General features: G+C 34.2%; 2 protein-coding genes and 1 pseudogene across 2 annotated transcripts; 1 reads left to right on the forward strand and 2 right to left on the reverse strand.

Annotated features, from left to right (window-relative positions):
- The first annotated feature begins 8,994 nt into the window (after window positions 1-8,994).
- Window positions 8,995-12,112, forward strand: LOC132031317 (probable polyol transporter 6). The gene is made up of 3 exons (XM_059421227.1): window positions 8,995-9,334; window positions 9,994-10,671; window positions 11,022-12,112. The coding sequence occupies exons 1-3, from the start codon at window positions 9,238-9,240 to the stop codon at window positions 11,738-11,740; spliced, it is 1,494 nt and encodes a 497-aa protein (XP_059277210.1). The 5' UTR covers window positions 8,995-9,237; the 3' UTR covers window positions 11,741-12,112.
- A 10,083-nt stretch (window positions 12,113-22,195) lies between these two features.
- LOC132031318 (F-box/FBD/LRR-repeat protein At1g13570-like) lies at window positions 22,196-24,717 on the reverse strand (annotated as a pseudogene).
- A 3,396-nt stretch (window positions 24,718-28,113) lies between these two features.
- Window positions 28,114-38,532, reverse strand: LOC132031319 (uncharacterized). The gene is made up of 13 exons (XM_059421229.1): window positions 38,359-38,532; window positions 38,208-38,274; window positions 38,023-38,133; window positions 36,574-36,769; window positions 34,107-34,192; window positions 33,708-33,903; window positions 33,398-33,509; window positions 32,222-32,349; window positions 31,887-32,093; window positions 31,652-31,761; window positions 30,641-30,770; window positions 29,706-29,855; window positions 28,114-28,545 (listed from the first exon to the last, which is right to left on the reverse strand). The coding sequence occupies exons 1-13, from the start codon at window positions 38,456-38,458 to the stop codon at window positions 28,324-28,326; spliced, it is 1,815 nt and encodes a 604-aa protein (XP_059277212.1). The 5' UTR covers window positions 38,459-38,532; the 3' UTR covers window positions 28,114-28,323.
- Between the last annotated feature and the right edge of the window lie 30,671 nt (window positions 38,533-69,203).

A 69,203-nucleotide genomic window follows, 5' to 3' on the forward strand; every position in this document is an offset into this window, starting at 1 on the left:
CGGTTTTTTAAAAGTGTGTACCGAATACAGAACCGTATTAGTTCGGTTCGGTTTGGTTTTTTTGAAGCTCGGTTCAGTTTTTTCGGTTCGATTTTCCTTTTTTTTTTTTTTTTTTTTTTTTCAATTTTAACGGCAATTGTCCTTCAATATGGTGACAAGAATAAATTCAAGTTAACTAAAAATTGATTGTGACTCCAAATATTCCTGGGGAACTAAAAGAACAGACCTTGCGGCAAACATATTCTGCTTTTTTACCTAAAACTCAGTCAATTACATTAAGATGTCGAGAGAAAGGTTAAGTGCTTTGAAATTATCAGCATATGCCTTGACAAATCTTATTTAGCTCCGGTCAAGTTTCTCAACATTGACGCGAGCGGGTTACTTGAGTAGTCTCAACTAGGAAAAATCTTTTATTTTCATTTTTAAAGAAGTTAACTGAATGCCTTCGAATAAATTTCTAGCGTTTTTGTAAAGACATTCTGATTCAGATAGGTCTTCAAATAGATTTCTTATTGTTCAAAGATCTGTCTTTAACCACTAAGCTAAGTGTTTTTGCCTTATTGTTCGGTTTATTTTAACTCAAGTAATACAAGTTCGGTTTTTCGATTTAACCGAAAACCGGGACCCGAAAACGAAAACTGAACCGAACACCGAAATTTTAGAAAAAATAAAACTGAAACCGAACCAAAGAACCGAAAAACCAAAACCGAAGAACCGAGTTAATTCGGTTCGGTCCGATTTTTTGGTTTTTGGTATTTATGCCCCATCCTAATTTAGGGCAGTTGTAAAAAGTGAACAATGAAAGTTGTTTAGGGCAGTCTTGACACTTTTAAGGACATATGAAGGAGACATTTTTGGTGGTCACGGTGGACAAATAATCAATGAGATGGAGATGTTAGCGTGTTGGACATGCATCTCCCAAGTGTGTCATAAATTGTGTTGAATATGGTGATCAAGTGGACAAAATGGTTGATTTAGAAGTCCTTTTCTTGGGGTACTCTGATGGGCTTGGTGATTTGAATTATGGTGCTTGCCTATCTGATAGATTGGGTATTTATCCAGAAGTTCATTTCTTAAAAATGGGCTTGGGCATTTGAGCCTAGAATCCAACTTTGTAACTTTCTTTTAATGCCACATGAACATGGATGGGTACTAATACTCCTGTAACACCTATTGGTTACGTATGCATCAATGCAAATGAAGGGTTCATGTCACAATTTCTATGCAAGCTTATCAGATGGCCAAAACAGCCACGAAGTGAAAAATTTCCATCTCATTCAGACATGGAGTATAGTTTTCTCCGTTGAGTTTAAGTTATATACATTATTAGTGTAACAATTTTTTTTCGTTTTTATATTTTCATGGAAACGCATGGAGGAGAAGTCAGCTGGGGTGCTTGTTCTGGCCATTGAATCTGCAATTCCCATCAGACTCAGCCAGGTGCCGAGGGAAGATCATTAAGTTTAGGGGTATAACAATATTTGCAAAGCATTTTTTCGAATTATTTTGATTTGTGAAGAGTAGGAATTTAGAACTCCAAAAAGCTATAAATATTAGCTGCCTAACTAGCCTGACCATTACATGGATGTAAATCTACTGTGTTTATTTTTTTTAAAACCTTTTTGTTTGTAATGCATATAGTCAATAGAAAGTGATTGTATAAATGGACCTGTGTGTGCCAATTAATTCATGGCTAAACAATATTTAGTGACTAAGATTCCTAAAAGAATGGCCATTTCTGACAAGGTTCTTGGGTGATCCTATTCCTGATCCAAATATTAACTTGATCACGATTTTTTCATTAAATATTATTAATTTTAACCAGATCGTGACTTAATTTACTTTTTGTGCTGTTTCTGGAAATATAAAATAAAAATGAATTAAAGAACCGACGTGTGATGTCAAATAAAAAGTTAGATGTTTTGATTATTATACTTCGGAAGTCCAGATGCTATCATTCTTTATTTGATAGAAAGCAATAATTTTTGGGTCAATAACCAGTCTACACTTACAAGGATATAAAATTGCCCATCAATTGACCATGAGGTTCCTTAAAGATTCGCATCATTGCAAAACTATTGTTTAGCTATGCAGTTCTGAGGGTCTTAATCGTTCGAAGTTAACATTTGTTCCCTTTAACCTTATCAGACCCATGTTAAACTTAGACACATTTTTTTCCTCCATTGGAGGCGAAAAGTGACAAAAGAAAATACAAATTTGGGCGGACAGCTTATGCTCGTTACGAAATATGTAGGATGGAGTCATTCTAGAGCCCGTTTGGATTGGCTTATAAGTTGGTCAAACCAGTTTATAAGTCATTTTAAACTTATTTGGATGTTTGACAAAAATAGAAAACAGCTTAAATCTATACTGTATTAAAAACACGAAAGATCTTAAAAATGTTGATTTAACTTTTTCCCCTTCATTAAAAGACTCCACAATAGATAAAAGCGTCATTTAATAATATTTACGACTTTAATATTAACTTAAATTTATTTTATTAATTATTTCTTAAATTGACTAAAAGTATAAATATTTAAAACTTTAAATCAGTTTTAAAAGATTCTGATCCAAATTTAATCGGAGGCAGGAAACCACAAAAACTTAACTATGGACTTTGTAACAAATTAGCCGAAAGTAGGACAGCTAAACTGTTTTTACATTAATCAATAGCACCGCCATGTTGTTTGATTTTTTGTTTACGAAGTAAATGACGTTTTTTCCTCCTAAACAGTTTATTTCTTTGACTACTTACCAATTAGGTCACTTAATTATTACTATGTAATTAAAAGTATTAAAAGCATACTTAATAACTTAAAGATCTTTACTAAATCTTGTAAGATCTCATAGTTTCCTTTTTTCGGGAATAAAACCCATAAATCATAATTGACCGACCAAAAAGTTTGCAAGGCCAATGTTGTCTCCATCATTTTCACTCGATATTAGGAGTACTTTTTATCAACTATTTAATTCAACTATTTTGTCCGTGTAATAATACACAGTATCCATTTTACCTTATTTATATTTTGTATAATTTGTTTGTCTTCAGGGTAATGAGCATTGACTTGATTATTTTGTGAATTTTATTTCAGGTGAACACTAGAATCATGACCTTCTTCTGATGGAGGTTGGCCTCAATCAAATAATTGCGATGTTGATTAATTGATTGTGTAAAATATGATTTCAGTTTTTTTCCATTGCAAATTCCAGGTTGTCATCTTCTACCATATCATACTCCTTTCTGTTATAATTAATTTGTTACTATTATTTGTGCTATATGAAGGGAAACCTTGCGTAACTCAGAAAGTTCTTTGCCGTGACTTAGAGGTCACGGGTTCTGAGCCATAAACAACCTCTTGTAGAAATGCAAGGTAAGGCTGAAGGGCACAGACCCTTGTGGACTTGCTGCCCTTCCCCGGACCCCGCGCATAGCGGGAGCTTAGTGCACCGAGCCGCTCTTTTTATTTTTTTTATTTTTTTTTATATATATATATTATGTAGTTCGTTTTATCGTTACCTTATTCTTTACAGTGTATTTTCATGTATCAATACCAACATAACCAATTTTGTAATTACTGATATTTTTAACTGCCTTTTACTTAATTAGTATAATCCATGAAACTATTGTTCTTTTCTGTTAAAGACAAAACTAACTCCATGCAGATAGTAAACTTTTGGGGTCTTTACACTGCTTAAATTGATCCTTTGGTATGTATAAAAAGAAAATTAAGGGTGGGAGTTATAGTTGTTCACTTCTTGAAATTGAAGTATTTTTAGTAAATTCTTTGACGGGGTTCTTGAATTTTGTGTAAAGTAGCAAGAAACTTAAACTGGATGATAAAAGAATGTTTGTGGTTAAGATGATAATAGGGTGCCAAAAGACTATGGATTGTGATTTATTCAAGATTTTACTATGGTTTATAATCCATTATACTATTGCGTATGTAATATATTAAATTTGTAAGGAAAAGTCACGTTAGGAAACGTCTAAGCACTCCTTTTACGTTCAAGAGTCCTTTTTTGTTATTAAATTTTAGCCAATTAATTACTCAACTTTGTATTATCATTTTATGTTTAGGATTCAGAAACTAATGTAACATTGTGTTAAGTAATAGGTTTAGGATTCAATAATTAATATCACTATATTGATTTTAAAAGACGATTTCTTAATGTTGAGAATAAAAAATAAAGTATTTAAATTTATTTTTTCGCAAAAGAATTCAATTTCACTCTCTTCCAAATATGTCATATTAGTAGAATTATTTTACAAGTTAATTAATATATATCTTAGGGTACGTAAGTTAATTTCATTAAAAAAAAAAAAAAAAAAAACTAATATCTATGAAAGAAATCAGAAAATAGAACAAATCAGTTATAAATCCAAATCTGAAGAAATAAACAAGGATTAATAATAATAATTTAGAATCACACATTAATATTACTTATGTTGTGTCTTATTTTGTTTAGTTTAAAAACTGTCAAGGCAACAAACGAGAAACATTAGGTTTAGGAATATTATGCAATTAAAATCACGTTAGGTTAAAAATTCACCAATTAGTTCTAGAATTTTAAAACAAAAGTAATTTAGATTAGAAAGGAGATGAACACTCCAATAAAAGAAGAACATTTTTAAACATGAAATTTTGATAGAGTCGATGATTGCGGAGGTAACTTGCTTGTGATTTGAGATAAAAAATTTATACTTTAAGTTTTTGTTCTAGAAGTTAGTATTGATAAATGATCGTGTATTCTTGATAGACAATTGCATATTATTGAAAAGTTGTCATTAGTGATTTTTGTTACAATGTCTAATATATGGCTATCAATTTAAAATTGACTTATTTATAAATAGAGTAATTGGGTATCTTGCAAAGATGAAGATTTTATGTGGGTTAGTTATATAGTATTTGTAATTATAGATATTTTATTATTTGACATACTGACATGCTATGTTAATGTATCTTGACAGAATCTTTTGTAGACGTTATTCTTAGTGTATAATTCTTTGACATTGATATTCCCTTTGAAAGTGTAACATAGTTGTCCATGTGAAAAAATTTACTACGGCAAATACATTTAGCTATTGTTTGACAGTACTTTATTAATGTCATCGGGAAAAATAATCCCACTAAAGTTATCATCTGATAAGGGAATGACACAAACGCTAAAAACATCGTTAGAAAAAGATTTTATGTGAGATACAATAACATAATATATTTGTCTCTCATAGACTAAATATCTATAGTTAGTTAGTCACAAATAATATATAATTAATTTAACTAAATTCATATTGTTTGCCTTTTCAGTAAATATTTAATTCAACTATTTTGTCCGTGTAATAATACATAGTATCCATTTTCATCTTTCCGACAATTGTATTTATTTTAATAAAAAATGTATTCTTCTTATATAAATTATTTATTGATACGTGCTACGCACGTACACTTAAGACTAGTTAAGTTAAAAAGTGCTTAAAATAAGCCAAAACCAAGAAGTTGCTCAACCTCAATTTTTTTTATTTTTTTTTTGGCTTAAAAGCCATTTTGGTTTGACCAACAACTTTACCCTTTTATCCCTTATATTTTCTGTTAATTCTAATACTACCCTTATTTCTAACTACTTATTTATAAAATAACTTTCAAAGACTTAAAAAGTACTTTAAGCACTTATGCTTAAAAGCCAATTTTTTCCAGCTAATTCAAACGGGCTTCCAATCTCTAAACTATACATTTTAGGTCATTTTCACGATTTTCCTAAAGGAGACAAGACGCCCATTCTATGGATTAGAAAATATTAAACTAATAATTAAGCAAGCCAGTGGATAAAACATTTTGCGTTCACATAGGGCTTGAAGGGCCACATCCTAAGGAGATATAATGTAGGTAGTCCATTTTGATGCGAACATTTGTGACTGATTCCACGGTTCGAACATGTGACTTATAAGTCATGCGAAAACAACTTTACTTTAAAGACCATTCTCTAATGATCAATGAGATTATTAATTCAACCTTTACTTAATTACAAGTAAGAAGTCCTGCACTTGTCTCTCTTAAACTACTAAAAGTAATTAGCTAATGCCCCTCATATCATATATTTAATTCCTTGATATCATTCCCTTACACAAAGTGAAGGATTAGACCTTCTCATTTCCGGATTTTCCCAAATGGAAGGACACATGTATGGTGAAGTTTCCTCGAAAATTTTGCTGGTTCACGACTTGGGGATATTAAATTATTAATTAGTAAGGGATAAATATTGATTATTAATCAATTTAATTTTAAATGATAAAAGTTAAAAGTGATAATTTTAAATTGTCTTATGCTAATTGTTAAAACTTATCGTTTTTCAAAGTTTTACGAAAAATAGACGACAATAATATATTTACATGGAATATAAAAACAATTGACTAAGTACTATTAACAAACATCGTACCACTGACTTCTTGAGCGAATTGTGCGCATATAAACTTTTCCGTCTTGTCTTGTGGATATGAACGTATGAAAAGAGAAAGACGAAATTATTGTATTAGGTAAGAAAATCTTTCATCACTTTTGATTTTCCAGGAAGATAGTTTGTAGACATCTAAATTTCATGGGGCTCTCCAATCCATCTTCAAACTTTAAGGCCCGTTAGTGTTTCAAGGGACACATATTTTCTTGAAAAGACATCTTGAAAATTCCATAAACTTTCTTGGATATTCACAGATAGATATGGATATTTCTTGATAATCAAATACTTCAAGAAGATCGACAATATCTTTTCATGAAGATCAAATATACCCCAAAAAAGTCCACATCCAAATCATCCTACGTTCGAGAAATATACTACTAACGGCCCTCGAATCACGGAGAAAATTTAGAGAGAAGAATCAAAGGATAATAGATTTGTACTCACAAATATTCATGCAAACAATAGTAATTCTGCATAATATCTCCATCAAATTCTCTTATTACCTACCCGATATAAAGCCCGACGGTTTGGTTGGTCAAAGGTCGAAGTATCTATGCAACTTGGCCAATACGTGCTTTGTATATATGCATGACCTACCATTTAATTCGTATAGTAACAAAATGTGACAAATAAAAACCCTACAAGTATAAATTCTGAGCTAATTGCAACCTAAATTGATAAAGAAGTCCATATCATGCTCAGCCTATCGACTTTGACCTTTGAGAGTAGAATTGTGACAATATATAATTACTCATATATAAGAGCGTGGCCTAGCAATTAATGAAGTGAGTAAAATTCATAAGAAATCACGAGTCAATTTTTAATAATGATAAGATGCTAGTGGTTTTAATTTTATATGTCTAAGCTTTGATGACAAAATCATTCGCTACATGTATTTATTTGAGGTAATAAATATTAAAAATAATTGAGATACGCACAAGATATCTAGATAATGCCCTTATAAATTAATGGCATGATAATGATTACTCCCATCACCCTCAGCTATTCATGGGCGTATATATATAGTTGACTTAACGTTAGGTCATTAGCCTCTTCTGAAAAGGATACCCTAGCTAAATATCTATGCCATTACCAATACGTCATGAGTTATTAAACTATTACACTACAGTCCTACACTTGATAGAGTTAGGACATACATAGGTGGTTGCAAATTGTAAATCTTTTTCTTGTTAAGAGACAAACTAAACATTATAAAACCAAACGGTATATCAAACAGAATCTACTGCATTCATGACCAATTCAAGTTGAGATCTCAAAATGAGGTGGATAATACGGGTTGCCAAAAGCAATATTTTATTTCTAATAAAATTATGGCACAAAAAGAGGTAGGTTGTTTAGATAAAGATGAGTACTGAGTGGCGACTCTCTAATTTTATAGGTAACGATTGACAAGTTAGGAAATTAAGGCCCAAGTATGAATAGTGGCTATTCCTCCCGGTCTATTTTACTTGTCATAGTTATTAAAAATTAATTGATCAAAAGTATTTGTCATTTTAAAAAATTCAGATAGAATAAATTTATCTGTCGCCTACCTTTATCCTTGCTCTAATAAATGTTGAGAGATACTAATGTAGTGAAAGAAAAGAAGCGTATTAAATTGAGATCAAAGAATAAATTGGATAATATAATCAAATGATCGTTTTGGTTAATGTTTTTTTAAAGAACGTGCAAAGAGCAAACTTAACTAGTAAAATGGACCGAAAAAAAGTATATACTTAGGCCCGTTTTAATCAAAAACTAGTTTAGAGACGTTTGTTTTAAAAATAAAATTTGGTTTCTGAAATAAGACCAAAATATTTTTCAAAAAACAAAAAGCTGAAAGGCAAATTATTATGAACATCAAGACAAATGCTTTCTAAAATATCTTTTCTGCAAGATATAAAGACACTTTTCACCAAATTAAGTTGATTTTCAGAAACTTTGCCGAACTAGTTTTTCAAATACTAAATCAAAACCAAATCCAACAGCTTTTAGGATTAACTCTAATTTAAGGTTTCCAATGTGAATTGTGTATGGTTACAGTTACATGTCCTCGAAAAGTGAGGTCGGCAGCAGCTGAAACATCTTACCAAGACCATAATTAGATATTTATTAGCATTCAATATTTACATAATACGATTCATACAAAAACAATTTAGCTTTAAGAATTATAAATAAAATTTAAAATACATACCACTTAATCATATCTAAGTTATATAATTATGTGTAATATTTTTGTTGAAAATTGACAATAAAACATCGAGTGTGAAAAAGCTTTATTCCTGTACAAATGATGATCTAAAGTCAAATATGACCTCCAAAAAGAATAGTCAAAGTTAATGCTCCATCCAAGGCCGGCGTTGGATACGGGGGGTTACTGGTCAGTCCTATCAAGACTTGGTAGACTTGTAATTCTTATCCACTTATAAATTCAAACATGGTAAGTTTTATACTCATTAATTATATTTATTCCAAATAAAGAGGAAAGTATAATTAGAACAGGATATGTTTTCTATATATAGACCCCAAATAAGAAAAGATAAAAGGGTAGAGATCTGGTTTTCTTAATATCATTGATCTTCTGTTTTCCAATTGCCTAATTCTGTAGCTGTAATACATGCATTAGATTAAAAGTTATCACAAAATATCAGTGGGTTCCACAAGTGCATGAAGTGTCATAGGATTTCACTGCTATATATATACTATACATACATATCAATCAACTAAGAATTGTAGGATTATAGAAACAGAAATTTTCACATTGAGAGCGTATTGCATTGAAAAGTGATGGAGAAGGTTAGTGGAGAAAACCCCACAAAGATTAACAAATATGCTTGTGCTTGTGCCATTGTTGCATCCATGATATCTATCATCTTTGGCTATGGTCAGTTCTCTACTCCTATATTTTCCTTTTCCATGATATCTTTTCTTTAGACCTGGCGAATTTGAAACGTATTAATCTAGATCCACGTCGGATGAGCCCACCAAGGGGTAAATTTTCACTAACGAGATTCAAAGCATAAAAAAAAAAAAGTTAGGGGATTCAACATCTACTATATATGCATAACATTTTTTGGACCTTATATGTTTAGTATAAGGTGGAAGGGGAACTCCTTGAGCCCCTAGATCCGCCCTCAGGTAAATTACCAAAATTTCTTTTTCATAAGGCTTGAACTCGAAGTCTCTTATCAAAGCTAAAAGAGTTCCAATCATCCCACCACATGCACCACTTGAGGGTCATTTTACATGAGTGCATGAACTGGTTACTTGCCTCTTCCTTTGAGAAGAGAAGATGAATGGAATTTAACAAACAAACCAGTATAGCTTTATTATGATGGATGATTCTTTTCCAAGAACAGCATCATTTTCACTCGATTACTAGATTTTTCCATGCATATATAGAATGATTGAGTTTCTTTATCTATAACATGCTTGTAATATTTCACTGCTATAAATCAGCCTCCTTAATTACACAAAAAAAGTTACTATTACAAGAAATTTGTTTTCTTAACAGTCTAACAAGAATTTATGTTTTGACTTCAGATACTGGTGTGATGAGTGGAGCAATGATCTTTGTCAAAAAAGAATTCAAAATCAATGATGCAAAAACAGAAGTACTAGCAGGGATCCTAAACTTATGTGCTTTAGTTGGCTCACTTTGTGCTGGAAGAACCTCTGATTATATTGGCCGACGTTACACCATAGTGGTAGCTTCCTTAATTTTCTTGTGTGGATCCGTTATAATGGGATACGGACCAAGTTACCCGATTTTATTATTAGGCCGATGTGTTGCTGGAGTTGGTGTAGGTTTCGCGCTTATGATTGCACCGGTTTATTCAGCAGAAGTTTCATCTCCATCATCGCGTGGATTCCTAACATCACTGCCAGAAATTGGAATTAGCACTGGGATCTTACTTGGTTATTTGTCTAATTATATTTTTTCAGGATTGCCTCTGAGACTTGGCTGGAGAATAATGTTAGGAATTGCAGCAATTCCTTCACTTTTCTTGGCAATTGGCATTTTAAAAATGCCCGAGTCCCCTAGATGGCTCATCATGAAAGGCCGTCTAGGAGAAGCCAAGAAAATAATGTACAAAGTTTCTAACGACCCTCAAGAAGCTGAATTCCGATTGAGGGCGGTTAAACAAGCTGTAGGTATCGACGAAAATTGTGATGATGACATTGTAAAGATTCCGGATTCAGCAAAGTCGCAAGGCGAAGGTATTATTTGAATTTGCGATTTTATTACTATATTTGGATTTTACATTTTTTTCAAAAAAAAAAAAAATATATAAATCTTTCATATTTGGGTAACCCTTTTCTTGGAAAAAATTCTGGACTTCTTCCCAGAAGAACACAATAACATTCCAATGTAGTCACTATAAGAGTTTTGTTTTGCAAAGATTATTCTCTCCATAGTTTTATAGTAATTGCACCATATGTAGGTTAATTGACCAAACAGTATTAAAGATTATGCCTTTTTTAATGTATTTTTTGTTACTAATTTATCATCGTTAAAGATTTGTAATTGTTACCTTTAGAACGATGCTTTTTTATTTCTATCCCAACAGGTATTTGGAAAGAATTGCTACTAAAACCAACCCCATCACTTAGATGGATTTTAATTGCTGGTGTGGGGATTCATTTCTTTGAGCATGCAACTGGTATTGAAGCTGTGATATTGTACAGTCATAAAATCTTTGACAAAGCAGGGGTTCATGACCATAAGCACCAAATTCTTGCAACAGTTGGTGTTGGATTAACTAAGTTTACTTTTATAGTGGTGTCCACTTTCTTGATTGACAAAGTTGGTAGGAGAAAATTATTGTTGACTAGTGTAAGTGGCATGGTGGTGACATTAACTGGACTTGGGATTTTCTTGACTGTAGCAGAGAACTCTGGTGGCAAACTTATTTGGGCTTTAGTGCTTAGCATAATTACAACTTATGCATTTGTGATGTTTTTCAACATTGGGCTTGGGCCTGTTACTTGGGTATACAGTGCTGAGATTTTCCCTCTTAAGTTCAGAGCTTTGGGAGCTGGAATTGGTGTTGCAGTTAACAGGTTGATGAATGCTACAGTTTCTATGAGTTTTTTGTCAATTTCTACAGCAATTACAACTGGTGGTGCATTCTTCTTGTTTGCTGGGATATCAGTGGTGGCTTTGACATTTTTTTACTTTTTCTTGCCTGAGACTAAAGGAAAGTCTTTGGAAGAAATGGAAGCTGTTTTCACTAGAGGCAGACGTTCTGAGAATGTTAACAAAGAGGTGGAGATTGGAAAATGTTAGTGGCTTCAATTATTTATTATGCTTTAAATTTTTGTATGGCTATCCTTGAAAAACTCCGCCTATGCCCAAGGCATAGCCAGTTTTAAGATTGGATGAAGGAGGAGGGTCGTGTTAGGTTTACGACTAGTATAGAAATAGTTATGTTTTTATTTACTAGTGGACATATTTCAAGGGAAGATTTTTCCGACTTCGCTCCTATATATGTCAAAATATTGGAAATAAAATTCTCTTTCACTATAAAGGAAAAGTAATTGTAACATTTGGTGTGTCCAACATATGATTTTTCTCACAAAAACACATTTGGTGTTTACTGAATACTGAAATTAACCAGAAAGTGTTTAGCAGTTAATTTGACCAGCTTTTAAGCACTTGGATTTATGAGAATACAAAATAAATTGTGTTCAAATTTCAGCAAAGACGAAAAAAATTAACTGACTTCTTCTCATATGCTTAAATTTTGATTGATAAAATTGCAAAATATATGTGTTGAGAACAGATTAAAAATAGCTAATGAAATAGTAGAACTGCAAAAGCGCAAGCTGACCCACATGCAAGTATGCAACAATGTTATATCTGTTAAAAGTTTGTAAACTAAGTCCATGTTTATGTAGAATAGTTTTCCTTGCAAAAAGGCAAAAAAAAGGAAGAAACTATTTTATCTAGTTTTATAACTAAATTTTCCATAGGATTTAATTTTGGTTTGTTTTACCTTTTTGTTATAACCATCATTCTCTATGATTTCTTGACATTTAGCATTATAATCTATATATTGTCCGAATGTATGGTCTTTTAACATGATTACATTTAGATATTTTTGGTATATATAAAGTGACAAGCCAATTTTTCCTCCTTAGTGCTCTCACTTAATTAATTGGTGACTTCTTAAATAATTTCTCTTTCACTATTTTTTAAAAGTAGATTTTACCCTACAGTCTTAAATATTTTGACATGATTTTTTGACAACCTTCACTTCTAAGATCAATTTAAATCAAGTACACTCAAATTTGGTAGGACGTCTTTCTAAAATATTAGACGAATATTTAGATACTTTGGGTTCACAATCAATTTAGATCTATTTCAGGGCAAAAAGAAGAGTTTTGATAAACAATTTCTAAAAACATTGTGTATAGATTAATTAGCTCATATTATACTAGTTCCCAAGAGTCCTATTATGCCCAAAAAATAAGAACAGGCACAAGTTGTCATTGCTTTTTCTAAACCCATCCAAATAAGTGTATAGTAACAAAAAAAAAAAAAAACCCTCTTTGAAATGCTATTTTAAAACCAAACAAAATCCTTTACTTTCATAAAGGTTGATGGAATTGATATAGGGTCTTTGACATATATATACATCTTAAGGAGAAATATTTACGAAACGTGACGATAGTTTTATATTTACAAAACATAACATTACAAATCCTATACAAAACATGCTTTATATTTAAAAAAAAAAAAAAAATTATTTTTAAATTATTTTTTATTTTTTTTAAAAAAATATTTTTTTAAAAATTTATTTTTATTTTTTAAAAAAATTAATATTTTTTTTGCTCAAAAACTTATGTATGAAAGTTGTATGAAATGTGTATATCTCGCTCAAGACTTAAAAAGTTTGCTCAAAATTTAGTGTATGAAAAATGTATGAAATGTGTATATCTCGTTCAAGGCTTAAAAATCCGCTCAAAATTGTGTGTGTATGAAAACAATATGAAATTTGTATCTTGCTCATGTCTTAAAATTTCGCTCACATTTTCATGTATAAAGTTCATGTTAGATTTCGTAAAATTAATACAACTACAACAACATTGTATATAACTTTGATACAACATTCAAGACTTAAAATAATCGCTCAAATTTTTGTGTATGAAATGTGTATATCTTGCTCAAGGCTTAAAAAGTTCGTTCAAATTTTATGTATGAAGAACGTATGAAATGTGTATATTTTGATCAAGGCTTAAACATTATGCTTAAAATTTTATGCATGAGAATGGTATGAAATGTGTATATCTTCCTCAAGACTTAGAATTTCATTCACATTGTTTGTATATAAATTTCATATTAGGTTTCGGAAAATTAATACAACTACAACAACATTGTAACAATTTTCATACAATATTCAAGGCTTAAAGTTTTCGCTCAAAATTTTGTATATGAAAATTATATTAAAAATTTTGCTCACACATACATATTTCATACAACTTTCATACACAGAAATATGAGGTAATTTTTTAAGCCATTGAGCAAAAAAAATAAATTAATATTTAAAAAAAAAATATATAAAAAATATTTTTTTTAAAAATAAAAATATTTTTTTAAAAAATAAAAATATTTTTTTTTAAAAAAATATTTTTTTAATAAAAAATATATATATTTTCTGGAAAAAAAAAAAAAAAAACGAAAAATATATGAAAATCCGTCATGTTTTGTAATATATCGTTATGTTTTGTAAATAAGGAAAACTATCGTTACGTTTCGTAAATATTTCTCCTTAACATGTATATATACGTAGTTTTCCCATTGATATATACATACAAGCGGAATGACATGAGTTCTTGGCAACATAGATTCCAATGAGAATACAGCTGGTGGGATTTTTAATTTCTATTTTTACTGATGAAATCGAAAGTGGAGAAAAAGGGAAGAGGGGAAAATTTAAAAGAGACAAAAGCTGGCGTGACCTGTCTCATTCATCCAAATAGAGTCCTGGAGAGATATTAAGAGCCCCGAACTTTTTTAACCCAAAAAATAACGTTTGAAACCAAATTAACCCTTTTAAAAAAAAAGAGAACCAAACTAGGCTTCACGCACAGAATCTATGCGTGGAAGGACTAAAGTGTACATTTACACTTTGGTCCTTTCACGCACAGAATCTGTGCGTGAAATCCTCTTTTCCCCGACCCCAATCTTTGTTCTTTGGAAATCAAACTCAAAATTAAGCTTTTTTTCATACTTTGACCAAAGATTAGTCACGTTTCAAAACACCGGAATATAAATATTTTATATAGAACTTAATATTTTTTTTAGCGTAAAATAATGTCGGCTCATTACATCAAGTATACATATATGTTTGGATCGTCATTTTAGGGGTTGTAAAGTGCCTCGAAGTAAGTTTGGAAACTTGTTATCTTTAAGTTTTTTTTCGTACTTTGACCGAAGATTAATCACGTTTCAAAACGTCGGAATATAAATATTTTATATAGAACTTAATATTTTTTTTAGCGTACAATAATATTGGCTCATTACATCAAGTATACCTATACATTTGCATCGTCGTTTTAGGGGTTGTAAAGTGCTCCGAAGTAAGCTTGAAAACTTTTTATATTTAGGTTTAAGTGTCATATTTTATAGGGTTTTGATTAATCTCTTTTGTTTTACTCCCAAAGTTATGAAAGTACTTTTCTGGTTCAAGAAAGATAGAAAAGAAAAAATTACTCTGCTTTGTATTAGGTTGTTTTTTTCTTTTATGTCTTTTTTATTTTGTTATTATATCGTTATTGTTATTGTAAAGGAGGAAACAAACATATCGTTACTGAGCGTACAAGATCATGCACTTGTGGTAAGTGACAAACGTACCACATGCCATGTTCTCATGCAGTTAAGTGCTGTGAGAGAATGGCCAGACATGTAACTGATTATGTGGCGGGGGAATATAAGGTCGTAAATTACCTTAAAGCATATTCCGGCCACTTCCATCCCCTTGGTAATCAAGGCCAGCCGCGCTGTTTTCTATGGTTGCGAACAAGGAGCATATCCGTAAATTGGGAAAAAACTAGCTAACCCGTTATCCCAATCAAATGGATATTAGAGAAAAGACTTACTCTCGCAAGTGCTCGACATGTAAGCAATTTGGGCATGATAAGCATTTATGTGGGCAAAACTCCCGTGGTGGCAGCACATCTGGAAGTAGAAGAGTGTCTAGAACTTGATTTTTTTTTTAAGTATATTGTAATTTAATGATGTATTTCGTTGCTAACGGAATGAAATATTTTTCAATTATTATGAACCTCTCGTATTGGATGAATTATTTTTAAATATTATATTTATTTTTGCACATTCAAAAAGTGCGGATTACACAATACAATAACAAAATAAAAAAGACATAAAAGAAAAAACAACCTAATACAAAGCAGAGTAATTTTTTCTTTTCTATCTTTCTTGAACCAGAAAAGTACTTTCATAGCTTTGGGAGTAAAACAAAAGAGATTAATCAAAAACCCTATAAAATATGACACTTAAACCTAAATATAACAAGTTTTCAAACTTAATATAACAAGTTTTCAAACTTACTTTGGAGCACTTTACAACTCCTAAAACGACGATCCAAATGTATATGTATACTTGATGTAATGAGCCGATATTATTGTACGCTAAAAAATATATTAAGTTCTATATAAAATATTTATATTCCGACGTTTTGAAACGTGACTAATCTTCGGTCAAAGTACGAAAAAAAACTTAAAGATAACAAGTTTCCAAACTTACTTCGAGGCACTTTACAATCCATAAAACGACGATCCAAACATATATGTATACTTGATGTACTGAGCCGACATTATTTTACGCTTAAAAAAATATTAAGTTCTATATAAAATATTTATATTCCGGTGTTTTGAAACGTGACTAATCTTCGGTCAAAGTACGGAAAAAAGCTTAATTTTGAGTTTGATTTCCAAAGAATAAAGGTTGGGGTAGGGGGAAAGAGGATTTCATGCACAGATTCTGTGTGTGAAGCCTAGTTTGATTATTTTTTTTTAAAGGATTAGTTTGGTTCCAAAAATTATTTTTTGGGTTAAAAAAGTTCCGGACTCGAGATATTAACCATTCTACTTCTGGGGAGTCTACACTATCCTAGTGGTGAATCAGGTCATGTCCAACTTTTGATCAAGGAGGAACTACTTTAAATGTAATAGCGGTTTAACAACTTTTCCTAATGTTACAAATGGAAAGGCAGTAAAGAGGAAAACGAGAATTGTAAAGAAATATAATTTTGTGTCTAACTCAACCTCTAAAGCTAGCGTATGGGAATTGTCTAAGTCGATATAAGGAGATCATTCATCTCATTAACCACCAATGTGAGACTTTTATATTCTTCAACAACCACCTCACGCCTAGGCTGGATATTTGGAGCGTGGGCAATTTAATTTGGGGGTCCAACATCGGGTGAGATGAGTCATGCTCTGTACCATGTTAAAAAATTAATCTTGTGCTTAACTCAACCCCAAAAACTAGCTCATGAGGGGAGGGTTGTCTGAGTCCAGAGACCACCCATCTTTTACATTCTTCAAACAAGAACATTTAACTATCACATTTCGAGAAGATAATTAGATTGTCCAATATATTTGCTCACCACCCCAAGCCTGATCTTCCAAGTAACTTATGGGTCCACGTAAATGTATTAAGAAATTCACTGAATATCTGTAAATATTTGATCATGAACCAAATTATTACCGTATAGGAGAATAGGAGTATTAACTTGAGATTGTTGTAGGTACTAGGTGGGAATAGTAACAGAACAAGGTGGGTGCGGGGCGGGGCAAATAAATATGGCGCAGTGAGGGCAGGGCCGAATTTATGTATATAAAATGGTCACGTGAACCATGGTCACCTGACTAAACTCGGAATATTATGTGTATAATTCTTAAAATATATCTAATATTATTTAATGGAACCCATGATCAAAAGAGATTGAGTGGAGCACTGGTTAAGCTCTGGGCATACTTCTTTAAGGTGTCGAGATTGAACCCGACTTACGGCACTTTTGCTTCTTTTTTTTTTTTTTTTTTTTTTTTAAATTTCTAAAGCAGGTTTTCCTTTTTTATTTTTATTTTCTTTTCTTTTTAAATTTCTATAGCATGTTTTCCATTTTTTTATTTTAGTTCTAATTCTCCGCGCCCAGAGGCGAATTGTCGTTTTTGACATTTTAAATTTCTATAGTAAGTTTTTATTTTTTATTTTATTGAAGGTTTGTTTTGACATTTTAAAAATATATGAAATAATTTAACTCATTTCTAGCCATTGATTTAAGATCAAGGAGGTTTATTGTCCCATTCAAGATGTGAAGGGGGTATTGTTTCCCAATCCAATATATTAAGGGGGTAAAGTGGATTTCGCTCTTTCCTTGATGCCTTTGTGATTATAAAACAACTTACTCTATGAAAAAAATATAATTAATTATCTTTTGCTCGCCAAGTTGATTTCACTATAAAATTTTATATCTTATCTTAAAAGTAATTGTGCATCCATCCTCTTGATATCCTGTATTCGCCTCTGGGTGACGAGGCGGTTCGATGACACTTCTATAGTGAGGCAAGTGGGGGAAGTTTGGTTGCACGGTCCAAAGCTAGTTTTTTTAAGAAATCTGGACCCCAAGTTTTAATTATTAGGTGGCAGGATCCTTTTTAGGATTAGTGCTAATTAAGTGGAGACAAGTTAGTTGAGCGTCAAAACAAACCCCCAAGTTTTAAAAGATATATTTTCGTCCAAGAATTTAAAAAGATAAAAATAAAAGAAAATTATAACTATCCCAAGCTTTCAAACCGGCCCCTAAGTATTAAAAAATACACTTTTGATCCAAAGTAAGAAATAATAAAATAAACCAAAATAAAAATCTAAAAATATATCTTTTACCTATAAAAAAAAAAAAAAGAAATATAAAATTATATTCTCCTCTCTCAATTTATTCCCACGTTTTTCCACCTGCATTTGGAATATACTCCATTGACAGGCATTGTTGTAGCTGTGAGCTTCAAGCCTGAAAAAAATGAGTTTTCGAAAGAGTGATTCATTTCAAGTGGGTGTTGTTGGATTTTTGTTGGGAATCTTTTGATAAGTTTAAATCTCAAATTTTAAAGAGTTTCGAAAAGATTTAAAGTGATTTTGGATTAAATTTCAGATTTGAGCTTGACGATGGCCATTTTGAAGCTTGAGCTTCAAACGTGAAAAATTGGGTTTTGATGGGGATCTTTTGAGGAGTCTCAATCTTAAATTTAAGGGAATTTGGAGAAGATTAAAGGTGGTTTTGCATAAAATTTCAGATTTGAGCTTGAGGTAAAAGATGAACATTTCATATTTGAGCTTGAGGTTGAAGATGAACACTTCAGACTTATAACTAAACTATAGACGAGACAACGTCTATGCATAGATTATTGAGCTATTATTAACAGAAGACATTCATTAAAAGCAAAATAAAAGAGTAACGTTTATGCATAGACCAACAACAGAAATACATTCACTGCTGATTATGTCTTCATGAATGTCTGCCTCATGTCTTTACCACAAATAGGCCATTACCCATCAAATTCTAGCAATACCTTTTGGCCTTCTCAAGAATTGGAGATTGGTAGTAGTTGAAACTAGTTAATGAGGTGCTTTGGGACAAGAGAATGGGGTCCTCAAAAGAGTTATGTTACCACACTTGCAATCTCTGCTAATAAGCTAGCTACATGTTACTAGAATCGACAATCTAACACTTGCTTTTGCAACCAAAAAAAAAAAAAAAAACTTTAATAAGTGAACTAATTTTAGATTATAAAACTTATATTTGTAACTAAACAATATTTTAAGTGAAACAACACTATAATAATCTAAAATAATGATAATTAATGAGTAATGTCAATAATGTGTTGAAGAAAAACTTATGATGATCATAGCTATATGTTACAACTTGGAGTTAGTGACATAACTATATGCGAACATCACATTTCTTTCTTAGCCATATTGCAAATGGTTACTATACTACATATAGTCTATATTGAAATTGATGATATAATTACATGTGATCAATGTGAAATGTTCTTGTCTTTATTGCAATAGGTGAAATAATTATGCGATCAACTTGTAATGTTTAGATTAATAGCGAACGACTTATATTATTTCATTGATCTTAGTATTTATATCAACAATGATGTTACCATTTTGTTAATACTCATTTAAATGCCAACAACGATAAGTTTCAAGAACTAATTCATCAATTTTCAAGATAATTTCATTTAAACCGTAGGCTGCTTACAAAAATCGTAGTCGCTTCTTGGTGGCTAAAATGTGACCTTTTTCAGTTCTCGTTTTATATGTATAGCCAAATGCAGAAGCTTAGTAGAAACTATATGATGCTAATAAACCTATTTTAGACCTGATAAAGATTCTCCTAGACTATTTCTAGCAGTGTCGTCTTCTTCTTTTTGGACGAACAACTGCTGTAATTGATCCGAAACCATGTCAAATCTTGGCCAAACTGCTTCAAATTTCAGATATGAGCTCCCCTCCACATTCCAGTTCTTTTGAGATATTACCCACGTGAAATAGAACTCTATTGTGGTAATCCAAAATCTGAACAATCATCTTCTTCAACCTTTAGAGTTGCTATAAAAACGATCCAAAATCATGTCAAATCTCAACGAAATTGCTTTAAATTTCAGATATGAATTCTCCTCGATGTTCCGATTTTTTAGGCATTGGTAGCTGCTACATTCCATATAACAACTGCTCCATATATATATATATATAAGATTTGACATGGTTTCGGATCAAATTACATCAGTTGTTCGTCCAAAAGGAAGAAGACACACTGCATGAAATAGTCTAACATAATCTTTATTCAAGTCTAAAATAGGTTTATTAGCATCCTATAGTTTCTACTAAGCTTTTGCATTGGCTATAATCATGTCAACTCTCAACGAAATTGCTTCAAATTTTAGATATGAATTCTCCTCGATATTTCAATTTTTTTAGGCATTGGCAGCTGTTGCATTTCATATAACAACTGTTGTATTATATATACAAGATTTGACATGGTTTCAGATCAATTGCATAAGTTACTCTAGCAGAATCTTTATTCAGGTCTAACATAGGTTTATTAGCATCTTATATAGCCAATGCAGAAGCTAGTCGAAACTATAAGATGCTAATAAACCTATTTTAGACCTGAATAAAGATTCTCCTAGACTATTTTTGGCAGTGTCGTCTTCTTCCTTTTGGATGAACAACTGTTGTATTTTGATCCGAAACCATGTCAAATCTTAACCAATTGCTTCAAATTTCAGATATGAGCTTCCCTCCACGTTCCGGTTCTTTTGAGATATCATCAATCATCTTCTTCAACCTTGAGAGTTGTTATAAAATCGATCCAAAATCATGTCAAATCTCAACAAAATTGCTTCAAATTTCATATGTGAATTCTCCTCGATGTTCCGATTTTTTTGAGGTATCACTCACTTAAAGCGAAGCTCGTTTGTGGTAACCCCACAATTTTTAATTAGAGCTTCGAAGCTTTGTTAATGACCGTCAATGGCTTCCAGCTCCTTCACGTTATTCAGCAAGCAAAATGTATATATACTTTAAGTTTAGCTTTCAACGACAATTACACACATAGAAGATCAAGGAATGAGAGAATTTGGGGGTAAAAGAATGATTTTCGGAGAAGAAGAACATGAAAGAAGAAAGAGAGAAAGAAAGAGCAAGAGAAAGGGACTTTTTTGAAAAGTTTAAAATTTAACCCTGAAGTTTTTAAAAATACAAAGAGGCTCATCTGTTTGCTAATCCCATCATTAGTAATTTCTAAAGCAAAAATAAATGAGAAAGAAAATGTGGGCCCTGCCACTTAGAAAAAACTTTTGAGGCCCTGCCACCTTATTGTTCGAGGCAACTGAAGAATGAATGAAGCAACTGTGACTAAGAAAAGATCAAAACAACATAGCTTGATAAATAAACCGGAAACAGGACTCTAAAGGAAGAATTTTCAACTGTTTTCTACTTCGTTAATGATCCAGAAGCTACTTTGGAACAGCTTAAGGAGAATGATACATGGAATATCAATTTTACGAGAAAATGGCACGATTGTGAAAGTGAAAAGATGCTGGAATTTTAGGCAAGATTGCAAGACTTTCATGTGCACAAACAAGAAAAAGACCGAATGGTATGGGGGAATAGAGGCAAAAGGGAAATTCACAGTTAAAAGATGCTATGCAGAGAGGAATTATTTTATGCGATGGCTACATGGGTGAACAATATAGCGAGAGTATAGACCACCTATTTATTCGTTGTTGCGAGATGCTTATTTTATTCAGCAACAATAGTTTTGTTGTTGGGCAATACCAAGAAGCTTAGGGAAATTATCGAAATCAAAGAATCAACTCCTATACATATACATTAATAGCTAGGTGATTTTTTGCTTGAAGTTACCACTTTTGATCTAAATCCTTAAGATCTCTTAAACTTTGTGAGCTCCTTGAGCAGTTAGGAGGTTTACGCTTATCAGGAGCAGTTAGGAGCTCTTCTGTCATCAATTGCATCCTCAGGACGATTGATTTAATGAACGCTTACTTTACTTGATCAAGAAAGAAAAGAGTTTCTCCAGGGACTGAAAAGAAAGCCATACACTATAAATGGCTTTTGCTGTCTACTAAAAGAGAGTTTCACAGTTCATTCAAGACCAACATGCTTTTATGGCTACCAAAATATAAATGTACAAACCGGGAAGTTACATTATGCGCATAGTCACATATTCTCTGGATGCCAGGGATCGCCATTGTCACAGTACATATTTATATTCCAACTCCCAAGTCTCAAATTTTAAATCATTCAAGAACTGAAATTTATGCAAACAAACAAACAGAAATTCAGTCTTTTCTCTACCTTAAGGGCAGGCAAAACACAGCCATACAGTACTGCATCCACATTCATTTCTATCTATTCACCTGAACTTGCAAAACACTTGTGACAATATCAAAGAGGACTAGGTTTTTAATCGAAGTGATAGACAACACTTCTGCTTTAGGTGATACCCTCCGAAATTTTGTTAGCTCTGCAAGTTTCTTGAGTCTGATTTCACATGATTCATCTCCTTGCTCGGGCTCGATTATCATTCTCACAAGCATTGGAGACATGTATAATAGTAGCTTGATAAGCTCCATTTCAGGCTTCGTGCCAGTTGTACCTTTAAACTTAACTGCCCTTAGGTGATTCAGTGTTGCATTTGAGAAACTTGCAGAAATTTCATCAAAATTATCACCGGTCACTGGATCAAGCAATTCATCCATCCCAAAAAAAATGATACACCTAAGAAAGATTAAGAAACTCTGAACTTAAACAAAGGATCCAAATAACATATACAAAAGAAAACAAAGTAAACATCATTAAGAACCTCAATTTCAATATCTTGTAAATACGGAGAGCTTCTTATCAAACAAAGAGCAGCAAAAAGATCAACTACTTCATCCAAACAAATGCAAGATAAGTGGAGACATTTAAGACAATTAAGAGCAGAGGAAAGCCTTCTTGGTACTTCTCCTAAACCTGCAAACAAGAACTAGAAGGAAAACGGAAAAAATAAGAATAATGAAAAAAATTAAAAGAAGGCACATCTACGAAAATGAAGCATAATACATTATTTACCTGGAAGCTACAGTAATCCAAGAAGAGATGTTCGAGAACTGGAAAAGACTGAATTTTTTCGTCAAGATCATGTTTTTTTTGCCTGCTTAGAAGAACCTATATCCACAAGTGAAAGTTTTGCAAGAACAGGGACATTTGTTAAAGAAATAAATTGTATTGCGCCAATGAAGTCAAAGGATCTCAACTTGGGAGCATTAATTCGAACACGTGTTAAGGTGTTTGAGATTTGCAGCACCAGATGCTCGAGCAACAGATTATGAGAGATCAAACATCCAATTGATTCAGAAGAAATTTTGACTTGACGCAGTTCCAAGCTTATTAACCCTTGAAATCTTTTAAGATCGGTTGATACTACACAATTTTGTGGACTCAAATGACTCAACTGTAAACATGTGAAAAAGGAAGAAGGTAATTTGTATAGGTTCCGCTGTGAAAATTGAAGAGCAAGATGCTTAAGGCCTTCCTTAGAGAGAAAGTGTATCAGGTTGCCAATCGTGGGACATGTTCCCAGATTAGGAATAGAGAGAGTAAACTTAGAAACTGTTCCTTCGTGAAGGGTCAATAGGTGGAACATAATGCTTGTAAATTTAAGAGAAGGTGATGTTAAGTTATCCACAGTTTCCCAAAATGTTTGATCAAGCGTCAACAGTGTTTGATCAAGCGTCAACAGTGGAAGTTTGCACCAGTTAGATCTCCATTTCTTCGATAAGACGCTTGTCCTCACAGCATCTCGCAAAGGCAAAAACATCAGAATGACACTGATTACATTCTCAGGAAGGCCGCTAAGTACATCGCGAGGTGTAACTTGACATCTATGCTTTTTGATCTTAGGAGGCATCATATAACAATAGTCCCAATAAGAATCTGCCAAAAATAAACAAGATTACGAATGTAAGGAATCACCAAACTATCTCCGCAATCAGCTATTCACATTGTCAAATCAACATGCCACAACTGCAAGAAGAAAAAAAAATTGTACTCTAATTTTAATCACTCATCAATCTCGTTTCAAGATCCACGATGCGGAGAACTTTCGTATCCAATACTTGTATTTCCCAGTTTTCACTCTTAAAATCAGCTTTCTAGCTGTTATACAACTTTGGGTATCAAATTAGCAACTTTACTAGTACTAAAATTGCTAAGCCTATTAATATTCCCACCCTGAACAATTATGTCACATTCAACAATATTAAGTGTATTTCAACGCAAGTACAGAATCTATAGCTACAACGAAATCACTGAACGCATGCACATATCCAAGAAACTAACATCCAAAAAAAGGGCATAAAAAATAATGTAGAATCCTTTGTTTGATAGGCTTAAATCAATCTACAAGGAAAAAACGATAAAAACAGATTAAAAAAATAGAAGCATATTTCAGGCTTACCAAGAAATGAAATTATTGATGATGAAGTATTATCCGAAATGGTTGAAAATGCCCTTATGAATATTTGTAAGTCCTCAACTGCTCAAGTCTTGAGTAAGTAGTTTAGTCTTTAACTCTTTGGGTTCATCACTCTTAATTCCATCTCTAGTTTCCATAAGTATAAAAAGATAAAGAAAACCTTTGAGTTTGGAAATAGAATTACTGTTGAGATTCTCAATGTTAACAAACGAAATGGAATAATTGTCTTCATTCCGATCCTTAACTTACAAAGGCTATCATGTTTTAAGAGGCGGAAGTTAAAACGTTATCAGTATTTCTTTTTATTTTAGGTTCTTATGAACTTTCACTTTTTATATGCAAGTTTATTTGGGTTTATTTTTTGGCATTTGGTAATATTTTAGATATGATGTTATTAATAATTGATAGTTAATATCTCGAAATTCTCCTAAATTATTTATATTTTGTTAGTTTAATACTTAAACTATGGCGCATTGTTGATACCTTAAATTCTATTACCAGAGTAACTACGTGTAACGTTATGCATTCCTTCAACCTCTAATTAAGATTGGACAACAATTGGAAGGAGTCTGCCCATTCTGTGTCATATATAGCGGATATTTTTCTATTATATATAAGTGCTAAAGGAGGACCAACATAGCATTAATAAATTGTACATAGAGTATTTCATGTTGTACTCATTTATTTCTATTATATTTTAGAAATATATAAGTGCCAAAGGAGAACCAACATAGCATTAACAAATTGTACATAGAGCATTCCATGTTGTACCCATCTATTTCTATTATATATATTTCTATTTTATATATTATAACATAGCATTAACAAATTATACATTGAACATTCTATGTTGTACCCATCTATATCTATTATATTTTATTATATATATTTCTATTTTCTATATATTTTTCTATTATATATAAGTGTCAAAGGAGGACCAACATAACATTAACAAATTGTACATAGAGCATTCCATGTTGTACCCTATTTCACTGGTGAAGGACATGTTAGATTGTACTATAAATTTTGTCAATTTCATTAATGATGAATGGACATGTGTTTGTACAAAAAGATTCAATTTTAATTCTCCGGCACATATGTACTTCGTCCGTGCACTTTTATTTATTCACTTTTGACTTTCACGTTCTTAAAGAATTAATAAATGAAGTACTCCCTCCGTCTCATATTACTTGGCCACATTACTATACTTAACTTTTCACGTTCTTTAAGAATTAATAAATGAAGTACTCCCTTCGTCCCATATTACTTGGCCACATTACTAAAAATATATGTCTATTTTTCTTATGTATAATAAACGCCCAAGGTGGAGAAACACAACAACAATAAGTTGTACAAAAAACAACTGAATTTAGAAGTTGAACATTAATTCTACATCTTCTGTATTTATTTTTTAAGTCCCCACGGGTCCACAGTATCTTAATTGTCCTTTCATTTCCTTCATTTGGCATATACTCCCTCTGTCTCAATTTAAGTGCCTACGTTTGACTAAACACAGAGCTTAAGAAATAAAGATAGATTTTCAAATCTTATGGTTCTAAATTAAAAATGTGAATAATATAATAAAATATCCTTTGAATCTTGTGATTATAAACTTGACATGTAGGATATTTGAATTGTCAACTTACTAAATATAAAATGAGGCGGGCATAACCAAAATAAGATTTTTTTTTTTTTATTTCTTATAGATTATATATTTTCTATGAACGCCCAAAGTGGACGAACACAGTAACAATAAGTTGTACAAAAAGCAACTGAAATTGTACTCTAAGCAGGGACTAATATGTGTACATTTCAGAAGCCGAACATTAATTCTACCTCTTGTATGTTTACTTTTTAAGTCCTCACGAGTCTACAGTGTCTTAATTGTTCTTTCATTTCCTTCGTTTGGCATATACTCCTTCTGTCTCAATATAAGTTCTATGTTTGACTAGACACGTAGTTTAAGAAATAAAGATAGACTTTCAAATCTTGTAATTCTAAATTAAAAATGTGTATAATATAATAAAATATCCTTTGAATCTTGTAATTATAAATTTGACATGTAGGATATTTGAATTGTCAACTTACTAAATATAAAAAGAGGCGGACATAACCAAAATAAGATAATTTTTTTTTTATTTAACAACAAACGCCCAAGGTGAACGAATATAGCAATAATAAGTTGTACAAAAAGCAACTGAAATTGTACTCTAAACCGGGACTAACAACTATACATTTCAGAAGTTTAACATTAATACTATCTCTTGTGTGTTTCTTTTTAAGTCTCCACGTGTCCACAGTGTCTCAATTGTCCTTTCATTTCCTTCATTTGGCATATACTCCCTCTGTCTCAATTTAAGTGTCTACGTTTGATTAGACATGAAATTTAAGAAATAAGATAGATTTTTAAATCTTGTGATTCTAAATTAAAAATGTGTATAATATAATAAAATATCCTTTAAATCTTGTGATTATAAGCTTGACATGTAGGACATTTGAATTGTCAACTTACTAAAAATAAAAAGAGGTGAAGATAACCAAAATAGGACAAATTTTATCAACAATTGAAAAATTTAAAAGAAGGGGGGGGGGGGGGAATAAGAGGAAAAAGAAAAAGAAAAAAATGTATACTCAATACTCATAAAGGAGAATCGCAGTATTATTTGCAAAATATACAAACCATAAAGACTAGCTAAAGTGAGTAATCATGTTAGGCCACGGGCATAGTTTGCTAGTTAATTAAGAAATGTCACTAGTATCCAACAAAAGCGATGAACAGTAAAATGACACCAAATATAGTTTATGCCACTTCTTAGAAATATGGGCATGTGAAAGTGAAATTTGCTCCAGGTGATGCAACTTTCAGTACTTGTAAGGAACATTGCTGTGGACAATGCTGATCAACTTAGATGCTAAAAGTGAAAAACAAGAATAGAGAGACTACTGATCCACTTACAATTTCTTTCTCCTTGGTTTCAAAACAAACGTAGCACTTGCTGATTCCTTTGGTAACAGCAGCAAATATTGTTAAATTTGCTGAAATAAGAACAACTCATGGACTAATCAAGTTGACGTTGGAAGGTGGAAACTCTACCATGTGCTTTTCTTTATGTCTCGTTCGTCCCTCTCTTTTATATAAGCTCAGCTGGCTCAGATTCTGGAATGCCGGACATTTTAATTTAGCAACAAGTGTAAAGCCAGGTTCCATTGTGCACCGCTACTCCAGCTAAAGAAATTGCCTCACGTAAACTGAGAAGAGCGGAAAGTATGGAGGTGATTCCTACGGCTGAGGATGGCATGTGAATGGACTGTCTAGTTGATACTTTAGGTAAGTTAACCAGTTGCAAATACGTACATAAAGAGAAGTTGAGAAGTATGACGTAACTTCCAATACTAGCTGGGACCGACATCAAGTCATTGCGACATGTTATAAACTTAAGAACAAGTACAGAGAGACCACATCTTTAAGAATCCAACCCAAAACTTGGTTCATTTTCTTTTTGGTTGAAATACAGGGAGATGCAACTTCGGAGTAGAATGCAGTTCTAAATAAATTTCGGCTGTTCAAGCAAACCATTTGATGCAACCAAATGAAGGCCCCCTCTTAAAAATTCTTTTGAAATTAAAACTCCAGAAAAAACACACTGCATATAAAATGAAATTTTCTGAGACTTCTCAGGTATAGAAATTTTTTTTTAAAGGCATGTCGAAGAATTCCACAGCTTAAAATTTGACAAAATTGCCTCAACTCTATGTTGCAACGGACAAATCAATGACCAACGAAAAAAGAAGCTCAGCCCCAAAACCTACTAATGAAACCTTTCTTATCTTTCTTCGTACGGGCGTCCAGTGATGGGAACTCAATAAGGTTATAAGCCAGGTCCAATACGATGGGATTACGAGGAACTGGTTGGAAGGCAGGTGGAAAAGTTTCAATACGAGGAACAGCCTTCATGCTGGCTTCACCAACAGCTGATTCGTATGTGTCCATTTTTTCCATGAGAAGTTTCTCCATCTGAAAGAAGTACAAAAAATGGATTGCACACGTCAGGGGGATCAGAAGAGCACAAACAGAAATGGAAGCAGAAACTAGACAAACTAGAAAAGGAAGAATGCACAATATAGATGCTTAAAAGCAAACCCCAAACAAATAAGGATATCATAAAGGACCCAGTTCTTGGAATACAAAACAAATAGGCAATCAACTGACATGGAATTAATGAAAAGAAGTAGCATTAACACTTAAAGTAACTACCACATATCGAATATCAAAAATTTATCAAGGCAGAATTATTTGTCATACTTGGTGCTTCAAACATTCGGGTTACCCTAATGTGTACCAAACTAAAACTAGAAGAGAATGGGAAAGGTTGTGCTAGCTTATCTAGAACTACCGAGAAAATACGTCCACCAGTTGGGAGCATCTACGTAGTACTAAATGGATAACCGGAAATGAACTGTAAAACTGAAACTTCTACCTTTTTTTTGGTGGGGGTGGGGATTGTGTCAAATACAATGCTGAAGTGCTCAGCAAGAATTATCAACGAAGAAACACCATTATTACTTGTTCATGTTTGACTTTTTTGGGGACACAAGCAAAATTATAACACCAGAAGAAATTCCCTAACTGCAGTATCATTTCATGAGTTGAAACCTTTTCCAGCGCAAACACTTAAAAAGCAATGGAATTTACAACTTCACTTCACAATGCGTCTATTAATTTGAGGAATCATGCACACAAAATGCAGTATCCTCTGAAGGACACGAGATGGAGAAAACTATTAATGCTTCTGCTAAGATAGCGAGAGGCTCATCTAATGTTAACTAGATTTTGAATTACCAAGAATTCAAACCTCTTAGTTCAACCTTTTTTTTTTCCAACTCTCATGATTCACATACTTCAGCAGTCAATAATTAATTCTTCGAAGAAATCCAAACTTTCTCTCTTCAATATCATCAGACCCAATCAGGAAATGTGAAGAAGAAGTTGGTTGGAAGTAATCCAACAACACAGAAAATATCCATGGGTTTCTTCCCTGTTTTCATACAGTAATCTAAGAATATGTGGTTCCATATGCACCAAGAACATATAAGAAAAGGTGAATACTACAACAAATTAACTAATGGATATGATTGCAAAAGTACTTAACAGATATATGGAAGGCCAAATAATACCTTCTTATCAGTTCCACTCAATGAGATATTTGATATCTTTTTCGAGAGATTTTCTGGAGCCTTTTCTTCCTCCATAATTCCTTTGGCATGTTCAACACAGCTGTTTGATCTGCTCTCGTTATACAGTGTTCTCAGTTCCTTGATCATGACCTGATACAGATGGAGAGAAAACAATGACGAAAGCAGAAACAGAAAAGAAGAATCATTCACACTCATATTACTGATTGAAGCGACATAAGTAGAAAATATAAGAATGTATAATTATGCATCAGAATTTACTACTTATTAGATATAAGGGAGAGTTTGCAGCAGAAGGTCAACATGGCTGCTTAAAGTCATAAAATCCATTTTTATGGCATTGTGGTCATTGTGTCTTACTTTTGTGCATTGTTTACTTGTAATATAGGCTTCAGTGCTTTGCTGTGCACTTAAATGATGAAAACACCAGGAATCTTTTACTTAGATGCCAAGTGTGTCCTACCTTTTACAGCATGGGCCCAGATTTTTTTTTTAATTTTTTTTTCAGGTAAATATGTCAAAATATAGCAACGTTTTACTAACATATAAAAAACAATTGTAAATATTGAAGAGTATAAAGAAACATTATTTAAAACCATAGAAGTTTATACCATATTTTATCCTTTAGGAAAAGTTTAACCAACTTAAGTTTACATATTGTAGAAACTGTAGTATACTATAAGTTAAAAGAAAGATCTTAAGATGAAATTTAAAGTTCTGAGAAAATTAGGAGAATTATAAATACATAAAGATACGAATTTGAATATTTTAGAGTAGAAATCTTTTGGAGTTGGGCCCGCGTCTAGTACGGGCATCTTCATACTAGTCCATCCTATAAGAAGCAGCTAGGAAGCTCTATCAATGAGCATTTAGAGCACATGCACAATCAATTTAATATAATAAAAGCAAGTGCTTGCCTGATCAGCAGCATTCGCGGACTGCAGTTTCATAAGAGCTGCATCAGCTAAAGAACGAGCTCGAGAGTACAAGGCATAAGCTTCTGTCCTCTTTCCCGCCGAACTGTAGGACTTTGCTAAGTAGAGGCACCTGGAGGGAAATTGAAATAAAAGCTTTTAATTGATTTCAAACAAGAAAATATTCATTCTAGGACTACGTTAAAGATGCACAAAGCTGCAACCCCGAAAACCCAGTAAGATCCTGATAAGCTAAGATGACTAGCGCTTCATGGGGAAAGAGAGGGAGGAGGGGCAAGAGGACTTAATAACAAGGCCTCATCACAGTGCAATAGCCAAATTATTTTTCAGAACAGGCTTAAAATAAGAGGATCAGTAAGATTCCTGATTCTAGCAAGAAGTTGAAATGAGCGCACCAAACTACAGGTCTACCAGATCAAATTGAACAAAATTTTGCACATGAAGATATACGTGCAGAATGGAACTCAGTCCAAGTCATGAAGTTATTGACAGGAGGCAAATAAATTAATCCAATGATGTCCTTCATCTAAGATGATGAACATTGCCATACTGGCACTAGAACCACAAATTCAAATTACTCCAAACAGGCGAAGTACAACCTTACATAGTAGCACTGACCCATAATTTCATTGATCATCACTTATGCATTTTGGTACGTTGAAGTTGTACAACTTCCTTACGTGGGACACTAAAAGTTCCGGATCTCCATTTCGTAAATTCACCAATAATATTAGTTTTAGACGGCTAGAAGAAATGCTAACACCATTTGAAGATAGTCTGTCACTCTCCCCTCCTCACAAAAAACTTCATTTCAACTATCACAGAATGAAAGAACAAACAACAAGAACAACATACCCAGACCCCAGTATAGTCCCACTCCCACAAGTGGGGTCTGGGGAGGGTAGTGTGTACGCAGACCTTACCCCGACCTTAAGAGGTGGAGAGACCGTTTCCGATAGAAAACATTTCATCGTGAAGTAATAAAAGTCGAACCTTTCTGCTCGGAAAACCATACTTTTCAGCTCGCACTCTTCAGCTAAGGCAACTTCTTCCATTTTTCTATCTCTACCAGAACTAACTAGATCAGAAAGATCAGCAGTATTCTGCACCAGAGAAAGCAGTTAATAGTGTAGTCCAATAGATAAGTGAGCCGTGTCATATTCCCAATTCTGATCTAAAATGCACTGATTAAGAATGTAATTAAAAAATAACACTCGATAATCGTTACCTGTAACAGTAGATCATACAGCCGAACAAGCTCCTCCGGCTTTGTGAGCTTTTCATTTTTATCATCACGGACCTTGTTGAGCTTGTTTTTAGCTATTTTAACTAGCAACTGATTCCTCTCAATGGTTCGCTGCCCTAAAATTGCACCAATGGCTTTATCCAGTCCACTTAACTCATCCTTCACATTTTCCGAATTAGCAGCCGTAACCTAGAAGAAAAACCATGTGTGTAAGATGAAACAATTCAGGACTTTAATTTGATGTATGCAATATCAAGATCACCTTGAAATTTCCAAGAGTCAGCTACCACCATGTAATATAAGGAGTAGTCACTCACCAGGTCATTCCGGATGCAGCTCCTGGCTTCATGATATGCTGCAAATATTTTGTCATATAACACAAGTTTCTTCTCTGCTGGAAGAGAATCAGCAGCCGAGCCATGGATATCTTTCTCTAGTTCCTGGGCTGATGAATGGTACAGTGCGTAATATAAGCTTGGAATAAAGTTAAAACCAACATGATGTTTTAAAGGCAGATATGCAATATCCAATTAGTTGATCAATTTATGTGAAGTGTTCAACTGAAAATGAAGTTTAAGAAAGAATTTCTTTTAGTTCTTGTGGTCTTATATATGCCACGATATTTGGTGGTTATAAACGCATGTCATTACGGGTAAATGAGAAATTTAAAGTCAAATTGTTTCCAAGTATAGAAAGGTGTCATTATTTTTGGAACAAACTAATAAGAGTTTCACATAAAATGGAACAAATGGAGTATTTCACTAGAGATGAAAAAATGAGAAAAAATTTAAAAACTAAATTACGAGCCACTCAAGTTAAAGCCAGTGAAAATTCTCATTTGCCACTCAGGTTTGCCAAAGTAACAACGTTGATGCAATTTTTTAGGTATAATATATGCATCTGTCTACTTCATTCCTTGTAAGATAACAGACTCGTTGCATTGTATAACATAGCATTTCCTAGTGGACAATTGCTTACAATTTATGGTTTGCCTCATCTTGTTACATATTTTATACTCTGTTATATTTATCATCACTGTCCCGGGTCTAGACATGCAAATCTGCAACTCTTAACATCCTTAACAATATAAGACAACTCACAAAGGTCATAGAGAGTGCTCCGCAACCTAAAAGGACTTCAAGTACAGACATCCAAAAGCTAAGTGGAAAATATCAAGGAATGCCCTAGAAATGCTTTGTAGCATAAAGAACACAAGTATAAAAAAGGGGCAGCCCGGTGCACTAAGCTCCGGATATGCGCAGGGTCCGGGGAAGGGCCGACCACTGAGGGTCTATTGTACGCACCCTTAAAAGAACACAAAGTATAAAGACTGAAATCTGAAACTAGGTTAAAATAACAAAATTTTGTTCAAATAAGTAGACTGGAAGAATTCCAAACTCAGAGACAAAAAACCTAATGTTAGAACATCCAGTGAGTTGGCTATTGATGCATTTTTTTAAAGCGCTACCTTTTGCATCGAAGTAATTACATACCTTTCAGAATGGACACCCGTGTCTTTGCATTTGAAATTGGAAATTTGTTTCCAAGCCAATGGAATTCTGTCATAGATGCAGCCTGCTGAGATCTTGCCTCTGCCATAGCAGCCTGTAAACAAAGAAAAGAGAGTGATAGATCAATTAGGAGTAAATAATCCTCAGAACTCATTTTTCAAAAAATTCTTGAGAAAGACAGCACCCAGAGTACAATGGAAGCATTATCTTACAAAAATATAGTGCCTATAAACCGTATACACTTTTAGTTTATCGGGATAACTTGTAGATACACTTAGAAATGACAGCTCACCTCCAACTTTGCTTTGAAAAGGTCCAGTGCAGGCCCTTCCATTTCACCGATGGAGACGAGTTCAGAAGTTTGTAAGTTAGACTCACCAATCTTGTGTAAGCAATATCTGATACTAGGTTCTAGTTCCTCAACCCGCTCACGGCACAATACTTGGTTCTCTAGATCTCCATATTTTCCAAGTTCCTCATACACAGCCCTATCCAAGTTAGTCAGATATTGAGCATTCAGGACCTTGTTGAAACAATAGTATAATTAAAATAAGGAAAGCGGATATGACGAGCAGAATGAGGAGATTATTCTACAACTTCCTCTACGGATATCATTTGAAAACAAACTAGACACTCTGGCCATTATACTGTCAGCAATGGAGAAGCATACATCTCCATAAAGGCTCAGTACCTGGCGCTTTTGAAACACTTTAGAGCAACATCCCAATTTTGATCTTGTTCAAACAATAAACTCCCTTTCATGTATGCAGCATAAGCCTGCAGATAGGAAAAAAGATTGCTGAATCACACATAAAATCAAACCCTTGAAGATTTGGGTCAATAATTAAAAACTATATTGATCGCTTTAAGCATTGAAACACAAAATGAAACACCACCACGCCTACACAAGAGCAATGAAAAAAACAAAAATAATGACAATGCTAAAAGGATGCGATTAGAAAAGGAATGGAGTGATTGGAGTGTGCTTTAATTTAGATTACTTAAGTATTGTCTATGCAAAATATCCAAAAACCAATTTGCAGATCTGCAAAGTTTGATTCTCTGTTTTTTCACAAGATCAATAATTTTAATAGTCATAGAAAAATCTCCCACATAAAAGCAGTACATTAAAAAGTAGGGAATTAACAACATGATATGATTCTTTACGTTTGATTCTCTGTTCTACCATCAACATATAAAGGCAAGGTGAAAGGCACTACCAATTATATAAACTTAAAAAACAGATTGTACATTGTACTAAGTTCTCATTAAGCAAAATTGATAAACCGGGTCAGATAACTGATTAGCCACACAAAAGGGCAGATAGATTAGAAGAAATCGGCAGCTTTAAAACCGTTTTTCAGAACCAGATTGATAGGAAAGGAGCTACATTTTTTCATCTTCTGAGAGTGTAGCTGAATATCACATCCTTGACCACAGCCAACATTAATGACTGTAGTTGAACAGATTCACTACTGTCCTGTGTACTGTCTACCCCAATTGACTAACAACCTCTAAATGTAGCTACAAGTGGACCACGTTTTCTCTCGAGCATTTACACATATACACCAGCAAATATATGTATATTTCTTTCCTCAAATTTCAACAGCAAGTTTGGCCCCCTAATTGTCATCCAATGAAGCTCTGTTCTTCGATTTTGTCCTTTCTATCCAAGTAAGTCACTTGGATTAGTTTGTTTTATCCTCCAAGTGTATAAGCTACTACCTAGACAAGGATGCTAACATTTAGGGCTCGTTTGGTTGGAAACAACTTATCCCGGGATAAGTTATCCCGGGATTAGTTATTCCACCCTCAAGGTGGGATAAAAAAACACTATAATCCCGGGATAACAAATCCCGGGATTAGTTATCCCGAGTTTTTGTTCCAACCAAACGTGGGATAAGGCGGCACTAAATTTTATCCCAGGACTATTTTTGTTTATCCATCATACCAAACGAGCCCTTAGGAACTTACTCAATTTATGAAGTCATTAGCAAGTACAAGACAACTCCCGTATGTAAGCTTCAAAGGCAGTTCCATTAACATATTAAAGATGATTGTGGTAAGTGGACGGTCAGTATAAAAAAGAATAGTTCTACTGTGATAAATTGTCATAGTAATATTATTTGTTTGGGTCATATCCGCTTATAGATGCATCACAAGGTAAAACTAAAACCACAAGGAGAGAATTGTCTCAAAAGATCTACAATTTTTTTATTTTTTTTTTCAAAGAAAAAGATCTACAATTTTTAGGAATCACTGCCGACTTAACTAAGAACATCTAATTTGCGTCAAAAGACAAATTACTTAGCAGTATTACAATGACATGGACCCAAATAGAATGAAAAATATAGATGATTCATATCGTCGAACCCAACTAATTTGGATTAAGGTATAGTTGATCGTTGATTAACAAGTTGAAGAGAAACATATGATAACATAAGATGACCTGAAACTTCTACCATCTAAGCTCTTCAAATGCTAATTCCTGAAACTTTCATACAACCAATGGCCCTCCTAAAGGCTAAAACATTAGACGTCGTTTAAGGGTATTAACTGGAAGTAAAAAGTCCTCATGGACCATAATGATTGTTGCCAGATAAAGCTGTGGCAATGTCAGCTATTAACCAGTAGTTCTGTGAAATAAGTCCATATTTTTTGGAAATAAACCCAGTTTTAGCACTGACAACAAAATCAAAGTTTGAAAGGTAAATAGAGAACTAAGTCACAAAAGCATCTGTTTTCTCTCAGTATAATTTTATTCCATAAGATATTAAAATATGAATCAACTTATCCACCAAAATCTGTACAGAGTTATTCTAAAGGACCCAATGGCTTTCCTTTTTCTTTTTTTTTCCTTTTTTTTTTTTGTCTAGTAAAGAAGGACCCAATGGTTTCCTGCCACCACTACATTTTTATCCATTAGTGGGATGAGTTTCCTTTCCCTGACTTTATGTATTTCAGAAAGATCATGCTAATCAAAAGAAAAATGAACAAAGAGACTTCAAGAATAGCAAGGAAAAAGCATTTTGAGAAGATCAACAACTCAATACTTCAAGGATCGGATGATCCAAGGTCTGGACTAATGACTAAAATCAAATGCTCTCATGCGCAAGCATAATGCCATGTGTATGAGAATCACGACACAAGAAGCATACCTCCGCTTCTAAAGATGTTCTTGAATCTCCCTTGATGGAACATAATTCCTGGAAAAGACTAGCCCATTTAACCGCCTTTCTCAACCGACCAATGAGATAACTTCTTTGGCGTGCATTTGGTCCATCAGGCAATGTTTTCTTTTCCATAGCATGACTCCAAGCTCTCTCAGCTGTATAGAGAACCAAGTGAAGAAACCTACAATGAGCGTAAATCATTGACACTGTTAAGTTTTAATCAAGTTTGTACATTCGGGAGATAACAAAGAAAATATGACTGTGTGTTAGGCAGAGTAAGATTGTTCATAACTCAACAGACTCCAATCTCCCCAGAAAATATAGATCACACTACAAAAAAGAAAGTATAATACTTCTCTTTTTATACTTCTTCAAGGAACTAGATCCTTAACATGTCAACTTTTTAGAAATTAACACAAGAAAATGCACCCAAAAGCTAAAAAAAAAAATGCGTCATGATAGCTTAATCAACATCACACAATGTCAGAAATTAGAACTTTAGACTTTCAAACATACAATTGCTGAATAAAATAACCCAATACAGCAGAAACTCTTCCACTCCCTCTCTTTTTTCCCTTCTCGGACAAACCTTCACTAGGCAATGCCTGCGTGAATATTTCAAATGATCTCTCTTATAGTATGGTTAGATATATATATCATTGTAGTAATAAGTGTAGTCTAGTGGTCCATGAAACGGATGAAAATCATGTGATACTAGGATTTGTATCCCAATAGAGAAACACTGGGTGATTTCTTTCCAATTGCCTAAACCCTGGTGGATAAAGTTACCCAAGTAACTCTACTAGTGGGAGGTAGCAAGTATGCAGCGGAATAGTGTCACCATAATCTAAAAAGAAAAAGAGTGGAATTTTGGACCGAACAAAATGTAGAGAATTCATGTAACTGACCCCAAGAGAATGATGGTTAATTTTTGTTGTTGTAATAAGCTATGTTACTTGGACTCTCAGAAAATGTTGCCGCACCCGTGTCGGATCCTCCAAAAATGAACTACTTTTGGAGAAACTGACACGTAACCGTCGGTATTTTTGAAGAGTCTGAGCAACATAGGTAATAAGTAAATACAATCTTCAAAACACATATCTATATGTTCTTGGCATGCTAGGGGTCCCTTACTTCAAAGAATAAAAAACAAAACGAAACTTTCAACCAATCCATCACTTAAATAGTACTCCCTCCGTTTCAATTTGTTCGTCTGGTTTTGACTTGTCACGGAGTTTAAGAAAGAAAAGAAACTTCTTAATCGTGTAATCTTAAATTAAAGATACATAGAATGTACCGAAATACCCTTTCATCTTGTGGCCTTAGACATGCCACGTGGAAAGTTGAAATTAAGGAGTTGGCAAAAAGGGCAAAAGGCATTAAGACAAACAAATTGAAACGGAGGAGAGTAAACTTCAATAAAAATAGACAGACCTCACTTCAGTGACTGTATTTACTGAAATTGGACGCTTAGTGTACTTCATACGTCCGTGAGTGAACTTGAGGGATCTATATAATCTCCTTAATCTAGCCGTACAATACCTCCTGAAAAAAAATCCAATCAAAATCAGTCATACCCAAATCGCTTATTAATTGTTATTCGGAACATATGTGTGTACCTGTAACGAGCGTAATCACCGAATCGCAATCCATGCTGCATTTGAGCAGATTTTAAAAGCTGTAACACTACAAAAAACCATATATAAAGATTCAGTGATTTCCAAAAATGTGAATGCAATTGGAGAAAGGAATGAACAAGTATTTGGGTACCATTGACGGAGAACTTAGGGTTACTGATGTGATCATCAGAAGGAATACAACTCTGTTCATCGATTTCCATGGCGGAACATTCCTTGTGCTTTGGCGCCATTGTGGAGAAATTAGCAACGTTTTCTATTTCACGTTTCACCACACCCCTATTGGAGTAATGTCCTGCGTTTTTTATTTCGGTTTTATTTTTTTTGGATATGATGTTTAATCATGTAATTCATAGAGTTAGGCCCCGTTTGGACATGTTTGAAATCATGTTTGGACATGTAATTTGAATATTTTAAGGAGTATTTTCTCTTATAGACATAAAAACCCCACAAGTTATGAAAACTATTAAAACATTCTCAATTTTTATATAATCTTACCAAATAAGCAAGTCATAGTTCATAACAAAATTAATACGCTAATTCATAACAATCGGCTCAAAATTAATACTAGAAGACCTTTTTAAAAATACAACATTTAGTTCAATAAATAAAATTAAACTATGAGTCTTTTTTTACAAAATTAAAAGGTTAGTAGACATAAATAAAACTTGATGGAAGTTAATGAGATTGGTAAATAATTATTGGGGTAATTGTTAAAAATATCTACCAACTTATAGGTCTTTTTTTACAAAATATAAACTTGTGATTAAATTTTACATTTTAAAAAGTTGAAACCATGGTTTCAAACGCTGGTTTGAAACCATGGTTTCAAAACTCATGGCCAAACGCCTACTTAGTATCTCAAAATTTCCCTTCATTATTCATGTTTTATCAGTTTAATATTAGTACTTAAATTTTGGATTGGGCACAAATTGTCGAAAATCAAATTACTAAATCGAATTGAAAACTTTGGTAATTAGGTATTCGACACATATTTCTGAGTAAAATTTTAAAATTATGATATTTAGGTTTGAATTCATACGAGACATTAATACGGTATTTCTCGAATACCGAATTATTTATTAAAGACCATTAATATTAGTAATATTACAATTAGGCTGATTTGAAGGAAGCCAAAGAGAAATTAAAGGTCAAATGAAACAGTCCAAAATAGGCAAATATGTTTTGAGCAAAGTGGTGAAGCCAAAGTTCTACAAGACAATTAATTGTTTAATTAATCTTAATCCACAGAGGCTGAATGTGTCGCTTATGCATTGGAGTGGTACCCTGAGCTTGCGTGCTTATAGGTAGCCGTTTTAAGTTAGAGACTATAAGTAGTATCAATAATGTCAATTGAGTCCTTTATGCTTTTTAAATTATAGTTTTCATATTGTCAATTAGACTCCCGGGATTTACATAGTTGAGCAGATTCAGTCCACTGCCAGGTTGTTATTGGTAGGGCCAGCTGCCCATGATTTTCGTACAATTTTGCCAAGCCTGTCCAGCTCTATTTATCCTCTGTAATTCTTTTATTTCATTATCAATCGAAAATATCTCTTAGTTTTCTATCTGTTAGTTTTACTTGTTCTTGAAGTGTTCTTTTTCAAAACTCAACATTTGGTATCAGAGTAGTGTATCCTTGCACTATGGATACGGCTTTTGATTTCGCAACCATTACTGATGTTCTAGCAAAAATTCCATTGGCCCTGGCGAACATCACAATGAAGCAGGATTCAATGGAAGAAGCTAGAGATAAGGCTATGAAAGAGCTTAAGGAATCTTTCATGGCTCAAAAAAGGAATGATAAGGACAATAACATAGCAGAGAAAGATTATTCTCCAACCACCGGGCCCTTTAGAATTTTGAGGAATACTCTTGGCACTTCTAGTCATGCTGGACTCAATACTAGTGGCACACCTACTGGAAATACTCCAGGTCCTCCTAATGCAGTTGGAAACACAAGCAAACAATAACACTCAGTCAAGCACACCTGCTCAAACAACATAAAGCATGTTGTGTAAAGTAGGTAAATTTGATTTTCCCAAATTTGATGGTACTGCGTTAAGAACTTGGCTGTATAAAATAGAACAGTTCTTTTCTATGGATAACATTCATCATTCTCAGAGGGTTAAAGTAGCTTCACTTCATTTTGATGGTCTTGCCATTGAATGGCATCAAGCTTATATAAAAAGTAGGTTACAGATGACACCTCCTAGTTAGGAGGTGTATCTATGTGCAGTCATTGATAAATTTGGGGCAAAATGTGATGACCTCATAGCTGAGATTAAGCTGTTAAACCAAACTGGTGACTTTAAAGACTACCAAAATCAATTTGATAGAGCCATGGCCAGACTTTGTCTATCCACTGATAATGCCATAAGCTGTTTTATTACTAGTCTCAAACTTGAGATCAGAGATATGGTTAAAGACCTTAGACCATATTCTTACCACATACTTATCATCTAGCCAGACTCTATGATTCAGCCTACCTAGTCCAACAAAAGTAATCCAAACCAGCCTACAACCATACTTCAAACTATTTAGTAACTGTTATGATAAATTTAGTAACTGTTTCATTGACACATCCAACTAAATCCCTAAAACAACATGTAATTATGCCTTTTTCGTTTCTTCAAAAGTCGAACACTGTCAGTTGAAATAGCTGCATAAATTTATACAAAATCGAAAAAGTTAGCCTACCGCCAACCCGCAGCCCGCTTAGGGTTGGGTTGGACTAGCAATTTTAGGCCCTTTTAAATAAAGGGCTCGAATGAGCTAGGCTTTTGAAATCTCCAGCCTGCTAGGGCTAGCTTGAGTTGGGCCAGCTCATTTTGACAGCTCTAGTCCTAATTTTTGTCAAATTTCAATTAGTAACTTCTTGAGCTCTTTGATGATGAATGAATGTTTGGACCTTCAATTCTTAGATCACGTAGTCACTCATAAATTTCAAATTCTAAATTAGCCTCGATCAGTACATTAACCTTGCTGCAAAACACTATTTTTTCTTTTTAAATCTATGACGTGCAAAGAAAAGAATCCGATGAGTTCTTAATGCTGGCTAAAAAGAAATTTTTTAAACCCAAGATATGATCACAATGTTCAACCCAAGCACTACTAGGGAAGAAGTTAGAGTATATTTCATAAAAGTTTAAAGAAAAAAGGATTACATGGCCAGCAGTTAAGATGCATAATGGGATCCTTGTAGTGAAGGACGATTAGGCAGCTTAGAAAGAATTTATGTATGTGTTTAAAAACGTGCAACGGATAGCTTTAGGGCTAGCATTTTTACTGATGTCCAACACAAAAACCACTTCAGAGGCTAGTTGTAAAGTTTAACCACCAGTAACAAATGTCAGTATAAAAATTTTGTTTCCTGCAAGTTTGAATTATCCTAAATACAATCGCGCCGTAAAAGTTTAGGAGGAGGCTCAATGTAGAAATCAGGTAACAATTTCTTTGAAACGGCTAATTGAATAATGATGCTATTTTTGTATCCCTATGTCTTTTAACTAGGCGCCGATAAAATATGAAAGGGGTGGGAGAGAGAAAGTGCAAGGACCAAAACCTAACACTATCTCGTCTCAGTTTAAAAAATGTGAGGAACGTGTGTAATCTTTTCCCAAATGATCTCTTAGTCTATGCGAGAGTGTAGCTGAGAGGTATGTTATCATTCATCCCGTAAAAAGTGGCACCATGCAATTTTGGTTTCTGGATGTTCTTCAAGTCATAATTTACTTCCTATTATAGTTATTAATCGGTCATCTGATTGCCTCAAACTTAATTCTCGTTTTGTCTGAAATAAAACCATAAGCAGATCAAACACATGACATGTCCAATCAATGAAGATACTAAGTAGCAACTTGTCTAGGAGACGCCGGTGGATGGGCTTTGTGGAGAGAAACACGAATAGAAAGATCTCCTTATATAACTTTGCAAATTTTAAGAATATAAAAACTAAGAATGCAGAGAACAAAATAAACAAGCAAAGTAGCATCAAGCAGTATTCGTTTTCAATGATTCATCAATCCGTCTTTAGCTTACAAGAGTGTGCTACTCCAAAAATCAGCATCTTGCACTAGTAAGTAGTAACAGAAGGAGAAAAATGTCCTGTTGCACATCTTGAAACATTGAAATTTGCACAAGGTTGATTCCTCCAAAAGCAAAAGTTCCATGTGCGCGCAAGTGTGAGTGAGAGATAGGATAAGAGAGAGAGAGAGAGACTCAACTGTACTCTTACAATAACTAAGGATGTTGATCGCATGCCAATATTAACAAGAAACTCGATTAGTCTACCGCAAGGTAAACAGAATGCGTACGTTCATAATTTTGATGTTACATTTTGCCTTCTATACTTAACCTCATACCAAATTGAGCATTAAAGTTCGTAAAAACAGGCGCCGTGTCTAAAGTACAGTCAACTTAAGCCAGAAATATAGCATGTCTCATAACATAATGAGGAAAAAGAAAATAACTTTAACAGGGACTACAAGTAATCGAACATATTATGCGGGAACGAAGAAGTGCACAAAATTGCCAAAATTGCCCAACTATAAGAATAGACAAAATTGTTGGAAAGAGAATTAAAGGAAAATTTTCACTCGTCTATCATACATCTGCTCAACGACTCAACTCTCAGTAAGACCACCCTGCTGCATTTGTGCACACCGGTACACAGCAGTAGCAATGACACCATTACCATACCTCAAGCTTCTAGCCTCAACTTAACCTTTCAATTCATGTCCTTATTTCTTCTCTCCTCCTCCACCATCAATGACTTCTGATGTTACCAAATCTTAAGCAAAATTGACGAGGCAAGTGAACCATTTGGAGTGCTCAAACTACATCCATTGTGAACATATGAATCATGATGTAGTTTTTCAAATAAAGCGAAATTCTTCTGCGTATTCCCGATTATTTCAACAAGTAAGCCCTAAAGAGATCTTTTTTGTGATTTATCTATTAAATTGGTAGGACATGCTAGTATTATTAAGCAATGACTTAATTACAGCAAGATAATTAGAGCAATAAATCTATCTACATATAATATAAAACTAGACATAGATAAGGTGATATGACACCTCTCTATAACGAAGGACCCTATTTATCTTTTTTCTCCTTTTTTTTTGGCCTTTTCTCATTTTTCTCAGTTATTTTATTTTAAAAAAATCATCTCCATAACTCACCCCTCTTTATTGTCATAAATTCTCTCTTAATTAATAATATTAATAATTCACATTAAAGTACCTTAATTGTAAAAGAGTTACATCCTTTCCTCTTCTTTGAGGAATCTTATGGGCAACCCATCTCATATATAAGATGAAAAAGAGGACACTGGAGCTGCAATAATAGTTTAACCGGTCTTGATACACTCCAACAACATATGTGTAGCATTTGTTAACGAGTAAAAAGCTGAAATTTCAAAGCAAAACAAAAGAACCTAAAGGGAAAAAGTGAGAATGGATATTACGCAGCAGCAACAGCTGTGTGTAACCAAATTGGTGGCGAGACACTCCCATTTTATTGCGGAAGGCGATAATATTATGAATGAGAGGGTATGTGCTGTGTGTGTGTGTGTGTTTTTTTTTCTTGGGTACTAAAGAAAAAAAGTATTGTAATTCTTCACAATTGTGAATTTTGTTTAAGAGGTTTTATACCACGGTAAGTTTCAGTGCAAAGTGATACAAAAAAGGTTAGCAAAGCACGAGAATATATTTTTAGGCGACACTTCAAACAAATTTGGAGCCATATTGTTGGAGACAAGAAATTGTATTTATATGACATTCTTGTGTTGGGTTTGAGTTATTTTAATCTCTTTTACAGTTACTAGAAAAAGTTACAGTAAGTATATAAGATTACCATTTCTCATTCATGCTAATTGTTTATTTGACCGCAATTATCAAGGAAAGCATTTGCGTCGAATAAGGTAAACTTCAACTATGTCGTTCAAAATTCATCTATAAGTTGCATTATAAGTTTTTAAATTCAAATAATGCTTTTAATCTGGTCTTTTGTTGCTAAGTTAATAGCAGTTTTGCTTGTACAAGGTATGTACCCTCTAATAAAAAAGCAACAAATTTAAGATTTGTGATGTAAGGGCAAGATGAGGCTGGCGATGTTGCTAAGGATTTTGTTAAAAAAATTGTGTTTCATTTATATAAATTTTATCTTCTAATGTAAAACTAATATATTTTATTTGCAAGCCAAATTTATGAATTAACTCAAACACAATTTAGTTGTAAGTCTGTTTTTTTCATAGAACAAGGGAATAATATCTCATTAGCTGGTCCTTGAAAGGTGATGCCATACAATTATCATTTTTATTTTGCTTTTTCCTCACGTTTTACTTTATTTTATTTTTAAAACTCAAAAATCATAAATATTGATTCTTTTCCCCTTCCTCTAAAATTAATGTGATTAATGTAAATTAATCATTTTCTCTTTTTTTTTTTTTTAATTTCTTATTCAATTTTACAGACACTCTCCATTGACTTTAGCTTTCCTTTAATGTTGTTATGTGTTTGAACATCATGAGAAATTTTAAAAAATTGAAGGCATCAAAATAAAAGGATGATTATTCTTATAATATATATTCCTTTATTTTTTTTTTCTTTTTGTTGTTGCTACTCGGAAGGGTTTTTTTTTTTTTTGTGGTGGGGTGGTAGGGGGGGGGGGGTTGTGCTAAGAGGGCAGTGATGATTTTAGTTTCTTTGCAATTTTGTTTCATGCTCTTAGAGAAAAGTTTACTCTTAGAGAAAAGTTTACATCTAATAAACACGTAAAATATATTTATTTCTCTTTGTTTTCTTACATATGTACTATTCTTGATGTTTTCTTTAATGCTTTTCTGTATTGAAATAGCATAAGAATTTTCAATAAGTTTTGACATATTCTAAAATCATTCTTTAGTCATTAGTGAGAGTAGGACCATTTCTAGTGCGTCATTATATTTCTTTTTCATTTTGTTAATCGGCATGTAGTTTTCATATTTTTTCTTATATTTCTTTACTTTGTGCTTATGGAGTTTTAATTTCTTTATTTTTGCATCAAATCGATGCTCTTAGTGAGAAGCTTGTGGCTAAGAAACAAGTGGTATGGTCTTATTACCCTTTTGTTTTCCTTCTTTTCCATATTTCTTTCGTTGCTTCTTTTTGGTATATTTACAATTTCTATGCTTATTAACATGTTAATTCTACTTTTTTCATATTTATTGCAAAATTTTATTTCTTAGGTAGAAACAAATATTTAAAGTAGATTTTTAATGTTTATACCTTTTATTATACTTATCGTCATTTTTTTGTATTTTTTCCCTTACTGTGATCTTTGTGTTTGCAAGAAAAAAAAAAAAAAACTTCATACTGCGCGAAGTGCGGTCAAGTACACTAGTTAATTAATATAAGCACACTTGATATATGTGACATAAATAGGACAAGTTCTGTTACACCTCGTACTTTCGGAGAAGCACTTATTAAATTTGAACGTAAGTATGTCGAGCTATGGCTAAGTAAAACAACTTTGGATTATGAGGAACGAAGCATTATTAAGTATATTGTATGAGTAAAGGATGAATTATGATCTTGTAAGTCGTAACCGGGAAAGACAACCTTGGAACCAAAGGAAATGACCCTCATCAAGTATAATTAATGATAAATATCATGTATGGAAAGTCTCAGGAGATTCCGGGACCAAGCAAATCGAAGAAAATAAGTTTGTAAAAAAAAATTGGAAAAAGTTGGCAGAATTTTGGGTCAACATTGGAGGGGTATATCTCCCGATATATTAGGAGTTTTAAGGTATTTCAAAATCCTAAAATGAATTTCGTCGAGTCTAGTTTCCAACGCAACAAGCCGTTCGTCAATGCGATATCGGAGTAGAGAATTATGGACGTTACAACCCAAGCTGATAGAGCAGAAACGCGCTGCTACGTGCTAACCGAAATACTGCTCAAGTAACCGACTCTAGAATTCTTTAAAAGGGGTTTTACCCCTTATTTTTCATCCAAACACCTCTAAAACATTCCCCAACCCTCTAGAATATTTCCCCAACCTTCATCCACGAAATTTCACCTCAAATCAAGTGAAAACAGCCCAATCTTCCATCAACAAAGTTATAGACTACAAGAGTAGCAAACCTATGGTGTTGTCTAGTGATTGAGGGTAAAATGGAACTGATGCAGCCGTGATTCTTGTGTTGTATGCACTGCTTAAGGTATGTATAACACCCCTTTGATTGTGTGTTAGCTTAAATTGATGTTGATAAAGTTGTTTGAGGCTAAACACCGCAAGACTACATCGAGATAAGTTAAGTTAAGCCACTGTTTTCTAGGGACTGTTTGAATGTTTTCTAGTGGTTGTAAATTGTGGATTATAACCTGAATATGTTGTCCTTACAATTATTGGGAATATTCATGTGTTAGTTGGAAAAATGGAGAAGAAAATATATGAAATCTACGGATAGAAAGTGAACGATGAGGCGTAGGAGTATGGATTGTTTTGGAATACATTTAAGGATATTTTGATCTAAATATGATATTGTGAATATATGCGTATTGTTATGCAGGGTGCGGACTGAATTATGAGAGGAGAGTTGGGTTTAGATGACGTTTGTTATTCGTTAAACGAGCTTGCCGCTCGATGTGATTCTTAAAGTAATCAAAGAGGTTTATATTCGATTATATTGTAGTTATTGCTATTGTTGATTGTTGTTGTTGTTGGGTTGTTTGATGACCCTTAGTGGTCTTTGGGATGTAGTATAAATAGGGGAGGTGCTGCCCGATTTTCCGAAGGTTATAATATTAGCAAGATATGATAGTTGCGACACTGTTTGTCGATGACGGTATCATTTCACTTGTTGTAGACGCAAGAGGATTATGTTAAGCTTAATTGTAGATTGAGAAGGAGATTATCCAGGTATGTTAAGGCTATCCTTTCTTTCATTTTGGCATGATCTATGACAAGTGCGAAGCGTAATGATATCCATAATGAATCCACTTCCTGAGTTTCTTGACTTCTTAAGCCCGAAGGGGCATCCATAAGTTGTACGATTTCATAACGATGTCTAATTCCCGAAGGGGACATTCATAAGGTTTCCTTATTCCTATGCATTTCACATTTGATTTTTGAGTCTCGAAGGAGACAAATGAAAAGGGGAAGAAGTTCCCATTTTTGAAAAAGGGGAAGAAGTTCCCGTTTTGAACTAAAAGTTGCTCCGAAGGGAGTCTTTTGATGTTTTCCAAAGATTATCATGCATTTGCATATTTACATACATGCACGACATCATTTCATGGGGAAAGGGAAAAGGGCTAAGGCATTATATAAGCAAACCACCTGATCAACTGGTATACGATGATTATGATGGCCGAAGGGGCTGCCCGAAGGGGCCATTATACTATTATGCCCGAAGGGGCTGCGAGCAGGGCGAAGGAATGCATTATATATACACACACACATACACACACAAAAACACATACTCATGATGCATTAAAAGTTCATATGCACGTACATGATTCACAATGTTGGTTACAGGTACAAATTGAGTCTGTTACTCTTTTATTATTCGAGTCGAGATATATTGTTTTAAATCTGCCTTACATACTCGGTACATTATTCGTATGCGACGTCCCTTTGCCTGGGGACGCCGTGTTTCATGCCACAAGGTGCAGACAGATAAGTAGATGACACTCGCTATAGGATATTCCCGGATTATCAGCTGGTTTGGTAAACTCCATTTCTATTCGGAGTATTGTCGAGTCGGAGTACATATGTATATATAAGTGTCATATGCATTTCGGGTACATCGGGGCCCTGTCCCAACCTATGTTATGGTATCTTGTTCATGTTAGAGACTTTGCAGACAGTGTCCTCTGGATAGTGTGCCGAGATGTTGACAGTTGTATAAAGCAGCCATGTAGGTCGATGTGTTCATATGCATTGATTTAAAGATCTTACTGTGACTAAAGGTTTTCTTTGACTTAATGATAAGGGAGAAGTCCCTGACATGATGAAGGAGTTCTATTAAAAAAAGTTTCATGTATTACTTGACGAAGGCGTCATTTCATGATTTAGAGGTTCACAAAAAGTTGTGTCTTATGAATAGAATAGTAGTATGGTACTCAGTCGAGTATGGTCTTGGGTATCAGTCATGACCCTCCAATTTGGGTCGTGATAAGTTCTTGAATATCAATCAATCAATCATCAATATATGTAATAAAGCTGGGAATGGACACGGTGACATGGCACCTCTCATTGATCAAGAATGGCATTTATCTTTTTTTTGTGGGTTTTTTGCTTTTTTCTTCTAATTTTTCTATTCAACTTATTCTGGAAAATTTAAAAATGGTGAAATAATTAATTAATTAATGAGGATAACATTTTTAAAATGATAGCTGACAAGACTTTAATCCTCTAGCTCTCTTAATTCTAACAGACTAAATGTCTATTTCCCCTAATTAAGCATTGACAATCGTTTTGCTGAACCTAAAAAAGCATAAATAACCATTTGCCTTCCTTAAGTAGTAGAGAAGAAGCCCATAATATATTCATTAGATAAATAAAGCTTTAAATGCCCATTTTCCCCTAATCTATCTATATATCTATCTATATAGGCAAAAGCATAATAAGCTGACAAGTGTCAGCACCAGATAATTCCTATTTAAAAATAAAATCAAATGAAAAAGACAAAAAAGGGATGAAAAGAAAAGACAAAAAGAGAAAAAAAAAATTAAGAAAAAATAACTTACCACTACTCATACTCCCATTTCCGCGGCAACTAACTCAAAACACACACATGCACGATTTAAACTTTAAAATCAATTAAAACACCTTTTAAAAAATTAAAACTGAAATGGTAAAAAAAACTGCAAGGAATAGATTAACTCCAAGTTTAAGTTTTCGGGAAATTAAAAAAAAATAAACTGGTATAATAAAATACTTGAATTTGAATTTAAATTTTAAAAAAAGGTACATGACTCATAATAATTATGGAAGAAAGTGGGAGGAAAAAATATGAAATGATGTTTTGAATGATTTTTGAGAATTAAGAGTTAAACAGTTTCACCATGCTATCGTTAATGCATATTTAAATTACATAAAAAAATTCAAATGGAAAGATATAATAAGTATCTTAATTGAGGTAACAAATTTGAAACTTCATGTAAATATTTTTCTCCGCTGACTTTTGGCTTTATTTGGTTGAAATTTTGGGATTAACTTTTTCAAATGAGCTTAAATTTAGGAATGTGGGTCTCCACATTGAGTTTGCATGCCTTTTATTATGGGACGTGGGTCTCAAATTTAAGGTTTCTTCCTACCATTTAAAAATAATTTTCTTTTCTCTCCTTATTCATTTTTTACCGGCTCTCTTTCTCTTCTCTATTCTCACATGACATCTATTTGCATCAATATTGTTCTCTCCTTTGGTGATTTACTGCATTACTTAAATTCTTCATTTTTCAAAAAAATTCATCAATTTTAATGTATTCACTTTCTATATGTTGATGGTGATGATTGAATTACAGGAAAGTATGACTTCATTTACTAAAATTTTCTTTGTTTACGATGTTCAGGTTTGTACTCAGGTAAGTATTATTCTTCTTTGTACACTACAAAAAAATGGGTAATTTGTGGAGGTTGAAAGTTGCAATTTGTTGAGGTTGTAGCCTCTTTTAGCAACTAGCGGGGAATTGCAACTTTTAACTCCGCAAATTACCTATTTTTTTGTAGTGATAATTTTTTTGATTTTGTTCATTGTTCATTTCATTTGAACTGCTGATTATTATGAGAACAATATTTAAAATAAATATTTAGTATATCTTGATAAAAGAAAATTATGCAAACGGAACAAAAAGTCCAATCATAACATATCTAATTGATTCTTATAACAATTTAGAATCCAAATAATATGAAGTGTCCCCGTAAAAAATAATTTTGGAAAACGAATGTCCATATAATGTTGAATCACTTAATTAATAAAGTTATTGCTTCGAAGGCACACATAACTACGTATTTATAAGGTTATAACTGCATTCAAAGTAACTCATAATTCCTTTAAGTGAAAACTTTTGCTTTGACAAATGTGAAGATCTTTGAACTACAAAAACTTCCTCCAAAAATTATTGAAATACTCATTGATAAAGTCTTGAAGAGTCATATTGATGAGTTGACAATAGATGGTTTGTCTATACAGTAAGTTTTTCACCCTTTTTAATTGCTCAAGTATTTTTCTAACCGACAAATATTTATAATAATGTGTGTAGATAGGGTATGAAATATGTTCTAATCTTCATGTTTTTCTGGAAAAAAAAAAGTATTCTACAATTTATTTGCTTGCTAAAAATTTGTATTTCTATAGCAATGTGTGCAGTAAGTTATTAAATTTGTTCTAATCTTTATTTTTAAATAAAAAATACTCTGCATTTTATTTCTTATTTGTGGCTTTTGAATATTTATGTACTAAGATTTTATATTTTTTGTTGGTGATTAGGTGTAAAGCTATCCGCAAGATATTATTGTCGAAAAGATGTTGTTGCATCTTACTTTGGTGAGGATCTATGATAAGGTTCCCGTGGTAAGTGAGAATGGTTTAAAGTTTTTAAAAGAGTTGGAGAAAGAAGGGGATAAACATGCCTGGATTATTCTTGGGATAAAGCAGTATATCTCATTTTTATTAGAAAACATATAAAGATGTTGGAAAAAGCGGCTGATTCTTCAATTCCACATACTCTGTACAATTATTGGAGAGCTGTGATAAAAGAAAACAATAATAAGCGTATTGAAATTTTGCTACCATCTATGGAACCTGAGTACTATAATATTTAAATCAGAATGGAATGGTCACAATTATTATATGAATGTAATTTGTTTCGCGTTACGTGTACTTTCTTGATACCCATCGTATTTAGTTCTTTCGTAATTTCAAGCTCATATTATTTGATCTTTTGGTTCATATTATGTGTTTTTATTGTTGTTAAATGGCCGTGATAATTTATCAATTAATCCAATGTTGAGAGAGAGAGATATTGAATGGATTACCCATAGAAACGAAGATTGAGAAATTGGTAATTTAGCATGTTAATCAAAGCTTATGAGAAATCAAAAGTTCTTTTTTTTTTTTTTGGGAAAAAAAAGTGTTTATTTTAGAAATTGAGGTGTTTGGCTAAGATTTTAGGGAAAAAATAAATGCTTTTGAATAATAAATATTTTTCGGAAACTAAATATTGTGCACAAACATATAGCAAGTCAGAATTCATGAACTACAGTGCAATTTTCATTCTTGGCTCACTCTTTGAGCCTATCAATATTTCAATTATCTTTGAATTAACTTAGACAGTATCATTGATAAATTCAAACAATTTTATTATAAAATTAATGCAATTTTAAATAATAAAATATTTGAGTAATATAATAAAAGATTAGAAATAAATAGAAAAATTCAAAATAAGTAAATCTTTGTTTATATACATTATATTAAAACAGAGGGAAGTGAACAAGCAACAATTTAATGCAAAGTTGCATGTCACTGAAAATATTAAATAATGGATAATGCAATAAAAATTGACAAAATCATAGAAATGATTAATTTTCTAAAATTAAATTTTGTTTATAGTGTAGATGTATTTGGATTAAGATTTATTCGACTATGAGATGAAAACATCATTTGGATTGTTATTAGCAAAGTTATATTATGGATAAAATCACGCAACTGGAATCATTACAAAGAAAGTTACAAATAAAAATATTGAACAATACAAGAATTTCAAGCAACCAAATACAATTATTAAAATATAAATTATATCAATATATCTTCTATATATTATGAAAAAACAAGTAATCTATGAAAATATAAGTCAAATAGCAAGCTAATAAAATATTACTTCATAATGTAATGATACCAAGTAAGAAAATTTAATACTTATACCGATAAACAAGGTATAAAAAGGAAAAAGGGTGAAAAACTTTAAATTTAGAATTATAGAGAAATAAGAGTTAAGTGTATATACATAAGAAATTTCAGTAAAAAAAATACGTAGTTAATATTCACCGCTCATCGCGCGGGTACTAATACTAGTTAAGCATTAACAACCGTTTCCTTTATCTAATAAAGCATAAATAATCGTTTTCTTAATTAATAGAGAAAAAGAATATATTTTTGTGTACATAAGTTGAAGAGAAGAAGATCGCAACAACTTTTCACTTTTAATTTCTTCATCCAATTTACTTTTTGCAATGATAGAGTAATTTTATGTTCTTTTGTTCTCCCAATTATTTGGGGGAGTGATATTCCATTTCTTTTTTTTTCCTGTTGAGATTGTTCTGTTTTACTACATTACTGTTTAATTTGTAATATTTGTTTGATTTGTTTTATTAAGGTCCTTTTATTGATTTTTTTTTTTTATTATTGTGAACTCTAAATTGTACTACATTATGTTTTTATTTCCCTGCACCAACAAATATTTAGGACATGAAAAGCTCTGGTCGTTTGTTCAATTAAATATGTTTCAATTTCTTATGTCCTTTATCGGAATTAGTTGTGTAACAAGTTTCGTTTCTTCGTTTTGCCCGCCTGTTAACAACTGTTACAGTATTGATATACTTTAATTTTCAGAGTTATAACTTGGGGGGTTTTGTATTACATGTATAGTTTGTTGTTTTTTCGTATTATAAAAACAATGAGCTACAAATGATTGACGTTCTTGATGCGTTTCTTTTTATTCATTTTCACTTCATATTTTGATAGACTATGAGATCAAGTATGGGAGTCGCGAAGAAATGTTTTTTTTACTTTCTTCTTCCTTTTCATTTGGTTTAACACAATATTTGTCTCGGAAGTGGGATTTTATGTTGAGAGAAAAGAGTGAAGAAGAAAAAATCATAATTACCGAAAGAGTGCTTCTTTCGATCATATAGACATAGTGCTTCTTTCGATCATATAGACATAGTGCTCAACCAAGGGGAGTGTGCTCTTTCTTATTTTCCTCCTTTATCATTTTCCTTTCATTGTTACTCAACATGTCCTTCCCCTATAGTTTTTATTATTAAACAATATTCAAGGTTTTGTATCATTTTTTTGACAGGTGCCTTTCTAGTGATTCAGGTATGTTTTCTTTCTTACTTACTTTCTCGGTTGTATATGAATTTTGATGTGTAATTGCGATTCTTTTAGTTGAAAACACTAGAAGTTGTAAACTGTGTCAATTGTTATTACTCATTTCTATATTTTTATTTTTCTCTTTTTTTTTTAATCTTATTTGAGAGTATAAATTGTGCTTTTGAATTGTGTGTGAAGCCTTTTTCTGCTTGAATCGTAGAAAATTGGAATATCACTTATGCTTAGTGTGTTAGTTCTTGATTTTTTTTGTTAGTTTCTGATTTTTTTTCTTTCTCTTCTTTATTTGTGTGTGTGTGTGTGTGTGTGTTTTTTTTTTTTTGCAGATTGATGATTGGTTGGTATGTGTAGATGTAGTTTATTTTTTGGGGATATCATTAAGTTGTCCTTTTATTGGCATTTTTTGAAGCAATTGTGATTTGGAGAATATTTAAAGGTTTAAAGTCTTGAGGAATGGTAATTGATACATCATTACTTTTTGGATGAAGTTTTGCTTGCGTTTACAAGTTATCTCTCTTTTGCCCAAAATGAAAAGTTTGTGCCTATAGATTTAATTTTACATGGAAAAAAAAATGAATGCCAAATAGCTATATGTTTGTAAGAGGAATGTGAAGATGATTTGAGAAGCTATTAGAAAATAGAAACGTTTTTTTAATTTTACAAAAAGATTAGCGGAAAAAATTAAAAATAAGTTTGATTATTTTAGAAGGGATACCGGATGGTAAAACTATCTGGAATGAAATAATAATTAGGAATCAAAAAAATATGGAGAGAGCATCAAATAAAAAGAAGAAAGAATTAGAAAAAACGAGGAAAGGAAAAGAAGAAGCTTGTGGTGGGTTGGGGGGGGGGGGATGAAAACTACGGAAAATAAAATTCTCACCCTATAATAGAGAAATAAAATACAAAAGTCACAGCTTATATTCATGTATAAAATTTGACCTTCTAACAAAGAAAAGAAAAACAAATAGATACTAATTGCACACCAAATATCATTTACTCAAATTTATAGAATTACTGAAATGAAAGACTTTTTGAGAAATATAACCAAATATCTACTGTAATAGTAGAAAATTTATCAAAGATTCTAATGTTTCTAAAGAATTTAAATATGCTCATACAAAAATTTAAAAAATAGATTTTGTAGTGTCACGTCCCAAACAGACGTGAGTGACACCACGCTAGCCCTATAGTGGCCGGCGAACCAATCCTTTATCCCATTATCAAGCCAATTTCAATTACTTAACCAATTATAAAACATTACTCACAAATAAATGATAAGGAGAATCTAGCCATTCACAAATAAATGATAAGGAGAATCTAGCTATTACATACCCAAAATCTGATTTTAGCCAAAGTCTCTATTTTTATTGGAACCCTAGGTCTCAACAACCAATTTCCATCATTGAATAACAAGTTCTCATGCTATGAAGAGATAATCTCTATTCTTAGATAAATAAACAACATTAACCAACAATAAACAATACCCATTAATATTCTAGGGGTTTCCTTGGTGTTTATATTCTACCCTTCAATTCCCATTAAAGGTCCTTTGATTGAAATAAGAATCAACTAAGAACATTACGCGTAGAAATTAGTGATTAAGGATTACCTTTGATGGAGAATAGTGCCCTAGCGTTAGAAAGTCGCATCTATGCTCTTGGGAACTGTTTTTGGGATTATGTGAGGAGTGGGGTCGAAATAAGGTATTTAAATCGGGATTCTGACTTACTGAGGTCCCCTGCAGCGGTCTCCGTTGCAGCGAGCAACACTTTCGCTGCAGCGGCCATTTGGAAAACCAACCTTCACTGCAACGGGACCCTCCCTCGCTGCAGCGATACCGTGGCAGCGGAAATCCTTTCGCTGCAGCGGTGGATTTTGGGCAGTGAGCTCGGAAAATTTCCTCTTTTTATACGTAGTCTCTAAAAATCATTCTAAGGCCTTATTAACACAGGCAAAATACAGACCAAGTTAAAACACATCACATAGTCACTTATAAGTCACAAAACACAAATAAAACACGCCCCAACTTATTTACATCCGGTTATTTTTAACCTCGAAAAAGTACTAGCAAGGGTAGAATGGTCAACGCACGCATAACAACCAAGAAGGTTGTTACATTAAATACCAATTGACAACCGTTCGTCCCCGAACGGACAAGAGGGAAAGAAACAAGGGAAAAGGTACATGACTCAGCGAAAAAATGGGGGTACTTATTACGCATATCTGACTCGATCTCCTAAGTAGCTTCCTCAACAGGACGATTCTTCCACTGGACCTTAACTATCGGGATTTCTTTCGATCTCAACTTACGCACCTCCCTATCTAATATAGCAACAGGCTCCTCCTCATAGTGAGGACAAGTTCTCATCTAACAGAACTGAATCCCAACGAATGATATAGGACCCATCACCATGATACCTCTTCAGCATAGAGACATGAAACACTGGATGAACACCGGATAAACCTGGGGGTAAAGCTAACTCATACGATACCTCCCAATACGATCGAGAATCTCAAAAGGGCCAACATATCTAGGACTAAGCTTACCTTTCTTCCCAAATCTCATCACACCCTTCATGGGTGAGACTTTCAACAGTACTTGTTCCCCTACCATAAACTCAAGATTCCGGACCTTCGATCTGCATACTCCTTTTGCCTACTCTGAGCTGCTAAGAGCTTTTATTGGATCACCTTGACCTTATCTAAGGACTCTCTTAACATATCAGTACCCCAAGGCCTTATTTCAAATGCATCAAACCACCCAAGAGGTGACCTACACTTCCTCCTATAGAGTGCTTCGAACGGAGCCATATCAATGCTCGAATGATAACTATTATTATAAGCGAACTCCGCAATGGTAAAAACTGGTCCCAATGACCACCGAAATCTATCACACACATACGGAGTATGTCCTCAAGAACCAGAATCGTCCGCTCAAACTGACCGACTGTCTGGGTGGAAAGATGTGCTAAGGTCTAACCTAGTACCCAATTCTAAGTGCGAATGCTTCCAAAATCGAGATGTAAATGTCGTACCTCTATAGAATATGATGGAAATAGGAACCCCATGTAGTCTAACAACCTCACGAATGTAGATCTTGGCTAATTTCTCAGCGTTATAAGTAAGCTGGAACGGAATAAAATGTGCAGATTTAGTCAACCGATCAACAATGACCCAGATCGAATCAAACTAACCCAAGGTCTTTGGAAGACCCACCATAGAATCCATGGCGATCCTCTCCCACTTCCATTCAGGAATGGGCATCCTCTTAAGAGTACCGCTGGGCCTCTGGTGCTCGTACTTAACCTGCTAGCAATTTAAACATTTGGAAACATACTCAGCTATATTACGCTTCATCCTAGCCTGCCAGTAATTTTGCCCCAAATCACGGTGCATCTTCGTAGCACCAAGATAAATAGAATATCTAGAACTGTGGGCCTCCTCTAAAATCTTCTGAATCAAGTTATCCACTCGAGGAACGCACATGCGCTCCTTAATCGTCAACACTCCCTCTTCATCGATCACGGCCTCCTTGGCCTCACCACTCATTACCTTGTCTCAAATTTTGCATAAACTAGAATCATCACATTGTTTTGCCTTAATCTGATCTAGAAGAAATGATCTTGCCTCAATAAAAGCCAACACTCTACCAGAACTTCGCACCAAACTATTAGCCAGAGCCTGAACCTTCATGGCTAACAGACGCTCTGAAGTGACCAAACAGGCTAAGCTGCCCATACTAGCTGACTTTCTACTTAAGGCATCCGCCACTATATTTGCCTTGCCAGGATGGTCTAAAATAGTAATATCATAATCCTTCAACAATTCCATCCATCTCCGCTGCCTAGAATTTAAATCCCACTGAGTAAACACGTGTTGCAGGCAATGATGATCAGTGAATATTGCGCAATGGACACCATAGAGATAGTGCCTCCAAATCTTCAATGCAAACACCACTGCTGCCAGCTCTAAGTCATGAATAGGATAATTCTTTTCATGAATCTTCAATTGCCCAGAAGCATAGGCAATAACTCTCTTATCCTACATTAACACAAAGACCCAAACCTGAACGGAAAGCATCACAATAGATCACAAAACCCTTACACTCCACGGGCAAAGCAAGAATCAGTGTTGTAGTCAACAAAGTCTTGAGCTTTTGAAAGCTCTCTTCAAACTCATCAGACTACTGAAAAGGTACCTCTTTCTGAGTCAAACAGGTCAAGTGTGATGCAATGGAAGCAAACCCCTTCACAAACCAGGGTAGTAACTAGCTAACCCTACAAAGCTGCAGATTTTTATCACAGACGTGGGCCTAGCCCAATATCTGACGACCTCAATCTTTTAGGGATCAGCCATAATCCCGTCTTTCGAAACCACATGCCCCAAGAAGGACACTGAATCTATCCAAAACTCACACTTAGGGAACTTAGCATACAACTCCCTATCCGTCAACAATCCAAGGACAACCCTCAGATGTTTTCATGATCTTCTTTGCTCTTTGAATAAATCAATATATCATCAATAAATACAATAACAAAAGAATATAAAAATGGCTTAAAAATTCGGTTCATCAAATCCATAAAAGCAGTAGGGACATTAGTAAGCTCGAAAGACATGACAAGAAACTCATAATGTCCGTATCTAGTCCGGGAAGTTGCCTTAGAGATATCCTCAATCCGAATCTTTAGCTGATATCTTTAACTGATGGTAGCCCGACCTCAAATTAATTTTAGAGAATACCCATGCTCCCTGAAGCTAGTCAAACAGATCATCAATGCGAGGAATAGGATATTTATTTCAGATGGTGACTTTATTTAACTGACGGTAATCAATGCACATCCGCATTGTCCCATCTTTCTTTTTCACAAAAACGTGGAGAGCACACTGCGAGACACTCGGCGAAGAAACCCTTGCCGAGAAAGGTCACGGTTGTTCTTCCCTCCCAACTCGCCGGAGCCATATGATATAGAGGGATAGAAATAGGCAAGTCCCGAAGCTCTAAGTCAATACAGAAATCAATATCACGGTCTGGTGGCATACCGGGTAAGTCCGCAGGAAACACCTCTGCAAACTCACAAACTACAGTACTGACTCAAGTAGTGGGATCTCAGCCTCAGTATCACGAATATGCGCCAAATTAGCTAAACACCCCCTCTCAATAAGTTTCTTAGCACGAACATAAGAGATAATTTTCTTTGGAGAGGGATTATGGTTTTCTTTCCACTTAAGTCTAGGTATCTTGGGTATGGTTAAGGTGATGGTTTTAGCGTGACAGTCTAGGATCACATGGTAGGGAGATATCCAGCTCATACCCAGAATAACATCGAAATCTACCATGTCTAAAATCATTAAGTCTACCCAGGTACCATAACCCATAATCATAACAGTGCAAGACCGAAATACTTTATTTATCACCACAGAATCTCCGACCGGAGTAGACAAAAAAATAGAAGTATTAAGCAATTCACAGGCCGTATCAAAACTCCTAGAAAAATAAGTAGACACATATGAAAACGTAGAGCTTGGATCAAATAGTGCGTGTTTCTCCACCGCTACGTACCAAGATAGTACCGTGAGCAATCGCGCGTACGAGCCTCGACGCCTCTAGCCTCGCTCGACAACATAAAGATGGGCACACCTACCACTAGTCTGAGAACCTCTACGGTCCTCTTGAACCGTATGAGCACCACCCCTACCAGCCTGATAACCGCCCTTGTTAGGCTGAGAGCCACCTCTACCAGTCATGTGACCACCCCGCCCAGTCTGAGCATGATTCCCACCAAAAGATCTCCCTCCTCTAGCCGGAGCAACTGAGGGCTTAGGTGTAACACCTCGTATCTTATAACTCATGTTGGGCTCGTAACGTTAGAGTTTTAGAGAAAAATTTGAAAGTTTGTACGTATTGAAAGTGGTTGACCAAACTTACTTGGCACCCGTAACTCATTGATTAGTTGATAATTTGAGAAAACTTAAAACATTAAAGTTGTATCCCTTTGAAATATCTTTCCAACGGCATCTTATGGAGCTCAAACGAAGCTCTGTGCTAAGAGTTATGCCTATTTTACTATAACTGGTCGGAGCAGAATTTTCAGATTTTGAGTTACGTTTTTAGCCTTTTCCTACTCGAATTGGGACTCCTTATTTTATTATTGTATGAAGTAAAAACGTCCCTAACACTATTCTAAACCGTAACAGACTATTCTCTTCTCTCTACCTCCATCCTTAAAGAACCTAGACACTTCAATCTTGCAAAAAACTCATTCTTGCAATCAAGAAAAATCAAGAAACCTTCAAGAATTTGGTTTGGCAATCTAGTTTCCTAAGGTTTCCTCCAAGGTAAATATTTTAATCAAGAACCTTTGTATTCTACAAGATTTATCATTTATAAAGACTAGAATAAATCCATCCATCCCATTACCCTATAAAAATCAAGAGTTGTAAAAAGTTGGAGAAAACTCTAGTATTTTTCTGTTGAGTTTCATTCCGACCATCCATATTAATTTGGTGTTTCCCGATAATATAACCGTTGGATCAAGCCCAAATTTTAACTAAGTGTTCATAACACATAATTCTAAAATATGAACGGTGGAGATTGGATTTGAAGGTGCGTAGCAGTACCCTTTGAGCCACGAACAGTAGCTAAGAAAATCAGTGAAAACCCTCTCAAGGTTTCCAAATTCAAAGCTTTTGGAATTCTTCTTCAAAGATTCTGACTTTTCTTCAAGTTTTGGAGCGATTAAAGTATGTAGAGTTACTATCTACGTGTGGGAACATCATTGTTCTTCCCCACGCCTCCTAATCCATAAAGTATGAAACTTTACAAAACTAGGGTTTCTATTCTATACTATGCTCATGATAACCCTAGGTCCATGTCTATGACTATATTATGTTTGAATTGCTATTATTCTATCATTTTGTTCTTGATACTCATTATGATTGTTGAGAATCTATCCGTAATCCATGAAAACCCATATTTTGTATTCCATGGGTTCTTGCATGCATGTTTTTGACTAAGAATGATTATTTCATGAATATTCTATATGTACACAAGTTTTCTTTGCAATTAAATCATATAATTACTTTCATTCCATGATACAAGAAATATACATGCTAAATACAAGTTATTTCATGAAACCATGCTACAAGTTATCTCATGAAACCGTGATACAAGCTATGTTACAAGTTACTTCGTAAAATCATGATTACGAGTTATTTACAAGTTATTTCACGAAGATCATGGGCTTCTTAGCCAACTATATTATGTTCATGTTTTTGAGAGTTGCACTAATTACCGACAAGGCTTAGATAGCCCGAAACTACGTAGCCACCGTAGGATAAGGATCGCTCCGCCCAGTTAGGACGATTCCTTAATTTTACACTGAATGGATCCATCGGTGCACGTTACCACCTTATACACCGGCAAGGTATGGGGCTATCTTTAGTCCCAAGCGAGGTACGGACTACGTACCCACGTGGTGATATCACATGGTCGGTTTATGAAATGCTCTCCCTACTTATCATGTTTTACTTATATATATATACCCATGCTCATGCTCATGTTCATGTCCAGGTTTTCAGTTTCAGTTCTTATCATGTTATTCCATATCCCATGTTATTTCTTTCAGTTGCTTTATATACTAGTACATTCAATGTACTGAGACGTCCCCTTTCTATTGCCCGGGGGCCTGCATTTCACGATGCAGGTATTGATTGACAGGACAGCAGATTTGCTCGTTAGGACATTGCTCGTATCAGCTTTTGGTGAGCCCCATCTCATTCGGGGTTGTGTCTTTACTTCTATTTATGTCAATTATGCATTTAAGGTATGCCGAGGGCCTTGTCCCGGTGAACATTTTAGCAGACAGATTCGTGTCAGAGGTTTCATAGACTAGTCAGTTGTCATGTTCAATTGAGTTGGCCTTAATGGCTACATTACCATAATTCCGCATTCATGATATAATAATAATAATAATAATAATGTTTTCAGACTTATGATTATTGAAATCCATGTTTTCATAATTCATGCATGTTTACTTAATATTCCGCATCAGTTCATGTCCTATGTAGACTCAGCAAGTCATGTGGTTCGCTCGGTCACAAGCAGCAAGGCACCGAGTGTCGTGTTACGCCCAGGCCATGGTTCGGGGCGTGACAGTAGGTGCCTGAAACTGACCACTTTAGTTACCCTACCTGAGTCTAGGACAAAACTTCTAGATGTGCCCCTGGTCAATACACTCAAAGCAGGCACGATCAAGAGTGGGCTTTTGAACTGACACCGAAGAAGCTGAATAACTTCCCTGATCTGGAACTCGGGACTGAGAGCCTTCTGCTTTGCTAATAGAGTACTGAACAACTCCAGGTGTTCCTCTAACCGAAGCTGACATATTCTGCTGAACCTAACGACTCGAATAACTTTGGGATCCTTGTCCCTTAGAAAACGTACCACTGAAATTATCACCCTTTCGGGCCTTCTTCTCTGCATATTTGTTGTAGTCATCCTGACGAACACCCTCAACAGTCTTTACATGATCCACAACCTCCTGAAAAATACAACCCCTGGTCACCAACTACAGAGCCAACAGTTGAAGGGTAGTATTCAACCCCTTCATAATATGTCTAACCCTCTCCTCCTCAATGGGCAAAAGCTGGAGAGCATAACGTGCCAAGAAGTGAAAACGGGACTCGTAAGCAGCCACAGAAGAATTTTCCTGCTCAATATTACTGAACTCATCATGCCACTTGTCCCTCAAAATACGAGAAACATACTTATCAAGAAAATCTGGTAGAACTGAGTCCAAATTAATTGAGGCAAATTTGCTGGTTCACACACTCTACAAACGTCCTCTACCATAGCTTAGCAGCTCCCATAAGCTGAAAAGTCACGAACTCTGCTCCATACTTCTCAAATGCCCCCATCTTGTGGATCCTCTCGTGGTAATTAATAATGAACTCATAGGCATCCTGCGCCCGGTACCAAAGAACTGCAGGGCCATCTTAGAGAACCTCCAAACGGCATCGTGCTCGTCACTGTCATCGTGCGGTCCTCCCACGGCGGCCTAGGAATAAATCAAGTCACGGGGCCTCATCCAAACGTGGAACATATACGCGGCATCTTGTATGCACAGGCGCCTAAAGCCGAATCCCCGAGCCGAACCACTGCCGCACCACCAATTACCTCGTTCGGCCGGTAGCACACCTGCCTCTGCTAATCCATTGAGTAGATTTAGCACTCGGACCATAACATCTGACAGCACTAGAGTAGCAATAATGTCCGGCTGAGCTGGTTCTGCTGCAAACTCGGCTGCCTCATCCTGAACAACCTGAGGCTCAGAGGACTCAGCGCGTTGCTGACCAGCCGCAGAAGCCATGCCCCTACTGGTGTTGCTGCTCCCTTGCCTCTACCACGACCACGGCCCCTAGCCTGGCCTCTTTCCTCCACGAGCTGCGACCCCAGCGGCCTGTCCTCCCCCGCGAGTTGTGGCCCCAGTGGCCGACACGAGCACTTCATTAGGTGTTGCACGAGTCCTCACCATCTGTGATAGAATAGAAAGAAAAGTCAGATACCAATTTGAATCATCCAGATCCCAATTGGAATCAAGTAGCACGAAAGAAAGAAAGAAAGAAAGAAAGAAAGAAGAAATTGAAGTTTCCTAATATCCCATAGCCTCCCGAAGATAAGTACAGACGTCTCCATACTGATCCACAGGACTCTACTAGACATGTCCTTGTACGATGAGATCAACGAACCTAAAGCTCTAATACCAACTTTGTCACTTCCCAAACAGATGTGAGTGGCACCCACAATAGTCCTATAGTGGGCGAACCAATCCCTTAACCCATTACCCATCCAATTCCAATTACTCAACCAATTATGAAACATTACTTACAAATAAATGATAAAGAGAATCTAGCTATTAAATACCCAAAATCTAATTTTAGCCAAAGTCTCCAATTTTATTGAAACCCTAGGTCTCAACAACCAATTTTCATCATTAAAGAATAAGTTCTCACGCTATGAAGCAATAATTCTATTCTTAGATGAATAAACAACATCCAACAACAAACAATACCCATTAATATTCTAGGGTTTTCGTTGGTGTTTATGTTCTACCCTTCAATTCCCATTAAAGGTCCTTTGGTTGAAACAGGAATTAACTAACAACATTACGCGTAGAAGTTAGTAATTAAGGGTTACCTTTGATGGAGAATAGTGCCATAGCCTTAGAAAGTCGCCTCTATGCTCTTGGGAACTGTTTTTGGGATTATGTGAGGAGTGGGGTCGAAATAAGGTATTTAAATAGGGATTCTGACTTACTGAGGTCTGCTGCAGCAGCAACGAGCAACACCTTTGCTGCAACGGCCATTTGGAAAACCGACCCTTCGCTGTAGCAGGACCCTTCCTCACTGCAGCGGTGAATTTTGGGCAGTGAGCTCTGAAAATTTTCACTTTTTATACTTAGTCTCTAAAAATCATTCTAAGACCTTATTAACACAGCCAAAACACAGACCAAATTAAAACACATCACATAGTCACTTATAAGTCACAAAACACAACATAAAACACGCCCCAACTTATTTACGTCCGCTCATTCCTAACCTCGGGAAAGTACTAGCAAGGGTAAAATGGTCAACACACGCATAACGACCAAGCGGGACGTTACATGTAGTTTTTCTTGTAGTGCTCTACTTGCTTAATGTAATTTTAGTTTGATAATGATAGACATGAGTTTTATATATGAGAACGCGACTTCATGGTTCTACCCTGGTTAAAGTTAACAAAAAATCTAAATGTATAGATAGTTTTTACATAATAAAGTTCACTAGTTATATTACAAAAGCACTATTAAGAACTACTTATATAAATGAGCCACGATTGTGTCTACAATAATACGACAGATAAGAGGCGTTAATGTGAAAATATATTCTTGAACTTTCTAGTTTCTCTCTAACCTTTTTTTAGAAGATGTTATCTTTTAAGATCCTAAAAGGACACCCAAAGTCTTCTATCTCTGTCACGCCCCCAAGCCCGATCCTGGCGCAACAAGCATCCGATGCGATGAACAACACCGGAAGCACCTTATAGGATTAATAAACTTCTATTCCCTTTCAATTGTCTTTCAACATTCATTTAAAACAAGTCATAAATTGCTAAACATAATAATGCTCGAACTTATTAAATCTACGGAAGTCTAATATAAAATTCTCAAACGTAAAATATAGAATTTCAACATCTACCCAAAATCTGACAACTATCTATGGAGCTTCTAAGATGACGCTACACACGTATGACCTCGTTTAAATATCATCTTTAGTTCGGAAAATAAGATCAATAAAGATCAACCAACAAACTAGTGTTTCAACGTGTACAATAATCAAAAGACTATTCTCAATAGTCAATCATGCTTTCAGAACATTCTTAAAAGTATATTTGTTTCAAACGACGTTTCAAAGTATCGATGTATATGAAAATATTTTCGAAAAGGCAGACATACTTCAAAAGAAGGTTTTCAAAAGTAGACATACCTCAATTCCCACTCAAACGTATTCCTAAAAGTTCAAAAAATAATTTGACAATGATTATTAATGATAAAGTTCAGAACTTTAACCAAATTCTAAGAGTTCCTACCCTAATCGAAAAATTATGGCTTTTTTCGTACCTAAAAAATGTGTTCTTGAATCCCCCATGAATCACCAATGGATTCGTATTGTTTCTAATACCCTACACTAGTCTAAATCCTCTAAATAATCTCAGCAAGGATCAAAGAACATACCTTCAAGAGATTTCTCAAAGTCCCCTTCAGTTTCTCTTTCTTCGGCTTTCAAGAATCTATAGTTTTGAAGGATGAACCAGTGTTAACTTGATGTTACATTAGTGTAGTAATGATAGAAATTAATCAAGAACTTACCTTAGATGTTTTGTAAAATCCTTAGGGTTGTTTTCTATCAAAATGTCATCCAACACGAAGTGGGGAAGAGTTATAACAAAGTTTTAAACTTATTATAAGGTTTGAAACTGGAAAAACGTGGTCGTGCGACACTTGTGCGTCGCACCCCTATCACATTGGGCCACGTGAGGCACCTGTGCATGGTTCACAAGGACAAAAAATTGTCAAAGACAGGTTTCGTATGCGCCACGCGTGGGTGTGACGCACGGGTGTTCCAACGTTCAGTAAAATGGGCATAAATCCTAGCATCGAGCTCTGTTGGAGCTTCGCCATATATGGTTGGAAAGATATTTCAAATATATAGTACTTTCATGTTTTAAGTTTTCTCAAATTCCCAACAGAATTTTACGTAAACAGGCTGGAAATCAGACATATCGTAAACTTAGTCTATTCTATCGAATCTTATACACCTCACTATTCGTCTTGCTTTTCACCCAAATTCATCCTGATAGTACTTTATATGGCTAAAATGTCACATTAACACTTATTTAACACATTCACACATAATCCGGATTTACGGAGTGTTACAATCTCACACGGACCACCCAATTTAGAAAATAAAATTTTCTCTAAATTTTATCAACATCAGAATCTTTTCTTATCCAGTTATGGTTATTTTCAATCTTACTTCTATTTCACTCCCGGTGATATCAAGTTAGAAGCTGATATGTTTTATTTTTGTTTTCTATACTCTCCTTCTTCCTGTCTAATTTTTTAGTTTCCTCACTTCTTTAAATCTCAGTGAGTTTCTCTTCATTGTGATCCAAGTTGTCGCATGCTCATTGTCTAGATGTTAATGCATCAGTTTCTATGTACCAGCAGTTTTGTCTCATCAAAACCGAACGCACCAGTGCAATTCTTATCCCCAAATTATTTTGGGTAGGTCTGCAGATACAACCAAAAATCTCAACTTTAGGGGCGCACTTGTCCCACACTTCAGTTCATATTACCCACACATCAACAATTCATAAACCTATCCAATTAGCAACCACATAAATAAACCTATCCAACCGACAATTCACATTAGTTAACATATTTAGCCGGTAGTACGGGATGTTTTAACGACCTGTTTATCTAATTTAAACCAAAAAAATGTGTAATTAAAACAAAGAAAGATGTATGTATGTGACAAATTTGGAACATATAATCGATGTGTCCAACTTGTAAAGTAGTTCTAAATTTAACAAATACATTAGGTAAGAATTCAATAAATAGCTACTTATTAGGCCACTTCATAATTAATAAAACGTAGATTGGAAACTTGCCTTTCAACCTAAAAGCGCCATCACCGTCGCACTCAAAATCCTACAAGCTGATATCTCACTTAATGATGTGAAAGGTTGCTTGTACATTGTATATTCTCGTCAATTCAACTTTTAAATGAGCTAATTCCTTGTATCGCAGTTCAGAAAGTTGAAAAGTAGAACACTCATAGGTCCTTACGTAAGTGAAAGAAATATCGATGAACAAGAATTAACAAATTCATCCTCAAAATATGAAAAGTTTCAATTCATTAATGAAAACAACTAAAGAGAAACGACCCAAGTCTAAACAAGTGTTCCACATTCACACTTTGATTACACCGAGAAAAATAAAAAAACACCTATTCGAAAGAGAGAGCTAACTGATGATTATACAGGCATTGGGTCGATATCAATGGAACGAACATACATTTTAGCTATCTCAAAGATAGCAGCCTCTCGTACTTCAGGAACGTTACTCATTAACTCCTCATAGGCTGCTTCAAAAGCGTCCAGCCAAAACTTAGTCAATCTGATCCGACAGCTATTCGTATATATGTCCCGCATGTACTTCGCCAACTACTTCCACTCTTCCATTTCCTGCCAGATGTGGTTTTCGTTTCTTAATCAATGAATGCAACGTACTCCCTCTGTTTCATTTTGCCTGTCTTACTTTCAGTTTTAGTCTGTTTTTAAAAAAAAAAGTCTCTTTCCTTTTTTAGCAATTATTTAATTTCGAGTTTTCGCATGATGCATTTAAGCCCATAAGATTAAAAGATATTTTGATACATTGTGCATATCACTAGCTTAAGACCATAAGATTCAAAAGTCTTACATACTTTATCAAACTCGGTGGCAAGTTAAAACCAGACAAACAAATTGAAACGGAGGGAGTGCTAAATTAAACAAGTGCGAATAATTATTTGCGAATTACGTATGAGAAGATCGAGATCTTTTGGAAAGGGAGTCTCGAAGTCGTCAAAGAGTCCATGGAGATTGCCAGGGGACCACCGGAGGGTAGCGAGAATTGACCAGAAGGCAAGCAATAGGATATCTGCTAATGCTCAGACATTGTAGCAACCTCTTCCGAATAGGGAATCAGAACTTTCCTTTTTCGAAAGTCTGGAAGTTGTGATCCCCGACTAATGTGTCATAGGAGTGGATACTAGTAAGCATAATCATCCTTCATTTCCACTTCTCCATTGATTATTCGTTCAGTATAGTTAATTAATGTTTATCATTTCAGAAGAATTCAGATATTTGAGGGCGAATCGATTACGTGATCATATTACAAGAGACAGGAAGGAGGGTGTGAGCAATATTGTAATTCGTGGGCCACCAAATTACAGGCTCACCACCATTTGAAAGGTTTTCAAACTTCATGTAGGCAACTATAAGAATACTTCCTCCTCAATTGGTGGGCTATATTTAGCATAAGCCTCTTCGACTGGAAGCCTAATAAGATCGTTGTGTCATTTACATTTTTGTTCCTATTGTACTGGTCTTTAATTTTTGCTCTCAATGCAAATAAATTTTTCCTGAAAGGGCGAAAATTAAAGACCAGACCATTTGAAGGACAAAAATTAAAGGTCAACCCAATTGAAGGGAAAACCGTGCAATTTCAATTGCACTTTTTCCCTATTTTGTGCTAGTGTTGAATCTTTGCCCCTCGTAACAATAACTTTTTCGCGGAGCATAAGTTAATATTTTTGCATCATAATAACCTATAAATTATACCCCGCATCCTTAAAGAACTTATATCCCACTAGACATAAGTTGATTTTTAAAGGACAAAAATTAAAGAACAACCCATTTGAAGGGCATAAATCCTTTTTTTTTTTTGGCTCGGATTGCTCTTCATACGGATTGGTCTTTAATTTTTGTCCCTCAAATTGCTGGTCTTTACTTATTTTCCCTGCATCTCATTAATGAAAATTTATGGGTCAAAGTACCCTTATTTGCTGATCTACGAAATCAGAGATTCTAGGTTCGATTCCCAGCAGAGTCGAAAAAAATAAATTTCGCAAGGGTCAGGCAAAGCTCCATATAAACTTTGCCTTGTCCGGCATAAGTTCCATAGAAAAGAATTTATCCGGTATAAATTGTGTAGTAACGAATTTGCTCGGCATAAGTTTATAGAAACTTTGACTTGTCCAGTATAAGTTTTGTAGAAATGAAGCTATGTCGAATAACTTAATTCCTACAGAACTTATGTCGGACAAGGTAAAGTTTAACTTTGCCCGACAAGGCAAAATTTCATAGTCCAACATAACTTCTTTAGGAATTAAGTTATCCAGCATAACTTCATAAATAAGAGTAGGCCGAATTTCTTTTTTCAGGAATATTTTTGGCAATTTTTTTCTTGTTTAAAGTGCCGATAAAAATTAAAAACCAGCAATTTGAGCGGCAAAAATTAAAGACCACCCCAAGATAGGAGCATTCGTGCGAATTGCCCCCATAAGTCCAATTAGCATTATCATGCTTCTCCCTCACGCATCCTTGAAGTGCAAGGAACTTCATTCGGAATTAAGAGCCCAACAGTGATAGAAATGAGGAAAATACTGAAGTTGAACTTGCTTACTGCTTGATTTGACATAAAAATATTTTGTTAGAAGAGTTAAATGTCTTATCTTAACAATCTTTTTGTGTATATGGTTACGCACGAAGATACTGACAAGCGATTGTAGCAG

This window comes from Lycium ferocissimum, chromosome 9, assembly GCF_029784015.1.
Source record: "Lycium ferocissimum isolate CSIRO_LF1 chromosome 9, AGI_CSIRO_Lferr_CH_V1, whole genome shotgun sequence".
Classification (NCBI taxonomy): domain Eukaryota; kingdom Viridiplantae; phylum Streptophyta; class Magnoliopsida; order Solanales; family Solanaceae; genus Lycium; species Lycium ferocissimum.

Coding starts and splice junctions, on each gene's coding strand:
- LOC132031317 (XM_059421227.1), top strand. CDS start 9,238: ATGGAGAAGGTTAGTGGAGAAAACCCCACAAAGATTAACAAATATGCT. Junction 9,335..9,993: donor ATCTATCATCTTTGGCTATG/GTCAGTTCTCTA, acceptor TTTTGACTTCAG/ATACTGGTGTGATGAGTGGA. Junction 10,672..11,021: donor AGCAAAGTCGCAAGGCGAAG/GTATTATTTGAA, acceptor CTATCCCAACAG/GTATTTGGAAAGAATTGCTA.
- LOC132031319 (XM_059421229.1), bottom strand. CDS start 38,458: ATGGCGCCAAAGCACAAGGAATGTTCCGCCATGGAAATCGATGAACAG. Junction 32,350..33,397: donor ACGGGTGTCCATTCTGAAAG/GTATGTAATTAC, acceptor ACCATTCATCAG/CCCAGGAACTAGAGAAAGAT. Junction 30,771..31,651: donor ATGGTTTTCCGAGCAGAAAG/GTTCGACTTTTA, acceptor ATTTCCCTCCAG/GTGCCTCTACTTAGCAAAGT.